At 48.9% G+C, this 60,270-nt stretch overlaps 2 protein-coding genes and 1 long non-coding RNA gene across 4 annotated transcripts; 2 read left to right on the forward strand and 1 right to left on the reverse strand.

The window, feature by feature from the left end:
* Nucleotides 1–5,653: 5,653 nt before the first annotated feature.
* On the reverse strand, nucleotides 5,654–48,191 carry LOC140918502 (protein PML). Of its 2 annotated transcripts, none has more exons than XM_073363077.2 (9): nucleotides 48,039–48,191; nucleotides 45,727–46,211; nucleotides 37,725–38,305; nucleotides 36,487–36,548; nucleotides 31,912–31,998; nucleotides 30,425–30,680; nucleotides 26,132–26,184; nucleotides 10,081–10,228; nucleotides 5,654–9,214 (listed from the first exon to the last, which is right to left on the reverse strand). In XM_073363077.2, exons 1-9 carry the CDS (start codon nucleotides 48,042–48,044, stop codon nucleotides 8,640–8,642), a joined length of 2,253 nt encoding a protein of 750 aa, XP_073219178.1. In that variant the 5' UTR covers nucleotides 48,045–48,191; the 3' UTR covers nucleotides 5,654–8,639. The 2 variants fall into 2 exon arrangements, with proteins under 2 accessions (XP_073219178.1, XP_073219177.1); XM_073363076.2 differs by having other exon boundaries at nucleotides 37,725–38,308.
* On the forward strand, nucleotides 11,330–42,891 carry LOC140918503 (uncharacterized). The gene is made up of 3 exons (XR_012161210.2): nucleotides 11,330–11,522; nucleotides 25,563–25,870; nucleotides 39,210–42,891. It is a non-coding gene; the product is annotated as an uncharacterized LOC140918503 (long non-coding RNA).
* Nucleotides 48,192–52,413: 4,222 nt separating the features above from the next.
* Nucleotides 52,414–56,439, forward strand: STOML1 (stomatin like 1). Its single transcript, XM_073361535.2, has 4 exons — nucleotides 52,414–52,614; nucleotides 53,209–53,472; nucleotides 54,341–54,479; nucleotides 56,237–56,439. Exons 1-4 carry the CDS (start codon nucleotides 52,432–52,434, stop codon nucleotides 56,437–56,439), a joined length of 789 nt encoding a protein of 262 aa, XP_073217636.2. The 5' UTR covers nucleotides 52,414–52,431.
* Nucleotides 56,440–60,270: the final 3,831 nt, after the last annotated feature.

The raw sequence follows: 60,270 nt of genomic DNA on the forward strand, positions 1-60,270 counted from the left end.
GAGCGCACAGCCCCGCTGCCCAGAGCGCTGCCCGTGCGGCGGTGTCGCTACGGGGGAGGAGGGACAGTGGGGGAGGGGCCGGGGGCTAGAATCCTGGGCCAAGAGCTGGGCAGAACGGGCCCGCGGGCCGGAGTTTGCCCACCTCTGGATTACAGTGACCAATTATATACCTTTCTTTTATCACTTCATTTGCATTTATCTTTTTCTTACAGAGACAAACATTGTTTTAGAGACAGAGAATGCACTTAACATGACAGTGACAGGAACAGAACATACGCATCAAACTGTTTTGATTACATCAATTATTCATGACTACCTTAAAGCGAATGGGTGGGGTGGGAGTGAATGTTTACAGATATCCGGAGGGCTGTGAAGGGAGGGTTTGTTCTGTTCTAAGAGCCGAGTTACTGGGTGGACATTTGACCATATACATTTATCAAGTGTTTACAGTTGTCAGTGTCCTTGGGCTTCCGGTGTTCCTGCTTGTTAGTTATGTGGGTTTTTGTTTCAGCTGCTAACTGAATTTTAACTCTTGCTTAACAGGGTCCTGGGGGATGCCTCCAGCAGGTGGCATAAGGGGCAGAGACCCTGATACCCGCCAGGGAGGAGAAAAATACCTCCATCATACCGGGGACAGGTTCCCTTATGATGGGCATTGATTTAGGGAGACACAATCCCTGCCCCGAAGAGATTACAGGCCAAGAAGACAGAGTCTTACAGGGAGGCAATCAAATAGATACAACGTGCTGGTGTGAATCAGCATAGCTCTGACTTTTCTCTACAGCCCAGCCATCTGCTGTACCTTTTGGTCCAATTGTTCTGCCGGCCGCTGGGCTCCTCCCCCTGAGCTCAGGTCCCGATCGGGGAGGGAGGGTCATAGGTGAGCCAGAACACAATGTTCCATAATCAGCAGGAAACTTACCATGCCCAGGTGCGCCTCCTGGATGTTGCCAGCAAGCATGGGAACCGGGTGTTGCTCTCGAGTCCTGAGCTGAGTTAAACCTGCTGCCTGTTAATCTCATTGGGTGACCCCAGGTTCTTATGTTATGTGAAAGAGTAACATTTCCTTATTCACTTTCTCCACACCATTCATGATTTTATAGCCCTTGATCATATCCCTCTTTAGTAGTCTCTTTTCTAAGGTGACCACTCCCAGTCTTTTTAATCTCTCCTCATACAGAAGCTGTTCCATACCTCTTAATCTTGTTTTGAGATGGGTGACCAGATCTTCATGCAGTATTCCAAGTAAGATGGATTTATGTAGTGGCATTATGATATTTTCTGTCTTATCATCTATCCCTTTCCTAATGGTTCCTAACAGTCTGTTAGCTTTTTTGACTGCTGCTGCACATTGAGCAAATGTTTTCCCCAAGATCTCAGGCTTGACAAAGCCCTGGCTGGGATGATTTAACTGGGAATTGGTCCTGCTTCGAGCAGGGGGTTGGACTAGATGACCTTCTGGGGTCCCTTCCAACCCTGATATTCTATGATTCTATGATTCTATGAACTGTTCTGACAAAATAAGAGGAGTCCACCCTCAAAAGAAAAGAACGAAAGTACAGTTGAAGAAACATCAAAGCCAGGTCCCAGGCTGAAAGTCATGTCTGCAATTGACGGGTGATCAATCACACCGAACCCAGAGGCAGCGTGACACAGCAAGACCTATAGACTCTGGATTCAAACTAAAGCCTACAAAAAGGATGGGTGAGATGAAAGACTTTGGAGGGTACCATTCTGCTGCCATGATGCTGATGGCTGTTGCACCATCCAGTCTGGAGTACTGTGTGGGAAACCAAAGCGGGTCTCCCACAGAAATACTCTCCAAAAAGGGGTGGGATGGAGTTGTCTCATGCAGGAATCCCCTCACCCCTTCTGTATAGCTGGCAGGTTGGCTTCCTGGGAAACAAATGGCATGATATCACCTAAAGACAAGCGAAAGATAAAATACCTGCATTGAGAGGAGATGCACAGCCAGCTCCTGCCACGGCTCTGAAGACGGTCTAGTTCAGTGTTTCTCAAATGTGGCCACTATGGCTGCATGCGGCCACCAGATTTTTTTGCGGCCATTATAGTGTCTTGGGCAGAGATGGGGTGTGTGTGTGTCGGGGGGAGAGGAGGCAGCACCTTGGTGTTTGCTGGCACTGCCAGCAGGGATCGGCACCCTGCACTGCTCAGCTTTTGGGCAGCACCTCTGGAGACACATGGGGCCTGAGTGTCAGACAGGGCCATCCCTAGCTATCTTGGTGCCCTACGCAGCCCCAGGCCTCCGCGGGCGGGAGCAGGGGAGGGCTGGCCCCAGGCCTCCGCGGGCGGGAGCGGGGCTGGTCCCAAGCCTCCGTGGGGTATGAGGGCTGACCCCTTCTTGTGGGAAGTGGAGTGACCCTGCCCCAGCCTGCTCCGCTCCCAGGGTTCCCAGGCTGGGGGGAGGAGGGAGCCACCCCCCAGCACTCACCGACGGTGCAGCTGGGAGCCAGGGGAGCTGGGGCCGGATCACTCCACTTCCCGCAGGAAGTGGCCAGCTTCCGCACTCCATGGAGGCGCCCAGGGGAGGGGGGAATCGCCCCCCAGCACTCACCGGCGGCGCGGCTGGGAGCTAAGGGAGTGGAGCAGGCTGGGGCTGGGTCGCTCTACTTACCACGGGGTGAGCGCAGGGTCGGACTTGGCTGCAATCTTGAGGGGAGTAGGGGCGGGGCCCTGGGGAGGAGCCGGAGCAGCATGCCCCAAACCATTAGCTGGAGCATGTAGGGGGCCAGGCTGGTGCCCGGGATGCCAACGTGTTCAATAGGAAGGAGGCTCGTCCCTAAAGGAGCCAGGATGGTACCAGCCGCTGGGTGCAGTGAGGTCTGCAAGGCCCTGATGTGCCCCCTGCCCATCCTCTCCACGCCTTTGCCAGGCAGCCCCACGTGTAGCAATGAGAACGGATCGCTGTGCCCTATCAGGGTCTGCGCCCCCTGCCCCCAAGTGGGGGGAGCACGGGGCAGGGATTGAGAGACTGGGGCAACTGTGGGGGGTGAGGATGGGTCTGGGAAGAGCATGGGGCAGTCCGAGGGGGTGGGACGATTGCTGGGGGTAGGGGAGGAGAAATCAGCTGGGGGGGTAGGAAATCCTGGAGCAGTCCCTGCTTCCCATTATTCTCCTCATCCTGTCCCTGTCCATTACAGACCCTGACCCCCATTCTGCCCCACCTCGGTCTCTGCACCCTCCTCTCCCCCTGCACCCCAGGCTCTCTCCCTGAAAAGCTAGCGTAAGGGGGCATTGAAGCAGCTGGCTACAGCCGCCGCCACCCCCCACGCTTGGTCCCTCTCCCCATGGCTGTTCCCCATTGGGCCAACCCAGCACAGGGAGCAGCAAGAGTGGAGGTCATGGGCCTCTCTGCCCCAGTGCTGCTCTGCCGACTGACCATGGGCAAGAGACACAGTGGAACGATCCCTGCAGCTCAGTTGGCAGTGAGACGCAGTTGAGAGCAGGTGTGGCAGGGGCATCACATGAGATGGCTGGCAGCCCTGCAGGGGGACGTGCCTCGGGGCACCAGGCCAAGTGGCCTTGCCTCCACAACAAGAGCTCAAGCAGCAGCTGAGACAATCCCTCCATCCACCCGGGGATGCCAGGAGTCTGTATTTGCTGCGCTCAATCACTGGAACCTCCGCCCCATGTGCTGTGCACAGCCCGTATTAAGGCAACCCCTCCCCCCCCATACCACCCCGATGCTGGATCCCTGGCCGCATTCCATGGAAGGGTGTCACAGGGCGCACCGTTCTCCACTTGTCTGGTGCCTCTTCCTGGTCACTCTGGGAATTAGCGCTCAAAACCGACGTCCCTTCCTGTGGGCACATGTCGTCTCTCAGTCCGTAGCGCCTTTCCGTCCCAGAAACTACAGCATCCTCTTTGTGAGTCAGCCCTCCAGCTGTGTTGCTCAGTGTTCCCCACTTCTGGGGTATATCAAAGTCTGTCCTTCAGCAGCCCCAGGCAGTCTTCCCATTCACTGCCGCAGGGGCCACTCTCTCAGTGGCCGGTAGGGGTACCTGGCCCGCCCTCTGCTCTGGGCTGTCCTCTCCCCAGCCCTCACTGCTCTTTCCCGGTACTGCTACCTACCACCCTGGTTCCCCTCCTGGCCCTGGGTGTACCAGCTCCAAACCCTCCTCCCTGGGAGCGACTGCAGCCTGTGCATCTCTGCAGCCTCCAACACTCATCCCTCTTCCCAGGGAATGCCTGCCCTTTCCCAGCAGCAGCTCGTCTGTTGCCAGCAGTGAACTCAGAGTGGCAGCTGAGACTGTGAGCAGAGGGAGATAACTGTTACCTCTGATGCTGCTGTGCAGTGAGTGTTGCCAAATCTCTCTTTCATGGTCACCAGGACAGGAAGAAGAGATTAAATGAGGACTGTCTATTTTAGGTACTTCTAGGTGTATTTTAGGTGTATACTACTCCCACTAGTATACGGGCACCTCACAATCTCTATTGTATTTAGCCTCACAGCCCCCCTTGGAGGTAGGGCAGTGCTATTATACCCAGTATACAGAGGCAAAGACAGGTTAAGGGACTTGTCCAAGGTCACACAGGAAACCTCTGGCAGAGTAGGAGATTGAACCTGAGTCTTCAAAGTCCCAGAGTAGTACCCTAACCACTGGATCATCCCAACTCTCAGGACAGAACTCACAATACCTCTCTTCTCTGTTTGTATGTTGTAGCAGGTTAATATAATACCAGATACAATGGGGGTTCTCATGCTATACATGTGGCCAATAGAGGATGGATGGACAGGAAGAACTAGGGGACTCCTTTCTGACCACTAATCGGAGCGTTACTGGACAGTGGCTTGTGGATCCCTGCCACTCCTGGGCTGACCGCTAACTTCATTCCAATTAGCCTGGCGCCCCCAAACCATTCTTGACACCTTTGTCCCCAGCAGACAGCGTGGTGACAGTGAATGAGGCAGAACCACCAGCTCCTACCATCGCCACCATCAGTAGCAGCAGCAGGAGGAAACATAGCCCTGAAGAACTGCTGTCAGCTGGGGAGCTGTTTCAGTCTGAGTCCTTGGTCGGCCAAGTCAGAGCTTCCAACCAGCTCAACATCATACTTCCACGTGGTGCCTGGAGCACCTACTTCATAGATCTCACTGCAAGTCACTGCCATTTATTCTCCCCGTGTTTGGGGGGCACTTTGGTGGGATAGGCGACTCATGGGAGGGACTAAATGGCGGGCACCAGCTAAAGGGTGGCATGTGACCTCCCCACATGACCACCCCTCATGATTCCACCCTGACCCCAGCCCTGGGCCCCCCGCACTCTCCCCATGCCCTTCTCCATCCCAGGTTACCTGGGGGAGAGGGGAGTCTGTCCTCTCGTTGTGCCCGATACCAGTTTGTGTCTCCTGGCTGGGTCTCTACACCCCACCGGAGGATGGGGCTGGGGGCTGTACCGGTACAGCTGCACCGGAATAGCTGCCAGTGAGTGGCGCTGACTCCTGGGAGCGGCAGCCCCAAACCAGCAGCTCCTCCGGTGCAGCTGTACCAGTACTGCCCGCAGCCCCGCCCCCAGCCCTGTCCTCTAGTGGGGCTGTACAGACCCCAGCCAGGAGACGCAGCTGCATGGAAGGGCTGGGGGCAGGGCTGGGGGCAGTACAGCCATGCCAGAGGAACTGCCGGCTGCCCCATATTCTGCTCCTTTCACCACTGCTGTTCTGTGCTGAATGTATCCCCCCTGCCCCCACCCGAAATCTGGGGAGGGGCATGTGACCCTTCTTGCCCCTCCCAGGTGTCGCTGACCCTACATATAGAGCTGCTCATTAGTAGATTGGCTGGAAAATGCAGGTGAGGGGAAGTTCCATGGTCTCTCTCTCTCGTTCCCAAAGGCAATGGAGGAAGAATTCCATTTTCTGCTCTGCCAGGGATGCCAGAAAGAACCCAGAAATCACAAGCTCCTGTTCTGCCTTCACAACTTGTGCACCAACTGTCTGGAAGTGAACAAGCCCATGGGCCAGTGCACCATCTGCCACACTCCCATCCCACAAACCAGTGGGATCCCAGACCAGCACAACCTGCTCTTCGCCAATCTGCAGGCCAAGCTGAGCACCTACCAGATAACCATCAAAGGCAGTGACCTGGTCTGTGACAACTGTGGGCAAGGGGGAGAGTTCTGGTGCTCTGACTGTGAGGAGTGCCCTTGCATCAAGCGGTTTGAGACCCTCAGAGGTATCTAAAGTGAGAGAGCCATGAAGCCAAGGTGGTGAGGGATCTCAAGGTGGGATCTGCCAGGATGTTTCTTGATGGTTCCAGGAAGCTCAGTAACTTGCCCTGTGCCAATCCAACCCACACAAACCAGATGCTGAGGTAATGTTCACAACCTGATCTGTTTTCTAAGCAGTTGCATCCAGAGTCTCTTTCTAGGCTCAGCTGTCTTTTTCACATATAGGCAAAACACCAAAACAGTTCCTCAGCCCAGCCTGGGCTGCAGCTCCCAGCCCCCTTCAGTCCTTCCTGCTTCAGGGCCTGCTGCACGATTCTTCTGTCCGCTCTTAGGTGAGCACCACCTCCCAGCACTCTCACTCCAGAGGCTCCTGTTCCCTAGCAGGTTCCCACTGCCTCCCCTCCAGGGAACTCACTCTGCTCCTGCTCCCCCGTCCCTCCTGACAGCCAAGCTGGGTTTGTTGACTGTGAGCATGTGAAAAACTGTTGGGTGTCTGTGAAAATGTTTGTGAATCCTGATGGCCCTGAACTTTCCACTCTAATGAATTGTGGTGTCTGAAAAACAGTGCTGGAAAGACGGCAGTTCCTTACTTGGTATTTTACTAGTTTCAGATATCTACTCAGGGAGTGCAAATGAGAGCATGTGGTTTAGGCGACAAATCATACTGCAGGAATCATTAACAGTGACCAGTCAACATGAAGCGTTGGTGAACAATCCATGATCTGAAATGTCTTTGTCCAGACTCTTCAGTGACTACTGATGAATAGCAAAGACTGCTGGTTCTGGAGTAGGACTGGGGCCATTGGCATCAGAAGGGGTAGGGTTGGGCCCCATAGTTCCATCCAGGATAGGCTGCCCCCATTGGCATTACAGATAGGAAGGGGGCAGGCCTGGACTCCAGCAAGACTTGTGCAATGAGCAAGTTGGCCAGGTTGTGATCTCCTTGATATTAAGGCCACAGGACAGTGACTTCTTCACATGCTAACTCTGGTGTGGTTAGCGACTTCCTCTTGTCTGTAACTACCGTGACTGGAATCTCTGTGACACTGTCAACTGGAATTCCCCTTGGAGCACTAAACTCCCGACCAACTAGTTAGCGATCAAACTGGCCAGTGGGGCTGAATGGTGGCTAGGACGAAAACACTCCTCTAGGGTACCTCACTGTCCTGCGCTGCTGTAAGATTCCTGCTGGATGTGATCTCCTTACAGTGCTATATTCTCCCAGGGAGAGGATTCCTGACTGCAGTCCTGCAGACCATCCTGCCTAGCTTCCTGTCCTTTTCAATCATAGAATCATAGACTATCAGGGTTGGAAGGGACCTCAGGAGGTCATCTCATCCAACCCCCTGCTCAAAGCAGGACCAATCCCCAACTAAATCACCCGAATCCCCAACTAAAACATCCAAAGCCATCATTGTGTTGGCTGGGAAACTAATCCAGGTCAACGGCTTGGAAGGCAGCTATGCTCACCACTATACCACCCACACAAAAAGAAAGTAGCTTTTTGTTAGAGAGCAGTATGATTTGCATTAAGGTAGTGCCTAGAGGCTCTAACTGAGACGCAGGCCCCATTATACTGGGTGCTGTACATACACACTGAGACAGCCTCTGCCCCAAAGAGCTTCCAGTCTAAATAGTCACGACAGAGAGAGGACAGCTCATTATTCCCCATTTCACAGCTGGGGATTTGAGAGATCAAACAACTTTCCCAAGGTCATACAGACAGTCTGTGGCTGAATCAGGAACTGAAGCCTAGTCTCCTGAGTCCCCATGCAATGCCTCCACACACACCATCCTTCCTCTTTAAGCAAGTGAGTGTGGCCCACATTCTGCTCTTGGTTGTATCAGAGGAATTCAATAACTGCATAGATCTTTAGTGGAACTGATCAGGATTTATACCTCTGTAACTGAGGAGAGTCTGACTTGGGGAGTAGGATAGACACTAGAAAAACCTAACTTGGGATAGTAAATCTCTTATCAGATGCTTGTTAATTTCAGAGAGTCATGTTTAGGGCAAGAAGCCAGAATTCCAAAGGTGTGTGTAGCAAATAGGCCTCTCTACAGTTGTGACATGGGTTAGATTCCAACCAGGAACACCTTAGAGACTCTCTTAGTTTTAAAAGTAGTTTAATCATACATGACAGATAGAGCACTGGGACAGTCTGGTGACTGACAAGCTAAAAGCACCTAAAGAGAGGTAGCTTAGTAATGGCCTCACGCTGCAGCTTGTTGCACTCTTGCTAGGAAAAGGGAGAGCTGTTTAGCAGCTTCCTCCCAGGTGTCCATCGGAAATACAGAGCTCGATTATCCAAAGCACAGATACACTGGCAATTGACGGCACCAGCAGAAGCAGGTCGACCGTCAGCAGCAGCACGGAATAATAATATAACTTATCATTCAAACCTTCAGGCTGATCACGGAGAGACCTGAAGTCACTGGCAGCCCTCTCTCCTGCTATGACTCCTGCAGTTCACAGAGGACCATACTGCGCATTGCCAGAGTCTTTGCAGCAGACCTGGTGAGCAATTTCTCCTGCACCAAAGGCTGAAGGGAAGTGTAAGATTCCAGGTTGCAGTGAGAGAGTGCAGGCCTCGGATCTAAATCTGTGTGGATCTCCAGAAGTTTACACAGATCCCTTAGGGCCTTCGCCGATGCCAGAGCACTGCTGTCGTTCAGCGGCTTCTGCAGGTACATTCTCACCAGGTTCTTCATTTTATAAAGACCAAACATGGGAATCTTTTCCTTAATCAAGGGCAGGGTATCCAGGTAACCACAGACAGTTGTGCAGAAGTCCCATTTCTTGGCAAAAGAATCCAAGGCTTTAAAGAGAACAGTGAGCTCCGACGTCCAGAAGTTATGTACAACTAAGATGGGCTTGGGAACAGAGCGGAGGTAGCAGAGAAAATTCTCTAGCCCTGTCTCAAGGGAGACACCTTGGGAAATCAAACCGAGCACAGTCTCTGGGATTTGTATCACAGCCTTAAAGCTGTTTTCTCCATTCACTGCAGCCAGCTGAGTGATCATCTGTGCTGGAGTAGGAAAATGGCAGAATCAGGAACTTTTGAGACATCATACAGCATCGGTAATGCAGAGAGAACTGGGATATGGGGAGCTGAGAAAAAGGGGTCAGAGGGCCAAGTGATCTCTTAGTTCTTGTCAAACTCTGGTATTGTAGGGACCCCCTGCCTACTAGCTGGAGATCTTTGCATTCTATAAGTGATGCCTGAGTGTAAAGGCAGCGTTGGGGGAGAGGGTTCCCAGCTAGTCCATCCTGCTGTCTCCTTTCCAAGCAGATGAGAATGCTTGTGCATAGAGCTAAGCGAGATCCTGATCAGAGAAGGCTTAGATTCCAATTATTTATTCACCTGATGTAACACACTAGCAAAGTGTGCTTCTGTGTCCCTATAGTGGCTGGCAAATATAAGAGGATATCAGCCCTGCTGCTGCCTCCTGCTAATGAAGTTAGTCCTTTAGTGCAAATGGCAGGGACCTGTGCTTTGGAGCTATACAGCTCAGGTTCAGTGAAGACTCAGCTAGGGTCATTACAGTAGTCATTGGATTGCTCTGTAAAGCACCTTGTCCCCATAGTGATTGGCACTATAGAAATATCATGGGTAGAAGGATAAACAAAGGGGGAGTGGACCTGGGCCTAGCCACAGAATGAAAGCCTCAGGATTTTCTTGGTGCTGGGCGCTGATTTGTGTGAAGCCCTGTATGATTGCACATGTCTAACCTGAACTGGCCTTGGAGTTTGTAGGAACTCCAGGAGAAAGATCTGCTCTGGATTGCTTAATAGCCGAGCAGGAGCGGGAGCTGCTATGGAAGCTCCTAACCCCTGCCTATACCATGCAGGTTATCTGCTAATAGAGATTCTCAATGAGCAAAGCAGACTCACTGTCTTTGTTGACCTTCATGTCGAAGAACACCAACGTGCTTCCCCCAAAGCCAGTGCTGGCCACGACCCCAGAGCCTGGCACACTGCTTTCCCATTCGAATGGCAGGTATGAGGAGGAGTCCTTGCTGCCCTCTAGCATGCTGGAGAGCTGCAACAGAAAACCAAAGAGAATGCACCATGCTCCCAATAGTGCCAAGAATCAGCCGGGTTCACCTGCACTAGGAGAGAGCCCTGTGCATGTGCTGAGAGGTGGAAAAGGAGGCTGGGCAAAGGTGGCCGAGCCGGTGGGTAGAGGAGTGGCCGAGTTTGAAGTCTGCGCTCTAACACCTGTCTAGGTAACCACCTTGACAGTGGTGTGAGCTTGGGGCCGCTCCCCTCCCCAAAGGGAAAGGAGAAGGAGGAGGTAGAAAAGTCTTGTTCCATGGTCTTGTCTGATCTCTCAATGCCCATATCTAATGCTGTGGAAGCCAGATGAAAAACAAAAAAGCGGATGGGAATGGATGACACTTCCTTTTCATATTCTTTTTCTCCAGGTTTTCACTGGCACCTCATAATTTTGAAATCTCACCTGACATGAAATATGTTGACCTACTCTGCAGTTGGTTGAAAAATGGGGGCACAGATTTTGTGAAAATTTTCTCCATGCTTTATTGTTTTTTCTTGGTTTTCTGCAAAATTTGAAACATTTGGGGCAGAATGTTGAGACATTTCTGATAATTTCTCCTCTCTCTCTGTCTCTCTCACCCCCTTGGTATTTATGAAGCACTCAGACTAAGCACTGTAAGGCTCTGTACTCCTTGGACAAATGCAGGGTTGCTTCCTATGTGACAGTCTCCAATCCTTTTTCTATTCCAGATGTGCCTGCACGTCTGCCATTCTGCTTGGGAGACTAGTCTGGAGTTTAATAGATCTGCAGCTTAGGAAATTGTTGTGTCTTGTAAACACAATCTGCAAAAACCACCCTGCCGAGTCAGGTCCCAAATAATTGTGGTTACTAAATATACCCTAATAGGCAGGGCTACACTCCACATGGCGGGCTGGTTGGGCTATGGTGGGTTTTAGAACATGGTGAATGCCACTGGAGGGCTCACCAGCTATTTAAAGGGACACTACCCTTTTCCAATAGACTACAGAAATACTGCCTGCTGTCCAGCTTACATCATCTTCTGCTCAGTTTCATTGCATTCATGCAAGTTTATACCCCTTGAAACAATTCTTCTCTCTCCTTTGCATACTAGGAACACATTGTATGCCAGGCCTTGATTCTGCTCTCATTTACACTGGTATAAATCAGAAGGAAGTCCATAATCAATGGAGTTACCCAAGGCCAAAAGCACTGTGCTGACTTTTCCTTTCTGTTCCCAGCAGTTGAGAGGCTAGGTCTTGCTGCCACTCCCCTGGAATGAGAAATCAGCTATTCTGCTTCCACTTTTTCACAGAAGGTAACCTGCATATGAAAGATCCCAGAGTTTGTGCCATGGACTGCCCACAGCAAACTAGCCCTTGTTGCGTCATATCTAGACAAAGGTGTGGGCCAGGGGTCCAAGGCCCAGAGCTCTCGAGTTCCTATTTAGGTTCTGACACTGGTGCCTTGTATACGCTGGGATACGACCGCTGCTCCTTGCTGTGTCTCTGTTTTCCCACCTGCAAACGGAGAGTGATGGCTTTAAGCACTCTATTGGGCTGCAGGAAATGTGGGTTCAATTCCTGGTTCTGCCATGGGCCTGCAAGGTGATATTGGGCAAACCACTTCCCTCCCATCTGTACAATGGGTACACTGATACTGACCATTGAGATCTTCTGCTTTCTATATAGTGTCATCAGCAACACTCTTCTACAGAAGGGGAAACTGAGGCACAGAGAGATGTGATGTGCCCAATGTCATGCAACTGGCCAATGGCAGAGCCACAAACAGAACCCAGCTCTCACAAGGGAAGATGTGAATGCTCTCTATAAATACATCAAATGGATAAATACTAGGGAAGGAGAGGTGTTATTTAAGGTGAGGGCCAATGTTGGCATAAAAACAAATGGATATTAACTGGCCATCAGGAAGTTTAGGCTTGAAATTAGATCAAGGTTTCTAATGATCAGAGGAGTGAAGTTCTGGAACAGCCTCCCAAGGGAAGCAGTGGGGGCAAAAAACCTAACTGGTTTCAAGCCTGAGCTTGATAAGTTTATGGAGGGCATGGTATAAGGAGACTGCCTACAATGGCATGTGGCCTATCAACGACAGCTAGTAATAAATATCCCCAATGGATGCTGATGGGACAGTAGATGGGGAGATCTCTGAGTTACTACAGCAAATTCGTTCCCAGCTGTCTGGCTGGTGGGCCACGCGCACATGCTTAGGGTCCAACTGTCTGCCATATGGGGTCAGGAAGGACTTCCCCCCACCCGAAGTCACATTGGCAAAGGCCCTGGAGTTTTTGACCTTCCTCTGCAGCATGCAGTCACTTGCAGGTTTAAACTAGTGCAAATGGCAGAGTCTCTGTCGCTTGAAGTCTTTAAATAATGATTTGAGGACTTCAGTAGCTCAGACAGAGGTTCGGGTATATTACAGGAGTGGGTGGGTGAGGTTCTGTGACCTGCAATGTGCAGGAAGTCAGACTAAATCATAGAACCATAGAATATCAGGGAAGGGACCTCAGGAGGTCATCTAGTCCATCTAGTCTTTCCAATTTTTCCACATCCTCCTTGTCATGGGGGGACCAAAACTGGACACAATACTCCAGGTGTGGCCTCACCAGTGCCAAATAGAGGGGAACGATCACGTCCCTCGATCTGCTGGCAAAGGTCCTACTTATACAGCCCAAAATGCCATTAGCCTTCTTGGCAACAAGGGCACACTGTTGACTCATATCCAGGTATCATATCCAAATGATCACGATGGTCCTTTCTGGCCTTCAAATCTACGAGTCTAAGTTCCAGTCCAGCGTTCTAGCCAGAGCCGTAACCAAGACAGGGCGAAAGGGGCAGCCACCCAGGTGGAGGCGGAAAAATGGGGCAGAAACAGAGGTGACATGTAAAGCCCCGGGTGGCAAGGCTTTGGTGGGCCAGCCCCATGCACCAGGGTTAGGGAGAGAGTGCCATCTCCAGCCCCTGACTCTCCTTAGTGTGCCACCCAGCCTGTCTGCATTGGGGGGCAGGGTAGCAAAAATTTTGGGAGCATATGCCTGATAGTAGGGCCAGAGATGACAGGTTTGGGATGCAGGAGGGGGCTCCAGGCTGGGGGGTGGGGTGGAGAGGTTCAGGATGTGGGAGAGGGCTCTGGGCTGGGGCAGAGGGTTGGAGTGCGGGGGGGGGGGGTGAGGGCTCCATCTGGGGGTGCAGGCTCTGGGGTGGGGCAGGCAGGAGGGCTTTCGTGTGCAGGAGGGGGCTCTGGGTTTGGGGGGAGCTCAGGGCTGGGACAGGGGGTTGGGGCACTGGGTTACCTCCAGCTGCTCCCAGTCAGTGGCACAGCTCGGGGGCTAAGGCAGGCTTCCTCCCTGTCCTGGCACCGTGGACCATGCTGCACCCGTAAGCGGCCAGTAGCAGGTCCAGCTCCTAGTATGGCAGGTGGCTCTTCGCACTGCTCTCGCCCACAGGCACCGCTCCCGGAGTTCCCATGGGCCATGGTTCCTGGCCAATGGGAGTGCGGAACTGGTGCTCGGGGTGGGAGTAGGGAGCGCAGAGCCAGGACAGGTGTGGACTAGCCTGCATTAGCCCTGCAGCACTGCCAACCGGACTTTTAACTGCCCTGTCGGCAGTTATGACCGGAGCTGCCAGGGTTCTTTTTTTGACATTGTATTCCAGTCGAAAAGCGGACACCTGGTCACTTTATTTGTGGGGGTTCCCAGGCTCCATTTTATATTCCTGGATTTCATTTTGAATAAGCAAGAGTCACTTCATCGTTAGAAGCTGCAGGTCACAGAGCACGAAAAACAGAATTGGTGGGAAAACCAAACTGGCGGGGAAAAGGTGGTGAACAACAATGCTAAAAATAGCAGAAGATCATACCACTGTCAGGTAAATAATGATTGCAGGCTAAAAATAGAACTGACAGTTTAGAATGTTGACAGCTGGCATGCGTCCAAGACAGATCTGACAGCAAGATATGAGCAGAAGTGTACAGAAAGTTCCCTGACAGAATGGTATAAAGGTCAGTGTGTCAGTTGAATTGGATTGACAGCTGGTGGGAGTTGAGAGCTGATGGTTGAGAGAGCTGGCAGAGAGAGGAGAGCAGCAGAGGGAGCCCTGCCTTGCCACTGGAGTGCACAGAGAGAGAGAGATAAGAAGCAGAGACCTCAAGAGAAGAGGCAGAGAGAGAGCGTGCAAGACAGTGCAGTGGAGTAAGTTTGTCAGACAAAGTTCTAGTTCTGGTATAGTATAGTGTTAGTGTATATGTGTGTGCATGAGTTTATAAAGATCTATCTGTGTGTGGTAATTGTAAAAGGAATTTATATATGTAGGACCTAAAAATATATTTAAAAACTGCTGTCAGTGATCTGTGAACAACTGATGACCAAAAGCAAAGTGCATCACTTAGCATCACTTTGTACTGTAAAGCAATATGGTTTGGGGTGCTCTTTAACTTGTTGGAAGGGATTTGTGTCTTATAATATCAATAAGGGATTTGTGCCAAGGATTGGGTTTATAACATCTATAAGAGGTGTTAACATCAAGAAAGGGTGATCTTTAGCTTGTTATGAGGAATAAAGGGCACCTTGTTTAAAACACGGCTTGTGTCACTCATTTATCGGAGGGCTGTATCCATGCCCTCTAAGATTTTTCCTTAGCCATCCTGGAGACCTAATATCTAATGAGAACAGATTAGTCATCTCAGGGAACCCAAATTCTGTTTTCGGGGTAACAACCCTGTGTGCCCCATACCACAACCCCTGTCACTTGTGAGTGGAAAAAATTGGTAGGGGTCACAAATATGCTTGCTCGCCCCAGGCGCTAAAATGCCCAGTTATGGCTCTGGTTCTAGTTCCTAGGCTATAATTGTGCCTATGTCTCAGGGCTGCTGGGAGGGTTACTTAGGTACCATATGTGCAGTGCTATGAAGTTGAAATGTGCTCCGCATTACTGCTACGGTGGCTGCTGCTGACTGAATTTGAATTGGAATCGGGGGGGGTTCTGTGAGATTGGAATTCTCCTGCCAAATCTGAGGGCTCACTAGAAATTGTGGCTTCTGTTGTGGCATTTTTCAACTAGTGGAGCAGACTGTTTGCTCAGTGAGGGAGCATGAACTCAGCTCCCTGCCAGACAGGATATGGAGGAGGCCTTGCATAAAAACCCAGCAGCTGGCCCCTCTCCCCTACCAGTCACATTTCCCGTCAGTGCCAGAGTATCCCCAGTGTGCTCAGGAACAAAAAAGCACTCAGGGAAACTCTCTTGCTATTAACTGCTGCTACAGCCCAGCCAAGCACATCTGCACATTGTTACTGAGCAGTAACACACAGAGATAGCCCCAAGCTGTGAAGTTCTTGGGTAAAATTTCCTGAAGTGCCTAGGTGACTCAGGAGCATAAATTTCATCTACAAAAGTGGCTTAAGAACCTAAACCCGACTGATTGTTAATGGGATATAGGCTCCTAAATCTAGGTCCCCCACAATATTTAGGTGCCTGCCATTGAAATCAATGAGAGTTAGGTGCCAAAATATCTGTGAGGATCTGGGCCTGCGTGATGAAGTCACTTTTGAAAATGGAACTTAGACAACTTCAACTTCCAGCCATTGGATCGTGTTCGAGTTGGGGCGTTGACTTGGTTGTCCAGTTCCCTTGTTTCCAAACCAACACACTTGATCATTTTGGGCAGGGGAGTTAAGGGGGAGGGAATCACCAAATGACCAAGACAGAGATTGAGACCAAGTAGTCTGTGAATTGCACACTGTATGCGAGGCCAGTTGTCTCTAGATAGAGAATTCACAGCACACCTGGACTCTGTTGCAAGCCCGCACACTAAAGGGAACAATTCTAGGTCTTAGCTTTTCCTCTTACACTACTGTTACATTGACGTAACCCTGCTGATAGGGGTAGAGTTACTCTTGATTTACACTGGTGTAAACCAGAAGATTCAGGACACAGTCATAAGAGGAATTTACTTACCTGTAACTGGAGGTTCCTTGAGATATGTGGTCCCTATTTGTATTCCAAACATGGGTGTGCATGCCCGCCATACGCCGGAAGGCTTTCCTAGCAGTGTCTGTTGATATGCACGTGCATCGTGCGTCGTCTTGTACTCCCCAGCTGAGGCTATATTAGGCCGTGTGGATTGTGCCACTCCAGTGACACTCTTACCGCTGAGTAGTGCAGTCCACAGCTGAGGGGATGGATGGCACACATCTTGAAGACCCTCCAGTTACAGGTAAGTAGTCTCCTCTTCTTTGAGTGATGGTCCCAATATTTATTCCAAACCTGGGTAAGTACTGAGCAGTGATCAGTGTGGAGAGGGGTGTGAGGATGCAAGAGGCAGTGCAGTGTGTAGTATGGCGCATCCCACTGATGCATCATCAGCCCCCCTTGGGCAATGGCGTAATGGGATGTGAATCTGTGCATGGAGCACCATGTTGCTGCTCAACATGTGACTTGCCAGGAGACATCCATCAGGTAGGCAGATGTGGTTGCTTGCGCTTGTGTAGAGTACACCATAACTCTGTCAGGCGGCAGTATGTTGGTTTGGGATGGAAGACAAGGAGGTGAACAGACTGATTGAGGTGGAACTCCAAAACCAACTGTGGGAGGAACTTAGCATGCAGCTGTCAGGAAATCATATCCTTGTGAAATACTGTGTAAGTGGGGGGTCAGCAATCATGGCTGCTAGTTCGCTGACCCATCTAGCCAAGGTAATAGCCACTAGGAATATTGCTTTCATGGAGACATGGGAGAGGGAACATGTCGCCATTGGCTCGAAGAGCGGCTTCGTGAGGGCAGATAGAAGAAGGGCAAGGTCCACGGGGGCATGGGCTTAAGTACTGTCAGGAAACTGCTGAGGACACCTTTTATGAAATGAATGGTGGTAGGGTGCGTGAACACCAAGCTGCCATCCACAGGGGGGGAAAGGCATCAAGTGTGGCCAGGGGACCCATACCGAGCTGAGGGAAAGGCCCTACATTTAGAGTTTGAGGAGATAATTGAGGATGATAAGTATGAGTATTGGTCTCAGCTGATGGTGATGGTCGGGAGGACATGAGGTGAAGCATTTACACTTATCTTAGTAGTAGGTCCAGTAGCGTAACTAGGGGGGGAGCGGGGCAGCGGCTGCTCCCTCACTGAGCACAAGTGGCGCCTTGTCAATGTCTTGGCACCTTTTAAATTTTCTCCTGTTGAGGGAACAGGGGGAGCAATCCAAAAAAAAGGCGCCACCCGCTGCGGCGCTTTTACTCACCCGGCAGCACTCCAGGTCTTCGGCGACGGGACCTTCACTCGCTCCGGGTCTTCGGTGGTACCTCAGCGGCGGGACCTTCAGTGCCGAAGACACCCGGAGCGAGTGAGGGCCTGCCGCTGGAGTGCCGCTGGGTGAGTATAAGTGCCACAGCGGGTAGTGCCTTTTTTTTGGATCGCTCCCCCTGGCTATGCGGCTGAATAGGTCCAGGGGCATACCCTCCTGCTCTGGTTAAGGAAGTGTCTCAGCAGAGTGGACCATGCCTTGTCTTTGGTCTGACCCAGTATGACCGTTCTTATGTTCTTATGTCTACTCTTGAGCCCCTTCCAAAAACTAGGCCGTGAGGTGAAGAGAACCCAGACTGGGAAACTGGACTCTGTCCCCATCTTGTGTGAGGAGGTCCAGGAGCAGCTGGAGGTGGAGTAGGTGTACGCATGGAGAGGCTGAGGAGGTCTGTGAATCAGAACTGATTAGGCCAGAATGGTGGCATGAGAATGACGGTGGCACGGTCCCGGTGAATCTTGCGGAGGACTTGTGGGAGGAGCGGAATGGGGGGAAAAGGCATAGCAGAGATTGCCCATCCAGATTAGGAGAAGAGCATCACCCTGTGAGTCGTCCCCGATTGGCTCACCTGGAACCATAGAGGGGTAACTCGCGGTTGTCGTGAGTGGCAAAGAGGTCCCAGAATGGGGTGCCCCACGTGCGGAAGATGGAACAGAGAGTGTGATTGTGTAATTCCCACTCATGGTGGAGGTAGAGAGTCCCACTGAGCATGTTGGCTAGGAAATGTCGGGTGTCTGGGATGTACGTGGCTTGGATCATCTCATGGTGCTGGGTGAAGGGGGTACAGACCAGGACCTTGGAAGGGTCAGTCCACCAGGTGAGGGAGGCCAGAACTGTCTTTGGGAAAATGATTTTGGCATCCAACTGGTCCCTTGTAGGGTCTGTAAATGGAAAGGAGTCACATTTGGAAGCAACGCATGTGCAGACATACATGTGGTGTCACGTAGGTGTAGACTGCCATGTGCCAGCGGAGGGAGAGGAAATGGCAGACTGTGGTGCGAGGGTTGCAGTGTAAGTCCACAACTATGGCTGTCAACATCACAAAGCGGTCTGCTGGAAGGAAGGCCCATGTCACAATGGATTTGAGGGGGGTGCCGCTGATACCAGGCCGGTAGGGTGCATATGGCTGAGGGTGGAATGGTTGGTGCTGCTGTTTGCGTTGGAGGGCTGGGGTATAGATCCCCATGGAGCGCAAAGTTGCTAGAGTACTTCAGCAGGCGAAGGAACTAGTCTGTTTTGTCAGAGAACAACCTGTCCTCGTCAAAAGGGAGGTTTGGACCTCCTGAGGAAAGCCAGAGGACTGCAGCCAGGAGTCTTGTCACATGACAACACCCATGGCAAGAGAGCAAAAAGACCTGCCCATGACATTGACTGCCAGTTGGAGGCCCACTTTGGCCATCAGGCACCTCTCTTCCACCAGGGCATTAAAGTGTTGGTTCTTGCTAGTGCAGCATTGTTGTTGAAATCATACTTAGCCAGCAGAACCTGGTAATTTGCAATTTGGCATTGCAAAGCTGCCAAGTAGTCCTTTCTCCCCAAAAGGTCGAGGCGCTTGGCCACCCAGTCTGGAGGGCTGGACTTGTGTGTGCTGGCACACCAGTTCCATCACTGCATGCATAACCAGAGAGCTGGGGGATGGGTGGGAGAAGAGAAAGTCCGTCCCCTTAGTTGGTACCAAGTACTAGCACGTCACGCATTTTGGTGTGGGGGTACAGGAAGCGGGGTGTGCCACACTGCCCATGTGGGCTGAAGGATAGCATCTTTAATGGGCAGTGCTAGCCATGACAGTCCCTGTGGTTGGAGGACGTCCTGCAGTTGATGGTGCTGATCCTGGATCTCCTCTAACTGTACGCCCAGATCCGCAGCTACCTGCTGTAACAGGACCTGATATTGCCTTTGGTCATCTGGGGCCATAGAGAGGAAGGGGAGTCAGTAGGACCCTGTTCATTCACTGGCATGGGTAGCTTGCAGGCAAGCAGTGGAGAAGGCAGGTAGGGCAGCTCCAGTTGCCCCGTGGGGAGAAGAGGCTCCAAACGGCTAGGAGTCCAGGGGATGTCTCTGGAAGCACTGGAGAACCAAGGTGGTGTTCATGGAGATGGTTGGACCGATAGGTGCGAAGGCAGTTGGACAGTGCGCAAGCTGAAGACCGGTCAGGGCAGGCAGATGCTGGGACGACCAGCAGTACCACCAGATCCTTCTTGTGCTTTACTTCACTCTCGGTACGGGGAAGCTTAGCACTGGTGCATCAGTGCTGGTACATGACTCCTCACCCAACCTGGTCTGGTTCGGGAAAGGAACGCTATGCTTGGAGGTGGCCCTCAATGGGGACTTGCTCAGATGCCCATGAGAATGCTTTGTACCCTCATGTCTCGGCTCGCCCTTGACTGTCAGTACTGTCAGATCGGCGGCATGGGAAGTGCTGGGAGGAGCACTCACCACTGGTGATGGGCGCTGCAGTGACAGCTCTGAATCAGAGCGTGCCTGCGGTCTCATGGCCTCCTCCATAACCAACTTTCTGAGGTGAAGTTCCTGCACTTCCCAAGTCCGTGGCAGGAAGGACTTAAAGATCTTGCAACAAGTTGCGATATGAACCTCCCCACGTCAGTAAAGGTAATGCTGGTGCTCGTCGCTCACCGAGAACAAGTGGGGGCACAAAGCACAGTTTTTAAACCCTGGAACTTGAGGCATAGTACTTGGGGGAGGGAAAACGTACCATGAGCAGGGTAAACAATCTCTAATTAACTACACTAACTACTATGTGTACTTACCATGCTATACAAGCAAACAACAACTATATACAACAGTCGAAAGTGCTCTCTTAGTCAAAAAGTGAGATCCCAGAAGAGGAGGGGGTCTGACTCTATACATGCGGCAGTAAGAGGGAACTGGTGCAGCGTTGACTCATTCAGCATAATATAGCCTCAGCTGGGAGCACAAGATGAAGTGCGGGTCAATGGACACTGCTACGAAAACCTTCCAGCTCCGGCGCATGGCATGCATGTACACCGACATTTGGAATACATATAGGAACCACCACTCAAAGAAGATTAGAATCATAGAATCATAGAATATCAGGGTTGGAAGGGACCCCAGAAGGTCATCTAGTCCAACCCCCTGCTCAAAGCAGGACCAATTCCCAGTTAAATCATCCCAGCCAGGGCTTTGTCAAGCCTGACCTTAAAAACCTCTAAGGAAGGAGATTCTACCACCTCCCTAGGTAACGCATTCCAGTGTTTCACCACCCTCTTAGTGAAAAAGTTTTTCCTAATATCCAATCTAAACCTCCCCCACTGCAACTTGAGACCATTACTCCTCGTTCTGTCATCTGCTACCATTGAGAACAGTCTAGAGCCATCCTCTTTGGAACCCCCTTTCAGGTAGTTGAAAGCAGCTATCAAATCCCCCCTCATTCTTCTCTTCTGCAGGCTAAACAATCCCAGCTCCCTCAGCCTCTCCTCATAACTCATGTGTTCCAGTCCCCTAATCATTTTTGTTGCCCTTCGCTGGACTCTCTCCAATTTATCCACATCCTTCTTGAAGTGTGGGGCCCAAAACTGGACACAGTACTCCAGATGAGGCCTCACCAATGTCGAATAGAGGGGAACGATCACATCCCTCGATCTGCTCGCTATGCCCCTACTTATACATCCCAAAATGCCATTGGCCTTCTTGGCAACAAGGGCACACTGCTGACTCATATCCAGCTTCTCGTCCACTGTCACCCCTAGGTCCTTTTCTGCAGAACTGCTGCCTAGCCATTCGGTCCCTAGTCTGTAGCTGTGCATTGGGTTCTTCCGTCCTAAGTGCAGGACCCTGCACTTATCCTTATTGAACCTCATCAGATTCCTTTTGGCCCAATCTTCCAATTGGTTCTAAACTTGTGAGTACTCTTGATTCTAAACTTGTGAGTACTCTTGAACTCAGTCTCTGCCCATCAGTTACTATTCATGGGAGGCAGAACTATTCCTTGTCCCTAGGTTCAGTCTGGATGGGGCTGGAGACAGGACTTTCCCTGTGGAGGATCCTTGGTGGTAGAACTCCCCTAGAAGGCATCTGTTGGAGTCCTTCACCAGCTGCTTAAAGGGTGAGATGAGTGCCATTTATTTGAGCAGGCTTATCCTTATGCGTGGCTTGGGTTTGCTCTGCTGTTCTCTTACATCTGCTACCCCTTTCACTGCTGTTGGTGCCATCAACTGACTCGGGGTAGTGGCCACCTAAGCCTTTGCCCATGTGCCTGGTCCTTTAGGCTGCTTGCTTCTTCCTTTCCATGCTAACATCGGCATCCCATGGAGATACACATTAGGGGGCCCCCATCAATACAGCCAGACAGCAGCTCTTTATAAGGCAAAGGGGGCAGCTAGATTAATAATTGTCCCAATTCACTCTACACCTGGTAGCTGGGATTTCCAAAGGAGTCTGAGGGAGTCAGGTGTCTGAATCCTTTGAAAAGTATAACGTGCTCCTGGATGTTCTTAGCCAGGAGTGCGGTGGGAGCGGGCTCTGAGCCACAGTGCTCAATGACTTCCATGTCGAGTCAAAGCACTCTGACCTACTGAAGCTATGATGAAGGACAGATGAAAGGAGGATTCATGGATGCAGACACCTGGCCTGGGAGGTATGTTCAAAGCATTGAACAGACACTACCCTAATTAATCCTCCCAGCACCCCTGTATCATCATCCCCATTTGACAGGTGGGGAAACACGAATGAAAGGTGAAGTGAGCCACCCAAGGCCACACACTGAATCAGTGGCAGAGCCAGGATTGGCAGCCAGTCCCCTATGACTCCAAACTCCATGCTTGTTCCTCCAGACCATGCTGCCTGTGGGAGAAAATGCCAGAAGGCGTTAGGGTTTACCAGAGAGACAGGGGTGCAGGAGGCAGCATTGGAAGAAGGAATGGCATGAGCATAAGTCTCTTGGTTGGATTGGATCCAGTTCCCATTTAGGCTCAATTCACTACTGGAAGAAGGAAAGAGAAACTGCAAAGAAAACGGGTAAGGAAGATGGCAGTGGGTTGCTTTTAGTTTGGAAATAGTTTTATTGAGGGTAACAAGAGTGACTTACATTCCTGTATTACTATCCCATACAAAAGCACCTCCACGTTACATTCCCCAAAACAATGGTCCCATCCCAATTTTATATCCAACCCCTCTCACTGAAAACAGGTCCCTTCCCACCCCATCAATTTAACTGCTTCTTTATTTATAAGGATATCTGCCACTAGGATTTGTCATGTGGTTAAATATATCATGAATCCTGTGGATTTTTAATATTGTTTTCAAAGTAGGGGGCGGGTGGTACCTTTTCAAAGTGTTACGTGACATTTTGTCTACACAACTACTATTAAAATTTCTACACACTGAACACCTTATCCTGTCCCATGCATCAAAGATGGTCCCCATTTTTATAGGCCCTAGATAATTGCTAATGCTGATCCAACAGTAACAAACAAACTACATAAAACCTCATTCGCTAATGTTTCCATGCATCAAAGCTCCAAGGGCGGATCCAAAGCCCAAGGAAGGCAATGCAAAGACTCCCACTGATTTCAATTGCTTGAGTCATACCCTAACTTTTCCCTTGATCTGGGCCAATTCAGTTTGGAACAGACAATCTGCCATATTGCTTTATCTTTGGCCTAAGCTAAAAATTCTCTTCTCTGTGAGGCTTATAAATTCCACAGGCTTCAGCCCCTAGAGTCATTAATTAAAATATCCTTAAATATAACATCCTTAATTCAGTTATCCTTAACTGATCTTGTAAGTTGCTTGATATGAAGCTATTTGGTCTGAAGATCTTAAAAGCTCTGCCTATTTCTTGAGCAGAATGGGTAAGTTCCTTCAATCGGAGATACTTGTCTTTTGACTCTGACAGTGCGGCGTGTCATGGACAATGGTGGCATCTTTGACAAAGTCATCCTTAAAACGAGTAAAAAAACAGGAAAGTTCTAATGGCGACACACAAAACTGCTGACTTCTAACATTCCAAACTTCAAACCATCTGAACTGACTGCCTACAAACGTAGCCTGTGGTTTTAAATCTTACTGAGATCTAAAAACAAGACAAGTTTGACGTTCCTGGGCCAAATTCTCCTCTCACCTACTCTGGTGTAACTCAAGAGTGAGTGCACTGAAACCAATATAAAAGTGACAGAAGTGAGAGAAGAATTAGACCCTCTACATTTTAGTCATATTGAGTCATCTGAGAGCACTTTCTGATGGAGACTAATAGGAATTATTGTTCACCCACTCCCCCACTCTCCAATAACTCACAAACAGCTCAAATGAAGTGGCTCAAACAATTCCCCTTTTGGCTGAGACAAAAACATAAAATTGAAGCCTACATTTGTCTGTGTAAATTATGAGCCTCTGGAAGAGCAAGCTGGAAATCAACCTTAACTAGGTCACGTGCTACCAGCACCAATTATAAAAAATTATTTTTATACATTTCATTCTGTAGTGTACCACAGTACTGCTATCCAAGTTAAGCTTGAAGAAACTAGTTCAGCAAAATACTGCAAAATTCTATAAAGCATACTTCCTCCTATTTAATTTTTGTTACAGTGTCATCAATAAAGAATAATACCAGAACATCTCAACAAGAATGATGTAGGAAGGTGCTTGAGTTCCAGAAAAAATACCAACTGGGCAGAATTTCTGGACTGGACAAAACTGGAAACATTAAGTATAGAAATGTGCAAAAGAGCTGGGATTTCCACTAGGAGATTTAGCAGTTCCCTTAGACTTCTTTGGAAATCTCAGGAAAGATGCAAAGTTTGGACCTGAATCCAGATCTTAACTTTTTTGGGGCCATCTCTAATTAAGCGCTGGTCACTTATTTTCTTACAAACCAGGAAAAGAAAACACCCACAAAGGAGGAAATAAACTCCCTGAGAGAGGGGGACAGTCACACAGATTGCCTTGAGAGTGCCACTTCTGCAGCACCAGCTGCAAAGCTGTATTTACATATGACGTGAGACCATTTCAAAGTACTTGCTGGCACATTCCCTGCAAGATAAAACGCCTCAGACAGTTACAGCAGCATTCACGATACATGTGGGTCCAGGTTCCCTGCTGCCCTGCACTCTGCATAGTCAATTACACCTAGGCAGCGTGAGCAGAGCAGATCCGAATGGTATTGGTTCACGCCCACTTTGCACAGGTGTGAGTGACATCACAAGACACAGTGGCAAATCCGGCCCCTGGTGGAGCCACTTGGCTTACCACATTGGAGTTGCAGCAATTGGGCTAAGGGATATGGGTCCAGAGGGAGTTTGCCAACAGCTGGAGATCACCAAAGCACGGGGGTGAGGGCTGCCCATGCTGGGAAGGGAGAGGGGACTTACATTGCTTGTTCCATGCTCAGAGGTGAAGTCAGTAAAGAGTGCATGTTTGAGACGGGATGACACCTTGGACCAAATATTACCTGTGTGGCTCTCTGGGCTTCAGGGGAGGTTACAGCAGGGACAGATTTGTCCGCTTTTGTTTTCTTTGGCTGGCATTTAGCGATCTATTTCTATATCCCTCAGCCTAGGGCATTGTGCTTGGGTCAGTCGCAACCGTGGTTGCCTGTGACTTGATGTACAGTCAGCAGCCATCTACTTCTACTCAGGTCAGTCTCTGAGACGCATTGCAGAATAACCATACCCAGCTCTCAGGTAGCGTGATCATCTGTAGACTGCTTTGCAAAGGAGGGCAGTAGCGTTATTCCTATTTTACAGGGGGGAGGGGGAAACTGAGGCACAGAGAGCTGAAGTGACTTGCCCAAGAACACACAACAGGCCAGTGGCAGCGCCGGGAATAGAACCTAGGTCTCCTGAGTCTTAGTCCCGTGCCCTATCCACTAGACAACACTGTCTAGGAGCAGGAAGTGGATATGTCAAACACATAATGCAACTGGTGAAGGGGAGGCATGTGCCTATCTGGGAAAGAGAGAAGGGTGTGTAGATCACTGGGAACAACAGCTGGGGGAAAATCCACAATTGGCTTCATTTTGGAAGGGCTCTTAAGCAATCAAAAAGTAGCTAATAACCTATTCTTGCTATTACAGAAGCAAGAGCTCAACCCATTGTGGTGCATTGAGAAATGGCATAGAGTCGCTGAAGGAGAAGAGAGCGAGCAAGCAGATGATGAGAACTCTTTTCTGAACAAACGTCAGGGTGGTGGAAGAATGTTTGGAAATGTCCCAGAAGATTCCTTCTGCTGGAATCTGACCGAGTTATGGGGAGAGGAGCCAACAGATAATGTGGTTACTTGTTCAGAAAGAGTCCTGGAGGAGAAGGTTAAACTTATACCTGCCTGATGACTCTCATCCAACTAAGGAGAGGTTTTCTTGCCCACACCTAGGAATCTGGAAAGGTATGTGACTGGCAGATTAATGTGGATCCTTAGGACATGCCAGACCTTTAATGCATGGTCTCAGAATCCGCACTGAACCAAGTGGGGAGAATTGCAATGCTAAGGCAGGTGGCTGAATGTTCCAACCATTGCGTGCTTGTGTTTGCATTCACTGCTGTTGATCTTACAAGAGGCAGCGTGAGCGGCAGCAACTCGCAGCATTTTGGCACAATCCATATTGTATCCCAGTTACAGTGGATGCTGGGCTTTTATTTCACTCACCACCGTGTCTTCGTCTGTATCTTCGGAACTGCTTATCACAATGCTGGAGTCTTCTGCAAACAGAAGACAGGGAGTCAAGTGCCAGTTTGAACAGGCACAGCGCGAAAGGGTACAGGACAGAGGAAAAACTGGCAAAGCAACGTGGGTCCCTCCCCAGCCACACATATAAGGGCCACATAGCGGGCTGGTTGATGAGTGTTGAATTAGAGCCCCCTCCACTGGCTAGGGTGTAGCAGCGAGAGCTTTTCCAGAGAGACAGTTTCCTTCGTTGCTGCATGTGCCAATTTTCCTGTTCACCCCAGCTGAAATACTTTTCACCTCTGTGCTGCCCTCCCGCCCTGATCTGCTACAAGAAGTCCAGTGCTTCAGGGAATCATTTCCAGCATCATAGCCTCCAATCAGCCAGGCATTTCTATTCCTTACTTTCTTATTTTCCTCCCTTACTCCTAGTTCCACTCCTGAGACCTTCTGCTGCCCTTCCTCTCTTCCTTCCCTGGGTGTTGAGGCTGTGTGGTTGTGTCTCTCTGCATCACTGTCTAGCCACACTGAATTTAGCCTTTCCCATCTCCTCCCCAGTCAACCCTTTCAACTCCTCATTATTTTCAGTCGCTCATTTTGGAACAGTTCCCTGTTTGTCTGTATGTGGACCCAGGAAAATCAAGGTTCCTAGATGTTGCTATAGATCATGGATTCTCTACCTGTGGTCCAGATCCTTAGCAAGGGGCTCATGAACAGTTTGGGGATGTGGTGGGTGGGATTTCTCTTTATGGCTACATGGGAGAGGTCCCAAAATTATTGGAAGGGGGGGGGTGGTCTCTGAACTTTTTTGCTGTAACATGGCATCACGCCATGAAAGAGGTTGAGAAGCCAACTGCTCTGCAATGACTATAAAGGCTCCATCAGTGGACATTTGGTTTTACATGTTGAAGCTCCAACTCATTTGATTTTCATTGGGCTGCTGTGACAATTAGGGAACCCAACCCTTTACCCTGAGATAAGGAGTCACTACTAAGCACATGTCACTACAGCCCCTGCAGGCCGGCCAGGCAATGTTACGTGATGGCTGGGTATGTGTGGAAGTACTAAAGTGTGATGGGGTGTGCATGTCTCAGCCAACGACAACACTGAAACCGCCTCCTGCTGCTAGCCTGTTTCCTCATCTGGCTCCATGGATGCCACTTCTCTCCCAGGGCCTGTTACCTGCCTCCTCATGCCTACCCTGGAAGTGTGGCCCCATCACTGCCTTGTCCAGCTCCTCTGCCAGCTCCCCTACATTCCAGGATCCAGTGGGAAGTTGCCTCCCTCCATGGATATGGTCCATCCTCTCTGATGGACATTGCATTTTTTCTCCTCCCCTCACCATTCCCTCTGCTTGTGGGCCATTGATTGGCTCTCTGCCCAGGGCTGGTGCAAGAGCATTCTCCTGTGAAAGTCCTCCAAAAGCCTTCTTGTATCTTTCTGCCTCACCAGCCTGTTCACCCAGAGGGGGTTGGTTCACCTCTGAAAACAGGTCTCTCCTTTGGCCTATGGCCCTGATCTAGCAAAGATCTTAAATTTAAACACCCAGGACTCAAATGAAGGGATTTGCTGGACCAGCAGCTGTATCTCTCAGCTCCGCTTCTAAGGACTTCACTATGGAAAACAACATGGGAGGCTGCATTTTTAAAAGTATCCACCAGATGTCCCCGCTGCAGTCCCTGTCTGTTTGCCAGCTGGGACTCATCTGACTTGGAGGGCTGGGGAAGGGCCCAGTACTATCTGGGGAAGGCTGTGGCTGCATTTTAGACTGGTAGGGCTTGACCCCTGGCTGCACTGTGCCTGAGCCTGCCTTGCCAAGCACTGTGGCCTCACAAGCCTGCTAAGCGGCCCCAAGAAGGTTCCCCCCACCCCTGTGTGGTACTTGCTGATATAGGACCTCTCTCTCATACCACCTCCATGCTGCCTGCCATAGTGGAGAGGCAGGGGCACCCAAAGGGGTATGGTCAGAACAGCCTGGCTTCACTGACCTAGCAGTTGAGGCCCCGATCTTCAGGCGCCCTAACTCCCATTGATTTCAATGGAAGTTAGGTGCCTAAGTCACTTTGCAGATCTGGGTCCTGGTGCCTTGTGTGTGTTACAGGCAGGTGTAGCTCAGGGTGCTCTAACACAGAGGGCTGGGTGGGAGACACGGCTGCAGGAGCACCAGGGGTAGGACATAGAAAGCAGGAGATGTAGGTCAGCTTTTCTCACCATCCCAATGTGAACTCTGGGCAATTGGGACTCAACCCTGCAAGGTCCTGGAGGTGGTCAGCTACACAGCGCTTTTCCCCTTTCACTCTCAAAGTGCCTTACAAGGGAGGTCAGTATCTATATCCCAATTTTACAATTGGGGAAACTGAGGCACAGAGAGGGGTGACAACTTGGCTAAGGTCACCCAGAGCTGAGAGACAGAGCTGGGAACTGATCCCAGATATCCTTGGTTTAGGGTGACCAATAGTCCCTTATTACAAGGAACGTCCCATATTTTTTCATCTCTGTACAACAAGGACAGGAGTTGCTAAGTGCTGCAAAAAGCAGAAGAAATACCCTTGGCGAATGGAGGTGAGTGCTGCTTAGTATCAGAGATCCTAGTTTTCCATTATAACGCCCCACAAAAAGAATTCTCTGACAAAAAACATAAAAATCTGTTTTTTTCCACTATTAAAAGGAAACACTGAACTGTAGTTTCCCTAGCCACAGTATAGACACGTATCCATTGAACACAATGTTTGATTGATCTATTTACAATTTTTCAGCTAGCAGCCTGAGCCCTGCCGCCCGGGGCTGACAGCCGGAGCTCTGCCCGGTCTCCTGATTATCTGAATTTTTAAGTATCTGATCTGTCGCTGGTCCCAATTAGATCAGAGAATCGGGGTTCCACTGCACATGTTCTTATTTTTTCACAAAATGTAAAAACTAAAGATTCTCTATAAAAACACAGGTTTCAGAGCGGTAGCTGTGTTAGTCTGTATCAGCAAAAAGAACGAGGAGTGCTTGTGGCACCTTAGAGACTAACAAATTTACTTGAGCATAAGCTTTCGTGGGCTAAAGCCCACTTTATCAGATGCATGCAGTGGAAAACACAGTAGGAAGCTATATATATACAGAGAACATGAAAAAATGGGTGTTGCCATACCAACTCTAACGAGACTCATCAGTTAAGGTGGGCTATTATCAGCAGGAGAATAACAACTTTTGTAGTGATAATCAGGATGGCCCATTTCAAACAGTTGACAAGAAGGTGTGAGTAACAGTAGGTGAAAAATTAGCATGGGGAAATAGTTTTTAGTTTGTGTAAAGACCCATCCACTCCCAGTCTTTATTCAAGCCTAGTTAAATGGTGTCCAGTTTACAAATTAATTCCAGTTTTGAAGTTTCTCGTTGGAGTCTGTTTTTCAAGTTTTTTTGTTGAATAATTGCGACTTTTAGGTCTGTAATTGATTGTCCAATTATTCAACAAAAAAACTTGAAAAACAGACTCCAACGAGAAACTTCAAAACTGGAATTAATTTGCAAACTGGACACCATTAAATTAGGCTTGAATAAAGACTGGGAGTGGATGAGTCGTTACACAAACTAAAAACTATTTCTCCATGCTAATTTCCCCCTACTGTTACTCACACCTTCTTGTCAACTGTTTGAAATGGGCCATCCTGATTGTCACTACAAAAGTTTTTTTCTCCTGCTGATAGCCCACCTTAATTGATGAGTCTCATTAGAGTTGGTATGGCAACACCCATTTTTTCATGTTCTCTGTATATATATAGCTTCCTACTGTATTTTCCACTGCATGCATCCGATGAGCTTATGCTCAAATAAATTTGTTAGTCTCTAAGGTGCCACAAGTACTCCTCGTTCTTTTTATAAAAACACAAATTCCATGTTTTTCCCTGGGAAACAGATTTCTAGGATCCCTGCTTCTTCTTCTTCATTGATAATAATAAATAATAGTAGGAGGAGAGGTGAGATGGGGGTGCTAAGAAAACAGTCCCAAATGTTTGTTTTGAACTACAATGCTGGCAACCCTACCTGGGTCCCAGGCCCGTGCCCTATCCACTAGGCTGTACTGCCTTTGCCTTGCTGTTTACATAAGCACGGAAGGTGCAAATTACAAAGCCAGAAATGTGGAGGGTGAGGCCATGACCTCTGCTTCATAATCCTTACGTTCCATTCAGGACCCTTCTCGTGGTGATGTCTAGCTGCTTTGGCCCAAGCTTCCCTTTCAAGATGCCCCGCGGTGATCTCCCAACAAGGCTCCCACTTCACTCTTCCTACCTTGATCTCCGGGCTCAGAGTGGGCGTTTCCCAGCTCCTGAGAGAGCACAGCTCCCCTCGCTGCAGGAGCCCCTCCACAGTTTCTGCTGGGTGTTGAAGTGCTGGGTCCAGGCTGCAGGTCCAAGTCTAGCAAGCCCTGGTCGCACTTGCTGGGGGTTCTCTCCGGCACCTTGGGCTGAGATTCAAGCTTCAGCACCTTGATTGGTGTCTGGATGGCCTTTTCAGCTTGGCCTGGTTTCCTCTTCCCTGGGGGGGCCTGGGGAGAGAGAAGAGCCCCTAAGCAGCATGGGGATGGGTACCCGTCCAGGGAGCGTTGTGGGGCAGGCTGACAGTGTCCTAGGCCAGAGGTTTGCTCGGTCCTCTGAACACCCAGCCCAGCTGTGGGGGACTCTTTAAAATCCAATTACTGCTCAAAAGGTCCAGGGTAAACTATAAAGTGCTGGACTGTGATTGGGAAGTGAGGCCTCTGCTCTGTCACCCAGCTCCCTGGAGCCTGGATCTGGGCTCCGGATGCCACATGCTGTCTGCAGGGGGTGGGCAGAGTGGGTGGAACTATAAGCCTCCTTCCCCTCACTCTCCCATGCCCCAGTTGGCGCTGGCTGGGTGCCCAGGGCAATGGGGGAGGCAAACTGCACCTTTCTCAGGGCTGCGGTAAATGAGATCCTCACCAAACCCCCACAGTAGAGAGGGCTACGGGAGGGACCGTGACGCCCCGGGGGTACTGCTGGGGCAGTAACCTGCACCCGTGACCACTAGCTCAGGGTGAGGAAGAAGGGCAGCCTAGCCGTACATGGTCAGAGTACTAAGTGTGAGCTCTTTGGAGCAGTGGCCATGTCTCTGTGCTGCGTTTGTACAGCACCTGCATAGCACAATGGGCTCCTGGGCCATGCCTGGGACCTAGAAGCAGCCACGCTACAACCAGTGACCCTCCCTCCTCTTCCCTGTGCTCTTTACGAAGCACTGTAGTGAATCTCGGGCCCGAGTGCCAGCCTCTCCGACCCACAGGACAGACTCTGGGCAGGAGGCAGTCGAGTGAGCTTCCTCCACCCCACTTGCACCCCACCCTGCCCTGCAGAGACCAACAGAAGTGCCGGGTTTGTCCAATTTTTGGAGGGGCCCTGGGGGATGCCTCCAGCAGGTAGCATAAGGGGCAGAGACCCCAATACCCTCCAGGGAAGAGAAAAATACCTCCATCATACCAGGGACAGGCTCCCTTATGCTGGGCTTTGACTTAGGGAGACACAATCCCTGCCCCAAAGAGATTACAGGCCAAGAAGGCATGAAGGCAATCAAATAGATACAATGTGCTGGTGTGAATCAGCATAGCTCTGACAACTTTTCACTACAGCCCAGCCATCTGCTGTACCTTTTGGTCCAATTGTTCTGCCGACCGCTGGGCTCCTCCCCGCTGAGCTCAGGTCCCGATTGGGGAGGGAGGGTCATCTGCAAGCCAGAGCGCAATGTTCCATAATCAGCAGGAAACTTACCATGCCCAGGTGCGCCTCCTGGATGTTGCCAGTAAGCATGGGAACCGAGTGCTGCTCTTGAGTCCTAAGCTGAGTGAACTCCCCTGACTGGAGAAAGCACAAAGGAGCAATTAAAAGGAGCCCTTGGCATTCAGGCTGATAAGGGCCAGTGCGTACGTGAAGTCAGCTTCTCAGAGTTCTTCTAATCCGGACATCACAAGGGCCAGATCCAAAGACCTTGAGGAGCTGCTTCCTCAGCTTGGGCTGTTTGGTGGCCTGCTACAGCTGGGGAGAGAGAAAGGGAGAAGGTGCTACCAGAGAGGCTGAGGAACCACTGAGTGCAGGGGCCTGGTGGGATGCAGCCCAGCTAGTTGGACCTCAAGAGGAAGAGGATCACAGGACAGGAGTCTGGGAAACAGCTTAGGAAATAAGAACATAAGAATGGCCTGAGTGGGTGAGACCAATGGTCCACCTCACCTAGTATCCTATCTTCTGACAGTGGCTTGTGCTAGATGCTCCAAAGGGACTGAATAGAACAGGACAATTATCAAGCGATCCACCCCTGTCATCCACTCCCAACTTCTGGCAGTCAGAGGCCAGGGTCATCTCGAGCATGGGATTGCATCCCTGATCATCTTGGCTAACAGCCATTGATGGAGTTATCCCCCAAGAACTCATCTAATTCTTTTTTGAATCCCATTATACTTGTGGCCTTCACAACATCTCCTGGCAACATGATGTACAGGTTGATTGAGCGTTGTGTGAAGAAGTACTTCCTTATGTTTGTTTTAAACCTGGTGCCTGTTAATGTTCTTATGTTATGTGAAAGAGTAAATAACATTTCCTTATTCACTTTCTCCACACCATTTATGATTTTATAGTCCTCGATCATATCCCTCCTTAATCGTCTCTTTTCTAAGGCGACCACTCCCAGTCTTTTTAATCTCCCCTCATACGGAAGCTGTTCCATACCTCTTAATCTTGTTTTGAGATGGGTGACCAGATCTTCATGCAGTATTCCAAGTAAGATGGATTTATGTAGTGGCATTATGATATTTTCTGTCTTATCATCTATCCCTTTCCTAATGGTTCCTAACAGTCTGTTAGCTTTTTTGACTGCTGCTGCACATTGAGCAAATGTTTTCCCCAAGATCTGGGGAATGACCCCAAGATCTCTTTCTTGAGTGGTAACTGCTAATTTAGTTCCCCATATTTTGTATGTACAGTTGGGACAATGTTTTCCAATGTACAACACTTTGCACTAATCAACATTGAATTTCATCTGCCATTTTGTTGCCCAGTCACCCAGCTTTGTGAGATCCCTTTGTAACTTCACAGTCAGCTTTGGATTTAACTGTCTTGAGTAATTTTGTATTGTCTGAAAACTTTGCCACTTCACTGCTTACCCCTTTTTCCAGATCATTTATAAATATGTTGAACAGCATTAGTCCTAGTACAGATCCTTGGGAGAACCCCCACTATGTACCTCTCTCCTGAAACTGACCATTTAGTCCTACCCTTTGTTGTCTCATTTAACCAGTTGCTGATCCATGAGAGGCCTTTCCCTCTTATCCCATGACTCTTTACTTTTCTTAAGAGACTGAGGTCTGGGACTTTGTCCAAGGCTTTCTGGAAGTCCAAGTACACTATATCAGCTAGATTACCTTTGTCCACATGCTTGTTGACACACTCAAGGAATTCTAATAATGGTGAGGCATGATTTCCCTTTACAAAAGCCAGGTTGACTCTTCCCAACATATTGTGTTCATGTATAATTCTCTTCTTTACTATAGTTTTAGCCAGTTTGCTTGGTACTGAAGTTAGGCTTACCAGCCAGTGAGTATGTCTACACTGGCAAATTTCTGTGCAACAAGAAATTTTATTAAAGAACAACACTTTTATTAAAGCATTGGAATTAAACTACTGTTGCATGTCCACACTGTGTTCCTTGTAACGGTGGAGCGCATCCACATTAGCAGCTCTTGCAACAGCAAAGAGAGCAGCGCACCATGGCAGCTATCCCACTGTACAACTGGCTGCAGGGTGCTTTGGGAAGGGTTCGCAATGCTTCATGGGGCAGGCACAGCATTGCATGATGTAGGTTTCCCAATCCCATTGTTCCATGGGCATCTTACTACATTGCCAGCTGCTTTTCAACTGAAGTGGGGTGTGGGGTGGCAGAGTGTGTGACAGGGAGTGTGTGTGTATGGACAGGGGGAGAGACTATGCTTTGGGGGAAAGAGTGTGTCAGCTTGCTGTCTTGTAAGTTCAGACAGCAGCAGGAAGCAACCAGTTCTGAGGCAGGAAGAGGGGGACACCCTGTCATCAGCCCCCGCCTTCCTCCCCAGCTCTCTGCACAACAATCTGTCTATCTCTCTCAGCTCTGTGTTCAACAGCAGGAGCATTCCACATCAGTGGTTTGCTTTGTGTCCCAGAGCAGATCAGCTCAGAATGCAAGGGTTGTCAGAAACAGAGCTTTGAAAGGGGAGGGGCGCATGTCTCCAGGGCAGCAGAGTTCAAAACAATGAGCAGAGCAGCCACTTGAGGGATTACGGGACACTTCTGGAGGCCAATTGATTTCTTTCTGCACTGTAACGTGTTTACACTGCCAATACAACGCTGGAGCCTCTGTGCTTAGGACTCTCAGGGTAGGTATACACTGCTCACGATGCCGCAGCAGCGCTCTGACATGAGCAGTGTAGACACGCTTTATCGCCGGGGAGAGAGCTCTCCCCGCTGATAAAAAAACCCCACCCTGAACATGGCTCCCAGCAATAAACCGCTGTCTATACTGGCACTTTTCAGCACTAAAACTTTTGTCACTCAGGGCGGTGTTTTTTCACACCCCGAACAACTGAAGTTTTAGCGCTGAAAGTGGCAGTGTAGACACAGCCTCATCGAGGTGGTGTTTTTGCAGTGCTGCAACTGAGGAGTTTCTGTGCACAAAGTGGTTTGGCAGTGTGTACACCTCGGGAGTTACACTGCAGAAAGCTGCTTTACTGCGCTGTAATTTGCAAGTGTAGACAAGGCCTGTATTTGCAAGGATCGCCTCTGGAGCCTTTAAAGAAAAATCAGTGTTACATTAGCAATCCTCCAGTAATCTGGTACAGAGGCTGATTTAAGCATTAGGTTACATACCACAGTTAGAAATTCTACAATTTCATGTCTGAGTTCCTTCAGAACTCTTGAGTGATTACCATCGGATCTTGGTGACTTATTACTGTTAAATTTAAAAATTTGTTCCAAAGCCTCCTCTGCTGACACGAATCTGAGGAACTGTCCCAGATTTGGGTAATCTAAAAAGAATGGCTCAGGTGTGGGAGGCCACATCCTTTGCAGTGAAGTCTGGTGCAAAGAATTCATTTAGCTTCTCCACAAGGGGCTTGACTTCCTTGAGTGCTCCTGTAGCCCCACAATCATTCAGTGGCCCTCCTGGTTGTTTGGCAGCCTTCCTGCTTCTGATGTACTTAAGAATTTTTTTGCTATTAGTTTTTGTGTCTTTTGCTAGTTACTCTTCAATTTCTTTTTGGGCCTGTCCAATTTAGCTTTTACTGCATTTTGTACTCGGTTGTTTAGCCGTGGTGGCACTTTTTTGGTCTTCTTATTATTTTGTTGTTGTTGCCTTTTAAGGAACAGTCATAAGAGTGAAATGCCTGTAAGCTGCATGGATACTATTTTAAAACACCATAAGAGAGGTTCAAACTAAATGTAGACCCCAAATCAACAACAACAACAAAACAGTAAGAAGACCAAAAAAGTGCCACCACGGCTATTCTCTCCTTGTTGTACCGGGTCGTTTTCTCTGTTGGTCACAGGTGTGGCTGCCTGTCTCCAGGGTTGGCAGTTCTGGCAGCTATGCAGGGGTGTAATCTAGATGATTGCCTGTAAGCAGGAAAGGCTCTTCTCTCCCTTCTGCTCAGGCTTAGTAAGGGGTGTGTGACCCCGTTACAGAGATCAACCACTGAGAGGAGGAGCAGGCAGAGCAGCAGCTGGCCAGCGAACGGGGTGTGGTGACAGAACAGGGTGGGAAGAAGGGATGTGTCCTGCTTTGAGCAGGGGGTTGGACTAGATGACCTCCTCAGGTCCCTTCCAACCCTGATATTCTATTATTCTATGTTGTAGAAAAGAGGGAAAGGTCTCTGAATGTGGGCAAAAGTGCGGGCTCTTCCAGATGAAGGGAGCGGCATGAAACAGACCTGTCCCCTAGCGTGGGAGATGGGGACAAAGAGAGAAGAATGTCACAGAGTAGAACTGCATGGTGGTGAAGGTCCCTGGGGGATCTCTGTTATTGGGTGTCTGGACAGAATCTCACCCATGGGCTTCAACACAATGAGGTGCCATGCTCCCCTCCTTTGGCCTTTTCCCTGCTAGTGCTTGGTGGGAGGGTCACGGTAGCCACGCTCCTATCAATGCAGAATTGGGTCCCCCCCACACTCCTTGTCCTGCTCAACACTCCTTACCCCCCATCACGCATGTAAATTTGGCCAGTGTGGCAGGTGGGAGAAACTACAGAATCAGCATCTCCACCAGCCCTTGGCATGGCAGGAGCCCTCCCCTACCCCTTTGATAAGGGCAAATGCAAATAGCTCCTCTCACCAAGTCCTTAGGTGAAGATACCTCAGTCACTGGAGCTACTTGGGCAGCACAGGAGGCAGCATCTACAAAGGAGAAAGATTGAGCTGGGTGAAGCTGTTCTCAGAGGCAGTGAAAATACTCCCAGATTGCTGGTTACAGTGTCGGCAGAGTGTCCCCATGCCCTGCAAGCAGCTGAGTTGGGAGTGGCCTTGGCAGAAGGCCTGTAATAGTAAGATCTGGCTTGCTTCTCATTCTGATTCTCAATCCCTCATCAGAAGCCCGACTGCTAGGTTCTGGATGAGCCAGGAACATAGGTGCCTGCTACCTTTGCCGGGAGTCCAGCAAGCAGAACCACAGCAGTGAAACCAGCACGTCATAAAATCCAGCCTAACTATCTTCATATTTGCATAGGGAGATGAGGCAGAGACCGCTGAGTGATGCTACCGTTGGACCAACCTCATTGCTAGTGGAACTGACTGCAGTGGAGTTACACCAGGGGTGAATCTGGCCTCCTGCTTTCAGACAGAGCACAGAGTTGCCACCTGGCCTGCAGTGATGTGGGAATGGCCTCAACTGGAGGAGGTAGTGCTGAGTCCTTTGAGACAGTGAGGCCCTGCTTTTGGGAAACAGCTTCCTATTCTGAAGGGGCACTCCTAGCACTTAAAACATCCAGCTAGTTGACGGGCGGGCCCAGTCTCATCAGAGTGTTATGGACTGCAATCCCAAAACTGGAGAGCACAGGCTGGATTCTCCACTGTCCTGCACCTCAGGTCATCCTTTACACCAGTAGATGCAAAAGGCTAGGGAATCAGAAAGGGAGCTATTGCCACACACTTTGCATTGGTGGGAATGATGGACCCATGGCATGGGGCGATGGGGAATCAGGGGAAATGGGACCGAGGCTGAACTGGCCCATTTCACATCACCTCCCACCACCCTGAAAGTTAGAGCACTGTTAGCTAAATGAGGGCCAATTATGCAAAGAGGGAAAGAATTCCTGGACACTTGAGAGATGCTGATATTTTGTGGGTTTTAACGTAGCTGCCCCAAAGTGTAACATCTTCCTCAGATTTCACAGGCAGCTTTTTGCAAGAGGGAAAATAGTTTGCCCCATTTTCGAGGTATAGTAATTAGTAAGGCAGGGCAGGTGGTACATTGAGGACATCAGACATGGCATCATGCAGCCATGCCCCCATCCCGCCAAGCACTACCCCATCTTACTCCAGCAGGAGCCACACAGGTCTGTGAAAGCATCTTACCTCTCTCCCCAGTCACTCTTTCAAACAGAGCCTGGAGTTTGGCTTTACACTCGGCGAAGTCTCCAGCCTGGACACTGGCTCCCACTGCCAGAGGCTGCAGTTTCATGAGCTCCTCTAAGGATCCTTTGATGAAGGGGTGCATGTCCATCACTTCCTGGTCTGACGCATAGAGATGCATCTTCTCCACTAGCTGCTCACTGGCCCCCATCCTTTTGAGCACAGCTTCCATCTGCTTCAGCTTCCCCTCCAGGTCCTCGTTCCCCAGGCGGTGCTGCCTTTCCACCATCTCCAGCAGCTCCTGCTCCTTCTCTTGGATCAACTTCACCATGTGTTCGATGCTCTTTCGGATCAGCTCCTGGTTTTCAGTCCTCACCCGGTCCATTTGGTCAGCTTTGCCCTTCAGGCTTTTATAGACATCCTCAAAGTGGGCCTTCTTCCTCTTCAGCTCTTCGCTCAGGCTCCCCAGCTCCTCCTGCCGCCGCTCAATTTCCGTCTGGATGTTGCAGTAGAGTTTTGAGTGCTCACTATCCAGGAGCGCACAGGAACAACAGAGAGGCTTGAAACATCCTCTGCAGTAGATACTACTGATACAAGCACAATACAGCTTAATTTGAATGCATCCTAAGAAGTCCCTTCTTCTCTACAACCCACTGCTTGGCCTACAGTTGAGGCTGGGGCAAGGCCTTTGGTTGTAGCCACATCCTGAGCCTCGTGATTAGAGCTGGTGGGGATTTTTTCAAATAAACATTTTTTTCACTGAAAAATGTCAATTAGTCCCAAGTGAAACCATTCACAAACAGGATCGGTGTCAATGAATTTCATGACTCGACAAAATGTCAAGCAATGTTTCAAAAGGGTTAGTTTCAACATTTTCAAAATGAAAAATTCTGGTTTTCTGGTCCAAAACAATTTAAAAAAAAAGAAATTTAAGCTAACTGCAGTCAAAAAAAAGGAGAGCTTTATAAAAAGAAAAAAAAAAGGTCAAAACCGAAACAAAATGTTTTGATTTATACAAACAGAAACCTTTTGCTTTAGAAAAATCATTGAGATTTTGACTTTTTGTCCCGATTCAGGATGTGGAAAAAGTTTTGAACTCTCAAAGATTTTAGTGGGATGGGAAACCATTTCCCACCCAATACTATTGTGATGAGAGGTGTAGAGGAAAAGTGGAGTAGAGGAAGAGAAGAAGAAATAAGATCTCCAAAGTTTCCCACAGGCAGCCAGACTTATGGGGGTTGATTCAAATATTTGGCCATTGGCATATCTCTAACAAAAGCATTCCCTACTGGCACATAGAGAAAAAGGGCAGCGACGTAATGGGATAATAGCTGCATCCTGTGGAAATTCCCTTCCCATTCTGGGGAACTCCTTAGAGATTCTCTAGGACAGATCCTCCTCAGCTGGTGTTAATGGGAATGGTTGTGCTGAAATCAATGGAGCCATGGTGATTTACATCAGCTGAGTATGATGCCTTCTGTTTTTCAGGGAGTCCAGGAGAGGGACAGTCTCCAAAGAGGAGATAAATGGAGAAAAGCTGCAGCCCAGCATAGCCACCCAGAGGCTGGAATCTACAGAGTGATTCATTAGGAACTGTTTGTAGAAGTTGGCAATTGGCTCTTGATGAGAAATGGGATATGCCTGCTGCTCTGATTCCATTCCTTCTCCCACTCAACTGCTTGTAGGTATCAACTAAATTAACAGCCAAGGCACAGAAAGGCTAAGAGACTTGTCCAAGGTCACACACAGTCTGTGGTAAAGCAGGGATTTGACCCCCCCAATCTCACAGGTCCTAGCCTAGTCCCCTAAATACTGGACCAGCCCTCCTTGCAAGGACATACTGGTGCAGCTGCAAGAATGGTACTAAGGGTGTCAGCTGCAGCATACCCAGGGCTCAGTCACTACTTTCACCATGCAGGTTATGCTGAGCAGATTGCCATGACCTGGTGGTGAAAATGCCTGAGTCCCATCTACCCTAATATCTTAGCACTGATTCAGCTGCACCGTTGCTGGCAGTCGTTGGTGCAGCTGCACCCAGTGAGTAAGCAAGACAGAGTATCCAGCATGTCTGTGCAACACATGCTTCTCATTTGCAGTAATCTCACCGGGCCAGATTCTAGACTCTGTTACAGTGGTATAAAGCCAAGTGTAACCCATCAGTGACAATGAAGTGATTCTGCATTTATAATGGTGGAAATTGGATCAGACTCTGGCCCATTCTGAGTATAATACCATGGGGTGTGGGATACAGACACCGAGAGCTTGAGCAAATCTGAGACATGCAGAGAAATGTGACATGAGATTCTCTCTCCTCCCACCCAGTATTGTTTCTTTTCATGCCCGTCACTTTTCAGTTTGATGGCATTCCCATTAATCCCACCCCAAAGCATGATTTAAAATCTACAGGCAACTAAAGAAAAGGGCTGGGTAGATGGGAGGAATAATCAAACCATTGTCCTCTAAGAGAACCAGGAATTTAATTACCATATCTAAGGTAGAAGCAAAACTCAATCAGCTTAATGGGACTAAATCGGGGGGGGGGGGGGCCCAGATAATCTTCATCCAAGAATATTAAAGGAATTGGCACATGAAATTGCTAGCCCTTTAGCAAGAATTTTTAATGAATCTGTAAACTCAGGGGTTGTACCATATGATTGGAGAATTGCTAACATAGTTCCTATTTTTAAGAAAGGAAAAAAAAGTGATCCGGGTAACTACAGGCCTGTTAGTTTGACATCTCTAATATGTAAACTCTTGGAAAAAAATTTGAAGGAGAAAGTTGTTAAGGACATTGAGGTCAATGGTAAATGAGACAAAATACAACATGGTTTTACAAAAGGTAGATCGTGCCAAACCAACCTGATCTCCTTCTTTGAGAAAGTAACAGATTTTTTAGACAAAGGAAATGCAGTGGATCTAATTTACCTAGATTTCAGTAAGGCATTTGATACCGTGCCACATGGGGAATTATTAGTTAAATTCAAAAGATGGGGATCAATATGAAAATTGAAAAGTGGATAAGGAATTGGTTAACAGGGAGACTACAGCGGGTCCTACTGAAAGGTGAACTATCAAGCTGGAGGGAGGTTACTAGTGGAGTTCCTCACGGATCAGTTTTGGGACCAATCTTATTTAATCTTTTTATTACTGACCTCGGCACAAAAAGTGGGAGTGTGCTAATAAAGTGTGCGGATGATACAAAACTGGGAGGTATTGCCAATTTAGAGAGAGACCGGGATATCATACAGGAAGATTTGAATGACCTTGTAAACTGGAGTAATAGTAATAGGATAAAATTTAATAGTGAGAAGTGTAAGATTATGCATTTAGGGATTAATAACAAGAATTTTAGTTATAAGCTGGGGACGCATCAATTAGAAGTAACGGAGGAGGAGAAGGACCTTGGAGTATTGGTTGATCATAGGATGACTATGAGCCGCCAATGTGATATGGCAGTGAAAAAAGTTAATACGGTCTTGGGATGCATCAGGTGAGGTATTTCCAGTAGAGATAGCAGGTTTTAGTACCGTTATACAAGGCACTGGTGAGACCTCACCTGGAATACTGTGTGCAGTTCTGGTCTCCCATGTTTAAGAAGGATGAATTCAAACTGGAACAGGTACAGAGAAGGGCTACTAGGATGATCCGGGGAATGGAAAACCTGTCTTATGAAAGGAGACTCAAGGAGCTTGGCTTGTTTAGCCTAACTAAAAGAAGGTTGAGGGGAGATATGATTGCTCTCTATAAATATATCAGAGGGATAAATACCGGAGAGGGAGAGGAATTATTTAAGCTCAGTACCAATGTGGACACAAGAACAAATGGATATAAACTGGTCATTGGGAAGTTTAAACTTGAAATTAGACGAAAGATTCTAACCATCAGAGGACTGAAGTTTTGGAATAGCCTTCCAAGGGAAGCAGTGGGGGCAAAAGACCTATCTGGCTTTTAGATTAGACTTGATAAGTTTATGGAGAAGATGGTATGATGGGATAATATGATTTTGGCAATTGATTGATCTTTAAATATTCATAGTAAACAGGCCCAATGGCCTGTGATGGGATGTTGGATGGGGTGGGATCTGAGTTACTACAAAAAATTCTTTCCTGGGTATCTGGCTGGTGAATCTTGCCCACATGCTCAGGGTTCAGCTGATCGCCATATTTGGGGTCGGGAAGGAATTTTCCTCCAGGGCAGATTGGAAGAGGCCCTGGAGGTTTTTCGCCTTCCTCTGTAGCATGGGGTATGGGTCACTTGCTGGAGGATTCTCTGCTCCTTGAAGTCTTTAAACCATGATTTGAGGACTTCAGTAGCTCAGACATAGGTGAGAGATTTTTTGCAGGAGTGAGTGGGTGAGATTCTGTGGCCTGCACTGTGCAGGAGGTCAGACTAGATGATCATAATGGTCCCTTCTGACCTTAATATCTATGAATCTATGAATTAGTGATTGGTACTGGCAGCAATAGATTATTATACATGTGTGTTATATGCATGATTGGTGGGTGAAGCTTCCCCTCAGGGAGGCTAGCTCCCTGTCCCGCCTCTTCTGCCAGTGGCCCCACCCCACTTCACCCCACTCTGCCCCAGGCCCACTGTAACAGGGTGCTGGCCAGGAGGTCCTGGGCCAGCCCTCTGTTAGCCTAGCTCCAATTAAGAAGCATTAATTGGGGCTGGCTGAGTATGCCACACTTAATTGCTAGAAGGGAAGCACCTGCGGGCCTCATTAGCCAGGGGGCTATATAGGGCTGGCAGGCAGGCAGGCAAGGGAGGAGCCAAGGACTGTGCATCACTGCTGGCTGGAGAAGCTAGCTTTCCCCCAGGTTGCTGGTTTGCAGCGGTCTGTAAATAGAAGGTGGTGGGAGTTGACACCGTGAATAAAATAAAAATAAAATAAAATAATTGTACTCAGAAGAGATCTCTGGCTGATTTGTTGCAAGGACAAGCAAACTCCTTGTTACGCCCACCTCCTCCTCTGCTCAGCCCCCTCCCTGCCACAGGTGTCCCTCCTCTCCATCCCCCCTCCTCCTTGCCCCTTGGGCCCCCACTGCTGCTCACCAGTCCCTCCTCCCTTTCTGCTCAGTCCCCTTGCTGCTGCTCGCCAGTCCCACCTCCTCCCTCTCAGCCCGCCCTCCTGCTGTTCACTGGTCTCTCCTCCCACCATTTGTCCTCTCCCTGCTCACTGTATGCTTCTCCTTCCCCCCTCCTCCCCGCTCAGCCCCAGAGCCACTGCTCGCTGGTCCCTCTTCCTCCTGTCCCCGCTTGCCCCCCCACCTCTGCTCACTGGTCCCTCCTCTCTCCCCCTCCCCGCGTGCATCCCTCCTCTCCTCCCCTCCACTGACCCTCGCCACATCCCTTCCCCCCTCTTCCCACACAACCCCCATCGTCACCCACCGCATCCCTCCTCCCATTGGAGGCCAAGTGGGAGGGGAGGAGGGACCGGCGGTGGGGGGCCGAGTGGAGAGGAGGAACCAGCAAGCGGCAGGAGGGACCTCCAGAGAGGGGGTTGGAGAGTGCTGGAGAGGAGCACCAAGGCAGAAAACGCTGAGTTTTTATATGAGCCATGCAGGTTCCTGGGCAGCTGAGGAGGTGATTTCTGCTACTCAGCTTCCTGGGTTCATCAGTAATCTCCCTGGGGAGTCCCAGGGACCCAGGTAGCTGAGTAGTAGGTACCGGCTCCTCAGCTGCCTGGGAACCTGCATGGCACATAATAAATAAGCAAACTCTTCCCATGGAAGCCTACTCCCAGCATGTAGGGGAAGAGGTGGAGCCACCATGGCCCAGGCTTCTGGCCGCAGGATCAGCGGTGGCTGCACCGGGGAGGCTTAGCCCCTCCTGGCCTACTGTACCCGCTGCCCATGGTTATATGCCTTTCAATATGACACATGCGTGGGGAGTTTGTAAGTCTCTACGAAGGATCTTTGGGAATAGAGGTTTTCCCATACTAGCCCAGAGGGTTCGTCAAGCCAGTGCCTTCAGCAGTGGTCAACATGCACTGTGTCAGACGGTGTGTGGGAGGGAAATCCCAAGATGTACCTGGCCAATTGTTCAATGGGGGGTGTGACCCATGCTTTGTCCCCCGCATTACTGCACCACACACAGAAGTTTGAGTCTCCTCTTGCCTCCAAACTAAAGAGCCTGGTCTTTTAATTCAAGCAGTAAGGGCTCATGAATTTAGATGCTGAGGTCCCGGGTTCAGTCTCTGCAGAAGAGCAACCCTGGGGCATTGTTTGAGGTGCAGGGGGATGCGAATTCCAGCCTGACCCCTGTTGTGATCTGCTGACACCATGAAGCAAGGGTGGGAATGTGCAGAGGCCACTTGAAAAAGAGCTAGCCTCATTTTACAGATGGGGAAACTGAGGCACAGGAAGAGGCTGTTGTGACAGTACACCCTATATTCTGCATAGTAATATGGTTATGATGGGAATATGGCATAACTAAGATATACTTTATGCAAGATGGCTCATGTAAGATACCATTGGAAAGGTTATGATTTACTGAATGTGATTATCCAGTTTGTATGCATGTATCATTTCTGTATCTAAAGTTAGGAATATTGACTATGTAACAATTACATCTGTGTGTGTACTTTGGAGGAACGCCTGCCAGACAGTAGGCAATCCTCCTGAATGACCCATTTAAGAAGGACAATAGAACTCTGAAGATACAAATCTCCCACCTTCCTGAAGTGCTTCCTGGGATGCTGTATTGACACTACAAGGTCAGGTGACAATCTCACCTGATGAAAAATACCCCTTTGGACACAGCTGGTACTTTTCCACTGTAGGGGGATGGGGATCAAACAAAGGATTCCTGCCTTAGGTAAATCCGTTTTAAGGGCTGGGGAGCGGGTTGATCTGGACTCTCCTCCATTGCCTACCCAAGAAGAAGGACTGCTGAAAGTACCTGAAGGGACAAAGGAACTAACCTGAGGGGAAAGGCAGGGGCGAGTCCAGACTGTGACAGGGGTCCAGTCTGTAAGAAGACATAACTGGAACTCTAAGATACAGAAACTCTGCAATTTACCTTTCCATACTAACGTTTACCAATCTTCTAGCTCAATAGGAGCTCTAAGTTAATTAGTTTGAGGACCCATTGTCTCACACTCCTTAATATTTCTCTTCCTGACAACTATATTTCGACAAACCCTTCAAGCAGCATTTCTTTAATGAATTATAATTTCAATATAATTCATTCTACTTTCACACCTAAAATAACATTGAGAGTGAGAAATTACTTCTTGAAACCACTCTCTTTAAGATCTTATGCTTAGTATGCATATTTTGTTTTATTTGCTCAGTAATCTGCTTTGCTCTGTTTGCTATCCCTTATAATCACTTAAAATCTGCCTTTTACAGTTAATAAATTTGTTTTGTTTATTATTAAACCCAGTTTGTGCAATTTCTAACTGAGGGGGGAAGAAGTTGTGCATATCTCTCTTCACATTGAAGGAGAGGTCAAATTTTTATGAGTTTGTGCTGTGCAGATCTTTCTATACAGCACAAGACAATATTATTTTGGGTTTATTCCCCAAAAGGGGTGTGCAAGTGAGTGCTGGGTGAATCCTCTCACACAGAGCTGGCTTCAGTTTGTGTTTGCATCTGGGTGTGGCCCTACCTCTGTGTGTGTGCTGCAAGGGGCTGGAGAGCCTAATTCAGCAAAACAGGGAGAGGGAATCCAGGCTGGTGGAGCAGGTGGGGCCCAGTGAAACCCTGGTACATCCAGAAGAGGGGTCCAACCCATCACAGCTGTGACTTGCCCAAGGTCACATAGTGGGTCAGTGGAAGAGCTGGGAATAGAACCGAAGGGCCATATTCTTGCAACATGACTCAAGTAGCTCCTGCGGAAGTCAATGGGAGTTACTCTCATATCTTGGTGCAGGAAGAAAGGGTCCTAAGTTCCCTAGACTCCCAGGCCTGGCCTTCACCACAGACCCTCCCTCCCAATACCCTTTTCCCATGTGCTCACAACTGTATGGGAATAAATCATAGAAGGTTGATGTTCTTACCTTGTAATGTAGTTCTGGTCATTGTGGGTGGGATTGGAACAGAAGAGGATTCTGGACTTCCTTGCTCCCTCCAGAAACTGTTTGGCAGATTCTGCCTTCAGCTCCCTCACCTTCCTGGTTTCGTGGCTTTTCTTCTTTGAGAACCACTGGTGGGCCTCAAAGCATCTGATGCAAAAGAACTCCTCGCACTCAGAGCACCAAAACTCGGCCAGATCTCTGCAGCGGTCACAGACCAAGTCACTGCTGCTGACAATCTTCTGGTAGGTGCTCAGCTTGGCCTGCAGATTGGCAAAGAGCAGGTTGTCCTGGTCTGGGATCCCGCTGGCTTGTGGGATGGGAGCCTGGCAGATGGGGCACTGGCCAACGGGCTTGTTCTCTTCCAGGCAGTCGGTGCACAAAGTGTGAAAGCAGGACAGGAGCTTGGGATTCCTGGGTTCTTTCTGGCATCCCTGGCAGAGCAGGAACTGAAATTCTTCTTCCATCACCTTTGGGAGAGAGAGACCCAGGGGGTCACCAATGCTGTGCTGCTCTGCTATGAGCCCCAGTGAGAGATGGGGGGGGGGAAGAGATGTCTCTATGTAACAGTAATAATATTACAAGCTAACCATGTACTGTATTTTTTTAAAATCCCTTCTATCCATTTTAAATTTGCCACCTTTCAATTGCCCCAAACATCCCCTTGTTTCTGTGTTTTGAGGAAGGGTGAAGGGGAACAAAGGGAACTATGAAGTGTTGTGAGGTGTGGTATGTGGCCTGTGTGATGGGGTGGACTAGGCCTAGAGGACCCCTACTGGAGGCTGCAGGATCCTGCCTCTGAATATGGCACCCATATGTTTGTGCCTACATATTGCAAATTCATGGCCCTCAACATCATGCGAACTGGCTTATTATAGAACAGTTCACAGTGACATTGCATGCAGCAGGGCTGCATGCCTATCTCTCCTGGGTGTCTACATTGTCCCCACTGCTCTAGTATAAAACCTCACCATGGAAAGATTATTTTATCCAGTCCTGGGAGGCAGGGAAATATTATTATCCCAATTTTGCATATGGGCAACTGAGACACAGCGTGGTTCAGTGACTCGCCCAAGCCACCCAGGGGTTAATATGCAGAGATCTCACAACTCCCCAGCTGTAACCACAAAACCATCTCACCCCTCTTCCCCATTGTGTCTGCCAATTAGTCACCAGCTTTTAAAGCAGAGGCTTGACTCTTTGTGCCCTGGACAAAGTTTGGAGGAAGACTCCAATCATCCCTTAGTGGTAAGAGATGGAGGAGAGCCACCTCTCCTGGCAGAAAGGAATCCCAGTCCAGGTAGGGCTGTGATGCTACGTCTCAGCACGAGCATACTGTCATGCCATGTGTGAGTCTCTCCACCAAGATCTGTTGGAGGGGTGGCGTTAGCGTCAAACACCACATGACACACGTTAGTCACTCAATGAACTGCTGAAAGGCACTCAGATACTATAGCCATGAAAGCAGTATACGAACTAATATAGAACAGATCCAGCAACAAGTGCAACAAAAAGGATTTTACACTGGAGTGTGGATGGGGAGATGGGGTGAAGCTCCAGCCTTGGCAAAGCTGTAGTTACAAAAAATTAGTCTCCGTTCCTTGTCAGCAAGTTTGCAGAGCAAACTGCAGCCCCTCCCCGGTGGGAATATTAGCCCTAGGGATGTGGGTCGCCAGGTGGGTGGAGTACATCCTTAGGGGGTGTTGTGTGGGCTTGTTTTCAGAGGTGTGTGCTGCTTTTGAGACCCATTTCAGCTTGTGGTTGTTGAAAAATCTGGCAGCCAGTTCCCGTTGAAGTCAATTGCAATACAACTTTGTCAGGTTGGGCCTTTGGGATATCACATGGGGAGGGAAGCAGAGAGGGAATAGAGGAACATGCACAAGTAGGATGCCAGCTCCAAGAGCTAACTCCATGGTCCTATTCTGGGCACTAGATCCAGCCTCCTCAATATTTCTGGGATAGCCCCAAATTCACAGACTGCCTGCCTCATGTGAAGGAAGTTAACAGGACCCTCCAGAAATGCAGGGGTGCATGAAACCACAGCATTTCGTCCTTTCGCATCATGGCACAACGGTGTCACAGGACACTGACGTACTGAGGCTGTGCCACAATGCTGATGGCTGTTGCACCATCCCATCCGGAGCAGAGTGTGCCCCACAAAGTGGGTCTCTCCCAGAAATGGTCTCCAAAAAGTGGGGAGCTGGGGTTTGTCTCATGCAGGAATCCCCCTACCCCTTCTGTGTAGCTGGGAAACAAATGGCACACTATCAGCCAAAGACAAGTGAAAGATAAAATACCTGCATTGAGAGCGGATGCACAGCCAGCTCCGGCCACGGCTCTGGGGATGGTCTAGCTGCTGCTGTGGCCAAGGGAGAGTAACTGGCCAAGGGAGAGTAACAAGGAGCTTCCTGCAAAGCAGAAGCGCCACAGCTAGTTTCATTTTCTCTGTGTGACCTGCAGGGAGGAGGAGCTGCAGGAAGTTTCCACTGCTGCCAAGGAAGGCAGCACAGCCTAGTGTTGGGGGAAGGGAGCAGCTGGCTGCAGGGCCTGAACAGGCCAAGTTCTCTGTTTGCAGGCTGCCTGTCTCAGCCTGCAGCATGTAGGGGGCCAGGCTTGTGCCTTGGCCCTGCCTGGGATGCCAACATGCTCAGTGCACAGCAGGCTCATTCCTAATGAAGCCGGGATGGTACCGACCACTGGGTGCAGTGAGGTCTGCAAGGCCTTGACTTGCCTGTGCCTACGGTTAGCATACATCTGGGTTTTCCTGGACACGACCTCTTTTTTTTTTTGATCTGCCCATCTGTGTCCAGGAGGATTTTTCAAATAGGAGGAAATGTCTGGGATATTTCCTTTCAGAGCAGACCTTGCAGCTCAGAAAGAGCTGTCTCCATGCCCCGACTGGTCCCTCCCATACAGCTGCAGCTCCCAGCAGCATAAACTGCTCCTTGTCAGAATTTGCTGCCTATGTTGTACTGAGCATATAACCTGCCCCAGCCTGGCCTGCCAGGTAAGTGGAGATGCCACTGCCTCTCAGCTGGGCTGCCTTCCCTGACGTAGGGCCTCAGAGCCTGGCCAAGAGGGGTGACAGGGCCAGACCCTGGCTCTTCACCCCGAGGAGAGGCCTGCAGGGAGGCGCTGATGGGCTGGCGCTGCATCCTGGGCATGCGCCAGCTGCCCCCCATCTTGAGAGTGAGACTGCAGGAACCCCGTCCAGTACCCCCAAATATCCCCTCCCACTGCACATGCACCCCCCAAATACCTCCCTCCCAGTACATACACACCCCTCCAGTTCCCCCTCCCTATTCCCCTGGCAGTGGCCTCTATTTTGGAACTCGAAATATGTAACTCTACCTGTGCCCATCCTTGCTGGGCAGCTCCATGTGTGGCAATGAGAACGGATCGCTGTGCCACATCAGGGTCCCTCCCTCAGCTGGGGGGATGCCAGGAGTCTGCATTTGTCCGGTGTCCTGCTATGCTCAATCACTTGAATCTCCATCCTATGTGCTGGGGATGCTGGGCACAGACATGCCAAGTCTCACTCACATTGGGTATGAGCCTCACTCATTAGCATGATATCTCTTTCCCACATACATTCCTAAGCGTAACTTACCCATTTTGAGTAAATAGATAATATTTTTACTCAGGCACTGCAATAAAAAACAATACATCCAGGCCCTCAGGCACTGGGCCTGGTGCTTGCAAAACTGCTTTCCAAGCTTGTGTACTGTGGTAACTATGGAGACTACAGGCCCACCTTGAGAGAAGACTATGCAGGAGGAGGGGTGTTTGACAATCAAGAAAATGAGTTTGCCCAAAAAACAAGCAGGACTTGATTGAAAGTTTGCGGGTTCTGCAAAATACCGTTCAAAAGTTAAGCCACACTGGACAAATTCATGTCCTCTGGGATCTCCAACCATCTGCATTTTCATTCCAACCAGCAAATAATTGTTAAAACCCACTGGTTTGCATTGCAAAGAGAATTCTTACCTGCCCTAGACTTTAGTATGAGCTAGGAAGTTGAAGTGTTTCAGATGCAATATTAAGCAGTGTACATTTTAAAAAGTTATTAAGTGCTGGTTGGATTAAAAGCCAGGACTACTGGATGTCACCAAGGAGCAAAAAGGAGAGTCCCTGTACTAAGCAATGATCTGACATATCCCTGGAAAGTCTTACTCTTTGAGGCTGTAAATCTCACTCTTAAGGACAGCCAACCCTTGGCATCTCTGTGGGCACCACTGCCTGTATTAAGGCAAACCCCACATAGGGTTGCCAACTTTCTAATTCCAGAAAACCGACCGCCCTTGCCCTGCCCACTGCTTCGCCCCTTCCCTGAGGTCCCACCCTGCCCCTTCCTGAGGCCCCATCACCCGTTCACTCCGTCCGCCGTTCACTCCATTCCCCTCCCTCCGTCGCTTGCTCTCACCCACCCTCTCTCACATGCTCATTTTCACTGCAAGGCCCAAACAGGCATATTTATTGTTTTGACAGATGCATTATGCTAAGTTCTGGTTTTATTTGTTACAGGATGCTAGAGCTGGCAGCATTATTCATTATTTTATTCAAGCCTAATTTAATGGTGTCAAAAAGGGTAATTTTTTAAAAAAATGAAATTTCACAAAGGTTTTCATGATTCTTTCTCTCCCCTCTTCCCATTTTTTGTAACCAGCTCCATGTTTTATGTTAACTAAAGTTATTGTAATTTTATCTGTGGAATTAGGACCACACATTATCACAGCTGCAATGGGTCCATTAAAGCCCCACTCCTGAAGCCCAAATACAAATCCATAGAGCACAACCACAGAAATACACACCTGTCCAGACACCTATATAAATAAATCTGTAGAAACTGACACCCACACCAACATGCAGATACACACATGTATTCATGTGTACACATCTAGCATGCATTAACACATATACTTCTACATTATTTAATATTACAATTGTTGTTTAGTGCCTAGAGACCCCAACTAAGATCAGGGTTCCCGGGTGGTAGGTGCTGGACACACACATAAAAAGAGAAAGTCTGCAACAAAGAGTTTATAATGTAGCTAGACAAAGGTGGGGAGAAATGTGTGATACATTGGCTCTTCTAAAAAAAGAACAGGAGTACTTGTGGCACCTTAGAGACTAACAAATTTATTTGAGCATAAGCTTTCGTGGGCTACAGCCCACTTCATCGGATGCATGCAGTGGAAAATACAGTAGGACGATTTTATATACACAGAGAACATGAAACAATGGGTGTTACCATACACACTATAATGAGAGTGATCAGTTAAGGTGAGCTATTACCAGAAGGAGAGAAAAAAAACAAAAAAACAACCCCTTTTGTTGTGATAATCAAGATGGACCATTTCCAGCAGTTGACAAGAACATGTGAGGAACAGTAGGGGGTGGAAATAAACATGGGGAAATTGTTTTACTTTGTGTAATGACACATCTACTCCCAGTCTTTATTCAAGCCTAATTTAATGGTGTCCAGTTTGCAAATTAATTCCAATTCAGCAGTCTCCCGTTGGAGTCTGTTTTTGAAGTTTTTTTGTTGTAATATTGCGACTTTTAGGTCTGTAATCGAGTGACCAGAGAGATTGAAGTGTTCTCCGACTGGTTTTTGAATGTTATAATTCTTGACATCTGATTTGTGTCCATTTATTCTTTTGCATAGAGACTGTCCGGTTTGGCCAATGTACATGGCAGAGGGGCATTGCTGGCACATGATGGCATATATCACATTGGTAGATGTGCAGGTGAACGAGCCTCTGATAGTGTGGCTGATGTGATTAGGCCCTCTGATGGTGTCCCCTGAGTAGATATGTGGACACAGTTGGCAACGGGCTTTGTTGCAAGGATAGGTTCCTGGGTTAGTGTTTTTGTTGTGTGGGAAGGCAGAGCTGTCACCAGCAGCAGCGCAGAAGTAAGGATGGCCTGGTATGGTATTGCCACCCTTACTTCTGTGCTGCTGCCTGCAGAGCTGGTCCCTCAGTCAACAGCGGCCATTCTCCAGCCGCCCAGCTCTGCAGGCAGCAGCGCAGAAGTAAGGAGGGCATGGTATGGTATTGCCATCCTTACTTCTGTGCTTCTGCTCACGGGGCACTGCCTTCAGAGCTGGGCACCTGCCCAACAGCTGCAGCTCTCCATCCGCCCAGCTCTGAAGGCAGTGCAGAAGTAAGGGTGGTAATACTGGGACCCCCCTAAAATAACCTTGTAACCCCCCTGCAACTCCATTTTGTGTCAGGACTCGCAATTTAAGAAACGCTGGCCTCCCCTTGAAATCTGTGAAATATAGGATAAAAGCACACAAAAGACCAGACTTCACGGCGGGAGACCAGATTTCATGGTCCGTGATGCGTCTTTCATGGCTGTGAATTTTGTAGGGCCCTAGCCATGATGCATGAAATGAAGGAGAAGGAGTTAACTTGTTTGGGTTTTTGTAACTCTATAAATAAGGTTTGGTTTGAGATTTGTGGAGGAAGGTTTGTGGGGTTTTTGTGGGATTTTCCTACATTTTGTTTTGCCTGTTTAAATGAATCAGGGATGTCTCACTGGTCAGGAATCAGAGTTTGGGGGATAGCAGTCCAGATCTTCCAAGGTATGTGGGCACCTAACTTCCATTGAATCAATAGCTTGGAGGATCTGGGCCCTTCTTGCTAAAGCTTCTGTTCACAGCTGACCACCAAGGATGGAGCCATGATTTCCATGGGGGCTGATATCCAGTTCCGGGTGTGGGATCCTGTGCTGTCTGTCATGATGGTGAAGGATCTGAACGCAGCCACCCGAATGATGGCCCAAAATGCCATGAACAAGACCCTGCTGAAGAAGAACCTGAGGGAGATCCAGACGGAGAAGCTGCGGATTGGGGACCAGCTCCTGGTGAGAGTTTGCTTATGACCTTGGGCCTTGCTCCTGCGCTGTGACATGGGCAGTGCAGCACCCCATTGCAGTCTGCCTCACCAGGTGCAGGAAACCTTTCATGTGAAACAAGGACCTGGATCCCTAATTCTCTAGCTATGTAACACATGGAAATAACGACCAAGGAGGGAAACTATAGCTGCTTCACACTGAATCTGCCCCCAAGAGACTATGTGGACTCTCAAGGTTTCACTGTGTCTCAGAGCCAGAGGTGTGTTGGAGTGTGCAGGAGGATAGGGTGGAGATGCAGCCCCTATGGGGCAGTCTGGGGTCCTTACACCTGCACAGGGGAGAGGCAGGCAGAATGCCTCAGGGGGAACCAAGCGAGGGGCTTCCAGGTGTAAGGGGGATAAGGCAGATACACAGAGGACAACCTCAGGACTACAAGGAGGGAATGGAGCATGCTCTGGGGGCCTCTCTATTTCCATGCAGCCTGCTCAGCCAGAGCTCAGAGTGGAAGGGGTCCTTTCCATGCTCCATTATAGTCTGTTGCTTTGCACTTACCCAGATCTGACTGGGATGTTTTTGGTTTTTGCTTTGCCAATTGTCTTTTAGCTTGAAATCAACGACATGACCAAGTCCTGGGGCCTGGAAGTGGATCGGGTTGAGCTGATTTTAGAGGCAGTGCTGCAACCCTCCCAAGAGAGTCTGTCTGGACCTCTGACCATGACACCCCCGATCCTTGGGTTTGAAGGGCTACATAACACCATTCAGCAGCTGGCTACTCACTTCTTTAGCAACAGCGTGTCAGTGGCAGCAGCAGCTAGTCCTGAGACAGGTAACCAGCCTGGCTACGCCTTCCTCACCCACGCCTGCTACGTGCTCTGCTTTTATCCTCCGGGGGACAAAACAAGAAGTCTTTGCTTGGCTTTTAAACAGCCAGGATGTCTATAGGCATCAATGGATGAATCTGTCTCTCAGATCCCGAGTGGGACAGACCATGTCTCTGGTGGCAAAGTTTTGCCAGAAGTGACCATAGAGCAGCAGCTGAGAGTCGTGGCAACCTCCCATTGTGAGAGGAGGGAGATAATTGGTATCTTGGATGCTGGTGTGCAGTGAGTGTTGCCAAATCTCTCTTTCATGGTCACCAGGACAGGAAGAAGAGATTAAATAAGGATTGTATATTTAGGTACTTCTCAGACCCTTGCCCTAGTATATGGGCACCTCACAATCTATTGTATTTAGCCGCACAGCCACCGTGAGAGGTAGGGCAGTGCTATTATCTCCAGTATATAGAGGCACAGACAGGTTAAGGGACTTGCCCAAACTCACACAGGAACTAGTGGCAAAGCAGGGGATTGAAGCTGGGTCTTCTTAGTCCCAGACTAGTACCCTAACCACTGGATCATCCTAACTCTCAGAACAGGACTCACAATACCTCTTTTCTCTGTTTTTATGTTGTAGTGGGTTAATATAATACCCAGATATGATGCGGGTTCGTGTGCTATACAGGTGGCTGATAGAGGTTGGATGGACAGGAAGGACTAGGGGACTCCTTTCTGACCGCTCATCAGAGCTTTACTGGACAGTGGCTTGTGGTTCCCTGCCACTCCTGCGCTGACAGCTAACTTAATCTCAATCAGCCTGGCGCCCCCAAACCCATCTTGACACCTTTGTCCCCAGCAGACAGCATGGTGACAGTGAATGAGGGAGAACAACCAGCTCCTACCATCACCACCACCAGTAGCAGCAGCAGCAGGAGTTGCTGTCAGCTCTGGAGCTGTTCTTGTCTGAGTTCTTGGTTGGCTCAGTCAGAGCTTCCTACCAGCTCAACATCATACTTCCGAGTGGTGCGCGGAGAACCTACTTCATAGATCTCACTGCAGGTCACTGCCGTTTATTCTCCCTGTGTTTGGGAGGCACTTTGGTGGGTGAGGACTTTGAGCTGTGTTGTGTGTGGGTGCAGGCATGTGCATGGTCTTTATACCCCACACACAGAGCTGAACTCATTAGTAGAGTTGGTTGGAAAATGTGGAGTGGGGGGGAATTCCATGGAAAAATTCAACTTTTCAGTGAATAATTGAAATATTTTGGTTCTGAAATGGTGCTACTTGGGAGTTGTAGTTTGGCAGGGAGGTGATATCACCAACCCCAGTCCCCTCTCTTACACAGGCTCCTGGTAGGATTCGTTCTCTACTAAGGCATGTAGCATCGCATGGGTCAGCCAGAACTCACAACCAGAACAGCCTGGATATAATCAAGGAGGCTCCCTGCTCTGCTGTCTAAACAGAAACAGGACGCTGAGCAGGACATGGGACTAGAAGGAATCCAGGTTGCAAGGGGTGGTGATATCTCTCTCTCCTAGGCTCCAGAAGATGAACCTGACCAGGCTCAGAGACTGTATCAGGGGCCTGGGCACTGGCAGTCCAGCTCAGTGGTTACAACTGGGCTGAGGGGGCAAAAGGTCAGAGCCCGAGTCAGAAGCCAGGAAGGGGACATGGGCTGGAGCACAAACCATCACAGCTGCGGGCCCAGCATTGAGCAGCCAGCGACCTGCTGCTGAGCTTAAAAACAGGCCCACTAACTCTCTTCAGGCACCCCTAGCAGAACCCATCAATCAGCCTGGAGAGTACTCAAGCCCAGTAGGAGGTGCCTGGTCCTGACACCTTGCTGTGAGGACTTTTAGCTGAGGAGTTGTGAGCCAGGGTCTGAGGTGAGAGCTTATTAAAGGAAGCAAATTTACTCTGATTAGCTTGTTTTTTGGCTTGCACTTGTTCAGATCCTTTATGGGGAACATTTTGACACCAAATGGGGAATATAAGGTAGGGCTAACCTGCAGTGTCACATCCAGCCACAAAAGGGTGCACAGGGATGGCACATAGCTTTACATTTCCCATGATACCACACTGTTCCATGACCATGCCTTGCATGGCCATGGTGCATCATGGGAGATGAAGTCCAGGCTGGCTGGCACAGGAAGAATAGGCGCATGAAGCGCCCGAACTACAACTCCTATCAGGCACTGCGGCAGCATTTCCAAATAGAAGTATTTTGGTTTTGCAGCTGAAAATGTTCCAGTTTTTCGGCATTTGGTGGTTCAACAAAAAGTCAGTTCTCTATGGAGAGCAAAAACCCAATATTCCTTCAAAAAAACCATTTAGATGGAAAATTTTACAAACAGAAATATGTCTCCTGCCCATCTGCATAATGAGCAATTACTGTGGTGTGGGATTGCTGGTTGTTGTCCACCTCTAGCCCAAGGTGGCAGGAAGACGCTCCCCTCCAATGGCAGCTTGGCCTAAAGCACATTGTCTGGGTGATCTCCACTTCCTAGCTGATGGGCAGCCACGTTGCTCAGTAACCCACCATCATCCTAGACATTAACTGGCACCTTTATTGGTGCCCTCAGCAGAGAGGGCGTGGAGGAGGATATCCCTTCCCATCTGGGATGCTGCTGGAGCACTGTAGGGAGAAGCTTGCCCTGCTGCTGGAGGGAGGGGATTGTCTCCTTTCACCAGTGCTAAATTCACTTCATTAAACAAAACAACCACAAAGGGCCTCTGACTTCCCCAAGGTGTTAGATGTGAAACCCTGGTACTGATCCCCCCTTTCTCTCTCCCTCCCATATATCCATGCCCTACAGGCAGTGGGCGAATTGGCCATGGGGACCCTGAGTGCAACCCTGATGTGATTCTGGAGATGATGGAAAATGACCTGCAGGCTTTCTTCTCAGGTGAACTTCACCCTCTGAGTGCCTACATGAGCGGGAGGTTGTGTGTCAAGGGTGACCTGAGCGTTGCCCTGAAACTAGAGGAGCTCTTCAAGGCAATGAAACAACGTAGATAAAGAGAGAATGTGTGTGTGCGTGCGCACATGCATGTGTGCGTGTGTGAGAAGGCAGGAGAATTGAAGAATCTGGCAGGAGAACCATCTAATTGTGAAGGGAGTGAGGACTCAAGCTTTTCTATTCTCTGTTTCATGCACTGCGGATATTGATCATTGCACAGAGGAGAAAGAAGACAAATCCCCTCTGTGACGGGATCCCTCGGGTACAGCCTGGGACTGTGGGACCGCTGTGCCCCCTTAACTCTCCAGCCTGGTCTGTCTCTCACAATGCTTTGCTAATGACAAGCAGCAAACCCCTCCAGGTGCTGTGATCACTCAGCACAACCACATGTGGAGCCCCACACCCAGCTAAATTGCATGAATGCTCCCAGAGCCACTCATGAATTGCAGAGAAAGGCACCAGCCAAATCCCCCCAGCTCCCAGCACTGTACCTCAGGAATATACCATCTTGCACTGCTGAAGACGAGCTGTGCAAGTTTATTAATTGGTTTGCCACTTCATCAATGGAAAGTGGATATACACCAGCCTTTGCAAACCTGAGCAGATTTACCAAACACTTCAAGCAAATTCACTGGTAAAGATAAACAGTAAAAGAAGTTTATTGACTACAAAAGATATATTTTAAGGGATAAGCAAAAAGTCAGAGTTAGTTACCAAAAGAAAAGAAAATATAAGCACACAGCCTAAACTCTCAATCCTATTAGACTGGGAAACATCTAGATTAAGCAGTTTTTCTCACCCCACTGGATATTGCAGTTCATAGTACACAGGTTTCACCCTTGAAACCTGGGCTAGTCTCCTCTGTTGGCGTCTTCAGTCTTCTGAACATCCTTGCTGCTTGCGGCATAGGTGGGGGAAAAAGAAAAGGCCAAGCATGAGGCTGTGTTCTGTTTTATGCCCTTAGTCCATATGCTTGGAGAACACAAGTCCAGGCATGTCTGGTGGGCATTGCTGAGTCACCACTTGGCAAGATTAAGCAATTCCACTGGTATGGCCTTATACAGGTGAGTCATTGCATTGTAGCTCCTTTGCTGGACAATGGTGGTTGATGGTTGTTCAACACTCACCTGGGCATTGGTTATCCCCCTAGTTATTGTCTCTGGAGAGCTAGTATCTGGGTGCTTCCCAAACCCACAGCATATTTTAGTGACAACCATACAACACAATTCTCATAACTTCATATGCACCAATTATATATATATATATATATATATATATATATATTTAGATGGAACAGTCGGTTTCAGCAGATCTTAACTTTTCCCATGCTACCTTACATGGCATGCTTTATATGCAATATCACAATTATATACAAAATTATTAATATGTGGGTTACAGGGCGCTCCCCTGGGCTGTAGAGTGTCACACCCTCCAAACACGAGTGCCCTGGGGGAGTGCAGAATGATAGTGCGAGAGGCCACACTGAGAACCCAGCAATGCTAAACCCAGGGTTGTGAATTCAACCCTTGAGGGGGCCATTTAGGGATCTGGGGCAAAAATTGGGAATTGGTCCTGCTTTGAGCAGGGGGTTGGACTAGATGACCTCCTGAGGTCACTTCCAATCCTGAGATTCTATGAAAATCCGCTTTGGCACAAAGCTCTGATGGTGGGGGTTGGGTACCAATGGGTCAGGCCTAAGCAAACTTCCGAAGGGAAGTGGTGAATTCTGCAGGTCTCAGTACCATCAGAACAAGCCTGGAAGCCTTCCTGAAAGATGTGGCTTAGCCAAGCACAAATTGTTGGGATCAGCACAGGCGTACCTAGGTGAATTCTCTGGCCTGTGCTATGCAGGAGTTCTAATGGTCTCTTCTGGGCTTACAATCTATGACTCAGCTCAAGAAGAGGAAAAACATCAGGTGAAAGGCTTGATGCACAGCTGGGTTTCAACCCACGCTTTCGTTTTTGTGGGTGCACATGTTAGTACAGAACTTCCCACCCCCACCCCGCCAATTGGAATTTGTGTTACTCCCTAATTGAAGTCCACAGGAGTTTCATGTTGTCATAACCATACAGCTAAGGGTAGCTTAGAATTCCTCCTTACCTGTAAGGGGTTAAGAAGCTCAAATAACCTTGTTGGCACCTGACCAAAAGGACCAATGGGGAAAGACGATACTTTCAAATCTTGGGCCAGGGGGAAGGCTTTGTTTTGTGTGTTTTCTTGGGCAGCAGAGAAGCATGAGGTCAGAAAATTCCTTCTCCTATAAACCATCCTAAATGTCTCTCATGTTACAAAAATTGTAAGTAAAAGCCACAAAAATTGTAAGTAAAAGCCAGGCAAGGCGTGTTCGATTATCTTTTGTTTTGCTTGTGAATTTTTCCTTTGCTGGAGGGAAGTTTTTTCCTGTTTTTTGTAACTTTGAAACTAAGCCTAGAGGAAGTTCTGCTGTGTTTTTGAATCTTTTGTTACCCTGTAAAGTTATTTTCCATCCTGATTTTACAGAGGTGAGTTTTACCTTTGTTGTACCAATAAAATAAAAACCAGCAGGATCTTATTAAAGGGAAAAAGGCAAAATACCACATTTATTGTGAATACAGAAAGAATCATAGTAAGCAGTTAGTTATAGCTATAACATTCCATTCAATCTCATATTTATTCTCACATTCATTCATACAAACACACACCCACACCCACACCCACACCCACACACAGGTTCTGCAAGGTTGTTATCATAGTTACTAGCCTTAGAGTTGCTCATGCCAAGCCACTGGCCAGGTGGCCTGGACATGAGGAGGGAGCAGGGCCTTGTCAGATGCTCATCTGATGCTCCTGGAAGTTGGTTTGCAGAATCAGACCCCAAAGTTCTCACTTTTTAGAGTCTATTTTTATAGGAATTTCTTCCTATGCCAGTCTATGGGAATTGCTTCATCATGCTGTTGCTGAATCAATCAGCAGATAGCACATTCCTGATGGCTCCAAGATGTTATCTTGTTCTTTGGTTCTCCCATTCTTGAGGCTGTTGGGTGGATTCCAGTCTGCCCACCGGGGGGATCCTCTGATTATTTCCACTTGACGCCTTCTTCAGCCGATGGACACTGGATTCTTAGGCTGGCACCTCCCTGATCATTCAGTTATTATCCACACCAAGCATCCATCCACATACATCCTCTATCTCTATTTTAATCACAATTGTTAATACAACAAAAGGGTGGGGAGTCTCTGGGTGCTGTTTCTGTTGTTAGAGTATTGCTTTGAGTCTCTCTCTCTGTGAATTGCTTTGAGAACAGACTCTGTCTTAGAATGTACTAACACAATTAGCAGCTTGCAAGTTTCACACATAGAGGGAGAGAAACAGTACCAAAAACCAAGAGACCTCTTAATTAGTAATACCCTGGAATTTAAACTCTGGGGAATCAAACTCATTTGTGATTTTAATACAGAACTTCTTTAATATGATCCAACACCTTTTTTTAAAATAAAATCCTTCTTTTAAGAACCTGACTGATTTCTCTATTGTCCTAAGACCCAGGGGTTTGGGTCTATGATCACTTTGTAACTAATTGGTTAGGATATTATTCTCTAGCCTCCCTAGGAAAGGGGGTGTAAGGGATCAGGGGGATATTTTGGGGGAATAGGAACTCCAAGTGGTCCTTTCCCTGATTCTTTGTTAAATCACTTGGTGGTAGCAGCATACCCTCCAAGGGCAAAGAATTTGTGCCTTGGCGAAGTTTTAACCTAAGCTGGTAGAAATAAGCTTAGGGGAGTCTTTCATGTGTGTCCCTACATCTGTACCCTAGAGTTCAGAGTGGGGAGGGAATCCTGACACATTTCCCCTGAATGGGGACATTTGGGCAACTAAACCCTTAAAATCCCATCCATCTTGCTGGGCATC

The sequence above is a fragment of the Lepidochelys kempii genome, chromosome 10 (assembly GCF_965140285.1).
Source record: "Lepidochelys kempii isolate rLepKem1 chromosome 10, rLepKem1.hap1, whole genome shotgun sequence".
Taxonomy (NCBI): domain Eukaryota; kingdom Metazoa; phylum Chordata; order Testudines; family Cheloniidae; genus Lepidochelys; species Lepidochelys kempii.

Bases quoted from the DNA above. Each gene is read 5' to 3' on its own strand.
- LOC140918502 (XM_073363076.2), bottom strand. The intron at 38,309-45,726 runs GTAAGAACATCA...TGCTTGTATCAG, and splicing joins GACCAGAACTACATTACAAG to TAGTATCTACTGCAGAGGAT. The intron at 30,681-31,911 runs GTAAGTTTCCTG...CTCTCTCCCCAG, and splicing joins AGGAGGCGCACCTGGGCATG to GCCCCCCCAGGGAAGAGGAA.
- STOML1 (XM_073361535.2), top strand. From the start codon at position 52,432: ATGATTTCCATGGGGGCTGATATCCAGTTCCGGGTGTGGGATCCTGTG. The intron at 52,615-53,208 runs GTGAGAGTTTGC...ATTGTCTTTTAG, and splicing joins GGATTGGGGACCAGCTCCTG to CTTGAAATCAACGACATGAC. The intron at 54,480-56,236 runs GTCACTGCCGTT...CATGCCCTACAG, and splicing joins CTTCATAGATCTCACTGCAG to GCAGTGGGCGAATTGGCCAT.